The sequence below is a fragment of the Marmota monax genome, unplaced genomic scaffold (assembly GCF_021218885.2).
Source record: "Marmota monax isolate L192 unplaced genomic scaffold, Marmota_monax_Labrador192_F-V1.1 WCK01_AAM20220418_F8-fsc00205, whole genome shotgun sequence".
In the NCBI taxonomy this organism is placed as follows: Eukaryota; Metazoa; Chordata; class Mammalia; order Rodentia; family Sciuridae; genus Marmota; species Marmota monax.
Genome location: NW_026692417.1, coordinates 1,184,431 through 1,255,082, shown reverse-complemented (window position 1 = coordinate 1,255,082; position 70,652 = coordinate 1,184,431). Strand labels below are relative to the sequence as shown.

At 48.8% G+C, this 70,652-nt stretch overlaps 2 protein-coding genes across 3 annotated transcripts in view; both read right to left on the bottom strand.

Moving 5' to 3' along the window:
• Positions 1–3,424, bottom strand: part of Tns4 (tensin 4) — a 21,146-nt gene extending 17,722 nt beyond the window's left edge. For both annotated transcript variants that reach the window (XM_046442697.2, XM_058578743.1), the window contains exon 1: positions 3,339–3,424. The gene's annotated coding sequence lies outside the window, so the exon portion shown is untranslated. The remainder of the gene's footprint in view (positions 1–3,338) is intronic.
• Positions 3,425–50,347: 46,923 nt separating this feature from the next.
• Ccr7 (C-C motif chemokine receptor 7) lies at positions 50,348–62,200 on the bottom strand. Its single transcript, XM_046442696.2, has 3 exons — positions 62,114–62,200; positions 55,248–55,297; positions 50,348–52,247 (listed from the first exon to the last, which is right to left on the bottom strand). Exons 1-3 carry the CDS (start codon positions 62,121–62,123, stop codon positions 51,171–51,173), a joined length of 1,137 nt encoding a protein of 378 aa, XP_046298652.1. The 5' UTR covers positions 62,124–62,200; the 3' UTR covers positions 50,348–51,170.
• Between the last annotated feature and the right edge of the window lie 8,452 nt (positions 62,201–70,652).

Below are 70,652 nucleotides of genomic sequence, written 5' to 3'. Positions count from 1 at the left end.
ACTCCTGCCTCCATTGCCCCAAACAAGGGCATATTCATTCATTCATTCATAAAAGTTTGGGTACCCAGATTTGCACCCTGACTCTACCACTCACTAGCTGGGTAAGTTTGGATAAGTTAATTAGCTTTTCTGTGCCTCAGTTTTCTCATTTATAAAATAAGCTAATATTTATGATGTGTTTGGGCCAGTGTAGCACGTCCCAAGCATTCTGCAAGTGATTGTGAGATAACTTCAGGAAATGCTTATAGAATGTCTACTATATCTGGGGCATATTTATTCAATAAATTAGCTAATGTTTATTGAGGAACTGTTATGTACACGAGCCCTGATACTTACACATAAAGCCCTTTAAAGTCCTCATAACAACCTTATAAGGTAGGTACTATTATCATCCCATTTTACAATGAAAGAACTGATACACTGAGAGATAAGTGACTTGCCCTAAAGTCACACTGCCCTCAAGTGTCAGAGCAGGACCAGACCCCAGGATGCCTGCTGTTTGGGCCCTGCACATGGGCCAGTGGGTGAAATAGAGAGGTGCCCAGGTCAGCTGCTGGGAGCTGATGGGGTGGAGAGGAAGCAGGTTCTGTGGGTGCTGGTGGGGAGGTCAGGAGGAATTCCTAGAGGAGGGGATGTGGAGAGGAAGATAACGAGGAAAAATAGGAACTGGTTGGGCAAGGCCTGCGGGAGTGAGGAGGCGGGGTGTGCAAAGGTGCAGCAGACAGACAGGGGCCATGAGACATCCCTGAGCATCCGGGAAACACAGAGAGCACCTTTATGGACGGAGGGAGGGCTGCTAGCCAGACCCTGCAGGGCCTTGCAGGCTTGGCTCTGGATAGCCAACTCAACCCCGAGGGCAGCCAGCGGGGAGCCACAGAAGTGTTTTGAGCTGGGGAGTGACATCATCAGACAGTATTCGCTCCCTGAAGGCTCATGCAGGAAAAATATATCCCAATGTTTTCATTTCCCTTACTGTGGAAGCTTCTTCCTGTGGTTTTCCACAGGTGGGGATGGGAAGGAGGTAACAGGCTGCTAAGAAAACTGGAGCTAAGACAGGCTGGTCACACTCCCACCACCTGCCTTGAGACTTGATGCCTGTCCCCCCCCCCCAACTCTCCCCTTTTCCATGATGCCTCCTCCACATTCTGCTTCAGAGTCCGACTAGTGTGGGAAAAGGCAGTTGAGGCCAGCCTGGGACAAATGATAGTCCCAGATCAAAAAAATCCTACTGGTGTGACTCTCTCAGTTTCCTCATCTGTGAGATGGGGGATGAGAACTCTGCTTCCTCCCAGAGAGGGCTGTGGAAGCAAAGAGGTGCTGCTTGTGAAAGCATCACGACGATTCTATTTAGCAATTGGGCTCATGAAGAATGACACCCTCATCATGGTGGGTCCCATTCACTGAGAACTTGCCAAGTGCCAGGCAGTGATCAACATCATTTGCATATGAGTTGCATGTAGGAACTGAACCCTCTCACAGTCTATTATCAGCCCATTTAGCAGATGAGTATACTGAGGCCCAGAAAGGTTAAGAAAACCGCATAGGACCCACATCCAGAAAGATGGTGGAGTTGGGCTACCCACCCAGGCCTTGGGAACTTGACATCTTAACTCCTTGCGCCATATGGAGTTCAAGTGCAGAGAATCACCTGAGGTCCCCACAGCGGCCTAATTTGCCCAAGGTTGTACAGTCAGTTAATGACAGAAACCAGGCCTTTCTCTCCCCTCTTCCTCCTCCCGGGGCTCCTGTAGGCTTATTGCCAAACTTCTCCTTGGCCGAGACCTGGAAGGGGTGGCGCCTCCCCGGTGCGGGAAGCGTGTCTATAAATGGCAGTGGAAAGGAGTCGGCCTCTGCGCTCCTTCCCCGGGGGCAGCCGAGGACACAGAGCCGGAGCTGCAGCTTTTTCCACATGGACTCCAAGTGTCCTGGGTTTGTTGGGACAGGACCCAGGCGCACCCTGCAGAGTTCTCCAGCCAGGCCCAGAGAGAAAGAAGGCTGGGGCCATTGACTTTGCAGAGTGCACCGGGGGACTGGATCTCCCCAGGACCAGGGCCCAGGAGGCCAGTCTACTGATTTGGACACAGCTTTTGTGCCAGCTTGGGCCAAAGTCCTTTCCTTTCCCGGAGGGCCTCATTGGTCTCCTCTGCATAATGGAGACATGATAATAACAGACACGTAAAACTTGTTTCATTTTCGCAGTAGTTCTGTGAGGAGGGTACAGGCTGAGGGTTTTGCTCAAAGTCATGCAACCAAGGGTGGAACTGGGGTTTGCATCTGGGCATGTTTGGCCCCCTGGTCCCACATGCTCACCCTGGGCTGGTGTGCCACAGTTAATGCTGAAGCCCCCTTCTACCTGCCCCTTCTGGGATTCTGGAACTGAGAGGGTCAGACTGGTACTGAGCAAAGGTCATAGTCTCTCAGCTCTTCTTCAAGCTCTTCTCCAAATCACCTCTAGACCCCCCAGACAGTGGCCGGGGCTCACACTGGTGTTCCTAGATGCTGCTGCCTTTCCAGCCCCACCAACACACTTGACCAGCTCACTCTTTCCTGGTCTTTCCCGCTCTAAGTGGGAGGGGAGAGTTCCTGGGCTCCGACTGGTGTGTGTGTGTGTGTGTGTGTGAGTGTGTGTGGGTGTGTGTGTGTGTGTAGTGTATAGTGGAGGGGAAGGCTCCCATCGGCTCTGCCCTATTTATGGGTCTCTCTCAACTTCTCCCTCTTCAGATGCTGGCTCTAGTCTCTTTCTTTGTTCTGACAGAGGCCAGAGCCAGGGGAATCCTGGGACCCCGAAAGACCTCCTCTTGCCCTGGTTTACTCTCTTTTCCTACAAGTGCAGGTCAGTGAGAGGAGAAGGTGAAGCCTGAATCTTCCCCAGAGCACATCACCCCAATAGCCCAATCCTCTCTCCACCAATCCTCAAAGTGCGCCTCCTGATCATGCCTTTCCTTCCACCCAGACCCAGTGAGACAGGACCTGGAAGGGCAGGCAGGGACTCCTGGGACCAGACCCCCATTCCTGCCTGACTCAGAAGGGCACGGTGCTCTGACTGGGAGGCAGGTTCTGTGTCCAGTCCCTTCCTAAGCGTCTGTGAACTCAGGCCAGCCTATTCCGCTCCCTGGACCTGGGTCCTCTCAAAACCCACTTAGTTCCCCTAAAGTTCTGACCTTGGGGTCTGTGATCCTGAGACCACCTCTAATCCACAGTCTCCTCTGCAATTCTCTCCACCTTCCCTCTGAGCCCCAGGAGAGCTAGAGAAGCTGAGGGTAATAGGTGAAATAAGTCAGGGCCAAGGGGCTGTGTCCCTCAGCTTCCTCAGCTCCTTAGAGAATACATGCACCTACCTGGTGTCCGTGGTTGGGCAGGCTGCTGTGTTCACTACTGGCTCCAGGGACCAAGACGCTCCAAGTCCAGGTGAGGAGTAAGGGGAGGCTCCACCTCACCTGCAGACCTGCCTTAAGAGCAGCCCGCCCTTCCTGGCCCTCCCCTACACGTGGCTTGACAGCACCAGGCCCCGCCCCTGCTGTGTACCAGTGAGCTCAGGTGCCCCCCCCCCCCCCCCCCCCCCCCCCGTGCAGGCCAGGGGAGGGGAAGCCTGGTTGGCGGCTGGCCCTGGTGGGGGCTGGGTGTCTGGGGAGCTCCCAGCCTCCCTTCTTGGCGCTCTGGGTGCACCACGTGGTGAGGGAGCCCTTGCTTAGACAGTGTGTTGCCAGGACCAAGGTGGGCCTCCTTCTTATCCAGTGTGCCTGCCTCGGGGAGAGACCGTGGGTTGGCAGAGCCGGCAGAGAGGGAGAATTTGGCCTTGGCAAAGCAGGACCATAGTGGGCAGGAGACCCTTCTCCAGCCCCATCCTGTGTTTCTGGGGGTCCCACCGCAGCAGGCCCAGGGGAGGGGCCTGCTAGTAGCAAGCTGGGCACAGATCCTGTCTTTTCTTTTTTCTTTCTTTTACAGTGGTATCTCCTGGCCTGGAAATCAGGCTTCTAACTTGAGGGCAGGAAGCTTGGATGCCTGAAGGGCTTTGGAAGGGGCTTGTAGTCCACTTATTCATTCATCCTGTGCGTGATCTGGTCTGGGCCTCGGGGATGAGGGCAGGAAGTTACTCCTTCCCTTTTCATAGCTTCCAACTTCCTTCCTGGGCTTGGGGAGGGGGTGTCCCAGGATGTTATGAGACGATGTCCAGCCATGGGGGTGGGGGGCAGTGGTGGCAGAGCCCATCTGGGCAAGTTGGTCTGAAGAGAGGAAACAGGCAGTGTCTCCATCCCAGAGACTCATAGTGACCCCAGCAGGTTATTCTTAGGGGTGGCTTGCTCAGTGCCCCCATCACACTCTGTGCACTGTTTTCTGGCCTTACTGTTCTTGGTGCCCTGTGGTTTTGCTTAGGAATAATGAGCCTGCACTGGGGGAGGCCAATGAAGGAAGCTATACAAGGTGCTCTCTATTGATGGTGGCATTTAAAGGTGCCTTTGATGTCCATGCAGCACAGCTGGCCCAGGGCTGGATGAGCAATTTTGTCTTTGAATGAAGACAAATCCCTTGGGGCAGATGTAGTTGCAAACTGAGGGACCTTAGCCTCGAGGCTGTAGCTAAGGACAGTGGTGGGTGGGAGAGGCAACTTCTGAATTTCTTGGGAGGAAGGGGCAGGTGACAGGAAGATGAAGTGTCAAGCCAAGATTGCATCAGCTCCCAGCTACCTCTCCTGAGGCCAAGGACAACCCTTGTAGCAGTTTAGGGCCAGTAGTTAGAGGTGCCTCCTTGTCCCAGGCTCCCATGCCTGAGGATTACAGGTTGACTTTTTTGATACCGGAATTTAACCCAGGGGCACTTTACCACTGAGTCACATCCTCAGCCCCTTTTTATTGTTATTTTTTATTCTTTTTGAGACAGAGTCTCTCTAAATTGCTTCGGGTCTCTCTAAATTGCTTCGGGTCTCGCTAAATTGCTGAGGTTGGCCTCAAACTTGCAATCCTCCTGCCTCAGCCTTCCTAGTCACTGGGATTTTGGTATGTGTCACCACGCCTGACGGCAAGTTGACTTTTGGTTCACATCCAGCTTCCTACAACTTACCTGGTCCCAGATAACTGATTCTGGTTTCAGCAGCTCGACAGACCCTGTCCGGTCCCTCTCTGGCCTTTGTCATGATCAGCCTCTCCAAGGGGTGGAATAGAATTTCTTTCTCTATCGATTGGTAGGATTATGTGATTTTTCTTCTTCAACCTGTTGATGTGAAGGGTTATGTTAATTGGTTTTCAAATGTTGAACCAGCCTTTCACATCTCAGATAAATGCTCCTTGGTTATGGTATCTAATTCTTTTTTTTTATTGATTGATGGATTTGATTTGCTAACATTTGGTTGAGTTTTGCATTGATGTTCATGAAAAATATTGTTTCATCGTCATCCTTTCTTGTAATAGCTTTGGTTTTGGTGTTAGGATGACACTCGCCTTAGAAAATGAGTTAGGAAAGATCCCTTTTCCCTCTATCTTCTGAAAAGAGACTGTAAATATTTGGTACAATTTCATCCTTCAATGTTTGGTGCCTTCACTAGGTGAAACCATCTAGTCCTGGCATTTTCTATTTGGGGAGGTAATTACCATTACTCCTCCTCCCTTATTCATGAGGGTTCCCCCCTCATGGATTCAACCAACTGAGGATTGAAAATCATAGTTGCTGGTCAGCACAGTAGTGGACCTTGGGGTTTATAGCAGTGTCTGCCTTGGGGAGATTGAGAGGTTGTTGCCAAAGTGGCTTCCTTAGTTCTGGGGGTCAGTTATGAGGATGGTTCTTGAAGTCAACAGACCCTGAGAAGCTCCTGATCCTCACAGTGCTAGAGGGGACCCTGTTTGGGAGTCACTCCTACAGGTGTGACTGGCTCTATCTCCTCCAAAGATTTGGTAAGCACAGAAAGTAACTGCATGAAATTCGCTCTGCTCAAATTAGCTGGTATGACTTCTGTTGTATGTAGGTGACAGATACAACGGGTTGGCAACAGCCAGTCAAGGCCATGTTAGTTGGTCTAAACAGCGTAGATTTTCTACTGGGGGCAGTGGAGATGTAGGAGAAGCCTTTAGGTAGGGAAAGAACAGAGAGGGAATGACCTGAAAGTATCTGAGCCTTAGGAAGTTCCTTATGCTACTAACCTGGGCACTTAGCCTCCTCGACACTCTAGGCTTTCTTTGCAGCATATAAATCTAGAAATAATAGCAGGAAGGACTTCCTAACAGCGGCAATAGGGACAGTTGCAGTAACCAAAACCCAGGCTCTGTATCAAGATCCAGAGAGAGCAGAGCAGGTGAAAGTCCAGACCTGGCACTCCGGGTGTCTGAATTCACTCCTAGTCTACACTACCAGTTTGCTCGAGTCCCTCTGAGCAGAAAGAAAACCCCCTTCTTTCTCCCGTTGAGTGGGAGGGGTAAGGAAGAGCGGAGAGAGGTTCTTATTCCAGGAGAGGAGAAAATGGCCTTCATCTCTGCTCTCTTATTCTTTTGGACCTTTGACTTCTTACCTATAAAACTCACGTGCCTGAAATCCCAGCTGACCTTTCGCCCCTGCAGGGCAGGAAAAGTCCAGTTCAGGAACATCTTTATTATGAAGGCCCACACCCAGGAAAGGGTGGGCCCACATAGTCTCCACCCGGAAGTTGAGGGGGCCTTTTGGCTCTGCCAATATCCTTGAACTTTAATTTTATTGTTTACATATCCCATCAGTTAAAAAAAATGTTGAACTGTCACTCTGAGATCTATTTATTTATGAATTATACACGTAGAACCTTATAAATTATACATGTGAGCTACATCCATGAATATAGATTAGTGCTTACATTATAAAAATATATGTACATTAAAATATATTATGACCATTATACGTATATCCATAAACGTAATCTATTATGTGCATTATAAAACTGTAAGTAGGAATGAAAGAACATATAATAAATATAAATGAACAATATTTAAAAGAAATTTTCATGGTGTTTCATGTAATAAAAATCCCTTTTGCTCTCACCGTAGGAGCAATGTGATTGAATAGGCTTGTTTATTTTTGAAAATTCTGGTTTTTACACTTTGTGGGACGGTGATTTGAATGTCTCATTCTAAATCTGGTTTATTTCAATATTCAGTTTTAATGGCTGTCACAGCTGAAAGGGAGGCCTCACAAAGACACCTAGATCCAGATGGACGAGGTGCATTGTGGGCTCAGCTCATTAAATCATGACATTAATTTTCAATTTTCAATTCCATCCTCCAATTATGCAAAGGTTTTGTTCAAAATTGGCTTGCAAATTTCCATCTTCTCTCATGTCAATCAGTTGTTCTTGCAAAGAAATTGGAATATGTTGCATTTTAATACTTTCAGCAAATGGATTTCAAACCCACTCAAACTCTTCATTTAGATTTTTAAGCAAATTAAAATTTTCTTTTTTTGGTTCGTTGTTTGAAGGGCAGATATGAACAATCTTGGGAATACACAAGATTTTCAGCAAAAAAAAAAAAAATATATATATATATATCAAACAATGGGAATACTTTCAAACTTTATTTCCAAATGCCTTATCATATCATATTCCTTCCCCCAAAGCTTCCTCCTCCATAACTATTTAAACTTCACCTCTATCCTGATGAAAAGAGATTTCATCTTTGTAAATCTCTACTGTAGCACTCAACAGACTGAACTTAACTTTTCCTTTAGATATCATAAATGAAACTGAGTCTTTGGATTGGGAAATGCTATTTTCTTGCTGTTTCAATGCTGAAATCTTTTGGGGTCGTTTGTCCACCTCCTCCCACCACTTTTTTTTTTTTTTTTAAGAGGACTAACTTAGTTTGAATCAGACATTATAAACTGTGATTTCAGCAGACTGGGCCCATGTAGATGTCAATACATAACAATATGTTGAAAATCAAGCATCAGAGCGAGGGTATGGCCGTGAAGTTCTCTGCCTGGTGGAGCATACTCATCCCTTCCAGAAACCAACAAATGCAGGGGACATGACTGGCTGACAATCAAGGAGTGAGCCAAGCATGGTAATCCTAGCACGGGAGGCTGAAGCAGGAGGATCTCAAGTTTGAGGCTAGCCTTAGCACCTTGGTGAGACTCTGAGCAAATTAATGAGACCCGCTCTCAAAAAAAAAAGGGACTGGGGATGTGACTCAGTTGTTACATGCCCTGGGCTCAATCCCTGGTACAAAAAAAAAAAAAAATGGAGTGAGGAGGCCTGGGGTCAGGCTGTATATTAAATATTAGAAGATCTGAGTTTCTTTCTTTCTTTTGGCTAGAAATTCATATGTATTAAATCCTAAAATTTTTTTGCACAATCTGTGCAACTGTACTTGGAGATCAAATCTCTGTGGACTGAGAAGTCAACTGAGGTTGGGGTGGAGATTGCTTAAGGGTCCCATTGCGAGCAGGGTGACAGAGCCAAACTCAAGTCCTTGCCTTCCAGAGCTCCCCCCGCACCTTGACAGGGTGGGTGTGCAGGTGGTACAGAGGGAGCAGCGCAGACCCATCCTCAGAGTCTCCCAGTCTACCCACACTGCACGTGGTTCCGTGGTCCCAGGAACATCTGTTCCCTTGGGGCCCGGGGCTGGAACCCGGACATCTCCTCCGCTCTGTACTCTCTGGGGAGCAGCACTGTGTGGGTACCCAGAGCAGGTGAAGACAGGCTTCTGATGAGAATACCCTTTTCCTTTCTCACCCTCTTCCTCCCTCAGAACAGAGTTAGGCCTCTTAGACGCAGTCTGCATCACATGACCCTCTTTAGACCAAAGAATCTGTACTTGGCTTTGGGACCTAATTGGCTGATTCTTACACCCAAGAGAAAGAATAAGCTACTTAGCTCCACAAACCCCCCAGCTGGACGCGCAGCCCTGACACCCTTCATCTGGGTGCTCCAGCCTCTCACTCTCCCCAGGGAGGGAAGGTATAAGGACACTTTTGGGGACCTTAGTGCTTGTGACTTCTCATGTCTTGGAGCAGCAATGACTCAAGCTGCTGGGCCAGGGACTGAGTAGGAGAAAGGGGTCCCTGGCCAGCTGAGAGAGCTCACAGGGTGGAGGTGAGCTCACTGGGTGAACAGCCCCCCTGCTGAGCCTGAGAGACAGAGTACATGCTGTATGTGTTCCTCAAATTCAAATTCCTTTTTCCTTTTGAGCACACAGAGGGACACTTCCCAGCCTCCCTTGCAGTTAGATGTGGTCACGGATTGAGTACTGGCCAGTGGAGTGTGGCCAAAGGGATGTAAGCCATGCTACGACTGGTCTGGTTCTAGAAAAATCTGCCTTGGCTGGCTTTCTTCCCTGTCTGCTGGTAGGATGTGGAAGGCTCAGAGGAGGATGTCAAGGCCTCACCTTGGTGGGGTGGAATGGGCCTGGGTCTCTGCAGGCCTTGAGCCGCGGAGCCACACCTCCTGCACCCTCAGGAGAAAGACGTCTTTATGTGTGAAGTCACCGAGATGCTGCAGTGAGCTCAGCAGTCGTGGCAGCCTGGTGACAGTGCCTGACCTCAGATGGGAAGTCTAGTGCCTTGAGTTCTTTAGGATTTTTTTGAGATAATGTAGGAGTTAAAGATTTGGGCTCCAGGGTTGGATTCCCAATTTCCCCCATGGATTCTGGGAAAATGGATTCAAGTTTCTGAGTCTCAATTCCTCACCTGTGCACTTGTGAAGATCACGGGGTGTGTGGGCAGCACACCAAGCCCATTCCGTGAGTGGCCACTGTGATTAGATTCATTGGTCCTGATGGATTGTGAGGGAGTCCTCCAAGGCAGGGCCTAACTTTGGTTCATCTCTCTGCATTCCTGCTGGGACAGTCACGATCTCTGATGACAGCTGGCCTTTGCTCCAGATTGTGCCTGGTCTAGAGGCTGCGGAGACTCAGAGCTCTCAGCTGTAGTTTAAGGCCAGTTGGGACAGGCCAGAGAAGGATAAATCAAAATCCTCTGAGAGCGACTCAGAGGGATTCTGCCTGGGATGCAGTTCGTTGAAGGAGAAATGGCAGCATGTGAAGCACAGAAGCAGATGGTGTTAAGTCCTGAGGAAGAAAAGAGAGCTGGACATGCCCGGCTGGAGCAGGTGTCTCCTGACATTGTCAAGGTCTGGGGTAAAGTTATAAGTACCCAGGCAGTGGCAGGCATATCCCAAGACCTCCATCCCCTGGTTACTCAAACACAAATTCAAAGACTGCTGTGGAGGGATTTTGCAGAAGTAGTTAAGTCCCAAGTCAAATAACCTCAGAATATGCAGATGTCCTAGGTGGGCCTGACCTAATCAGGGGAGCTCGTAAGCATTTTTCTTTCATGTGGTAACAGAAGAGGGTGTTAGAAAGAACGGAAGCATAAAAAGGATTTAATTCAAATGTGACCCTTGGTGGATAGCCGGCAAGGATATGGAGACCTCAGTCCTACAACCTTGTAGAACCAAATTCTGCTGAATGTCCCTAGAAGTGGATCCTTCTTCACAGCCTATAAATAAGAGCCAAGCCTAGCTGACACTTAGATTTTGGCTTTTTTTCCCAAGCAGGGAACTCAGTTGAGCACACACAGGTATCTGATCTTTGGAACTACGAGTTAATAAATTTTGATTGATTGATTGACTGATGGATGGATTGTACGTGGGATTGAACCCAGGGACTTGAGCTAGGCAAGTGCTCTACCAATGAGCTACTTCCCCAGTCCTTTTTATTTTTTATTTTGAGAGAGGATCTTGTTAAGTTGCTGAGGATGGCCTTGAACTCAAGATCCTCTTGCCTCAGCCTCCAGAGTCACTGGGACTACAGGCATGCACCATCATGCCCAGCTCTGACCCTTCTTTTTCTCTCATTCCCTGTTCCATCTTGTACCCGTGCCGAGAAGTCAAATTCCACACACTCTCCTGCAAACAGCTGTCCCCTGGGCCCAGGATGTGGTTTGCCTTTGAGGAAATGAACCTATAGGAGCCAGGCTTGTCTGGGGAGGAATGCCCCGTTCCTGTGTGTGTCAGCTGAGATCTAGAAAAGACACCATGGCTTTGGTGGGTACATCCTCCTGGACCCAGACACCTCATTCCGTGGGGGTGGCCAGAGCTGGACCCCTCTCTAGCTGGGGACCTAGGGCAGGGACCTTTCACTTTTTTCCTTTATTGTGGTAAAATACACATGGCCTAAAACTGATTGTTCATGACATCTAGAACATTTACAATATTGTGCAACCACCACTCTATCTAGTTTCAGAACATTTTTTATCACCCCAAAAGGAAACTCTATAACCATAAAGATATCATTTTCCTTCCCCCTCCCCCAGGCCCTGGCAACTCCTAATCTATGTCCCATCTTTATGGCTTTACCTATTCTGGATATTTTATATAAATGGAGTCAGATAATATGTGGCCTTTGTGTCTTTTTTCATTTAACATAATTTCAGGTTGTTCCATGTTGTGGCGTATGTCAGTAATTCCTTTTTTTTTTGGTACTAGGGATTGAGCCCAGGTGTGCACAAATACTAAGCAACATCTCCCATTCCTTTAACAAAATTTTTTTTTCAATTGTAGATGGATACAATACCTTTATTTTGTTTGTTTATTTATATGTGATGCTGAGGATCGAACCCAGTGCCCCACACATACCTGGCAAGCACTCTATCACTGAGCCACAACCCCAGCACCTCAGTTCCTTTTTATTTTATTATTATTATTATTTTTTTTTTAGAGAGAGAGAATGAGAATTTCAATATTTATTTTTCAGTTTTTGGCGGATACAACATCTTTGTTTGTATGTGGTGCTGAGGATCGAACCTGGGCAGCACGCATGCCAGGCGAGCGTGCTACCACTTGAGCCACATCCCCAGCCCTTATTATTATTTTTTAAAACTTTATTGTATCTTTTATTTTTTTTTTGGAATACTTTTATTTTTATGTGGTGCTGAGGATGGAGCCCAGTGCCTCCCATGTGCCAGGCAAGTGCTCTACCACTGTGCCTCACCTCCAGCCCCTCCTTTTGTTTTTATTTTGAGACAAGTTGCTTAGGGCCTCATGAAGTTGCTGAGGCTGGCCTCAAACTTGTGACCCTCCTGCCTCAGCCCCCCAAGTCTCTGGGACCACAGGCTTGCACCACTCTTCCCAGCTACTTCATTCCTTTTTATGGCTAACAATCCATTGCAAGGCCAGACCACATGTGCAGGGTCCCTTCTTGCCAGGATCTAAGATGATATCGAAATGGGGGCAGAGCAGTTGGGGAACTCGGTTGGTGGCTTCACCTCTTTGTCCTTTTGTCCTCTGTGCCTTGGGGTCTCTCACTCTAGAATATACTGTGGAGGCCCCGGGATCCAGGGAGACAGCCAGTCTCACCGCATCTCCTGATCCTTGCAACCTGATCCTGAATCCCGCCCAGTGGCTGCGGCAACATCAGACACAACTGGAGTGGACCCCTTCCAGAAGGATGCTCCTGTTTCAGGGTTCCCAACTGTGCCTGGTCAGGGTGACCCAGCTGAGTCCAGAAAAAGCTGGAGTCCATCTCTGGGAGAGTTCTGAGGTCTCCGAGGGTGGAGAGGCTGGTGGGGAGGGAGGGCATGGCCTCAGGAGTTGAGATTGCTCAGCCACCGAGCCTGGAAGGCAGGGGGAGTCGCGCCTGGCGCTGGGGGAAGCAGTAGGCCCCAAGAGATGCTTAGATCTTCACTGGTGGAGCTTATTTTCCAGAGAAATTGAATCCCACATTGTTTGTTTTCTGCTCCGCAGACGCCTCGGCGGAGGAAACCACGAGAATCTCATAGGAAGAGGCATTTGGCCCCTCGAGCCCCCTCCCCACTCACTGGTGGGAGGGTGCCAAGACTTCAGTCACTGCCACCATGCCAGCAAACCCCAAAACACAGGAATGCGATGGAGTCACCTGGGGACAGGGGGAGTGTCTAGACAGTGAGGGGGCAGCGAGCCTGTAGGTTGGTGTCGCATGGGGGTCTGCTGTTTTGAGATAAGGGCCTTGGCCTTGGAGTCCCCAGACCTCTGTGTAGATCTGGGGTTTCCCACTCTGTTCACGGAGTGGTCAGATCTGTGGCTAACCACACTCACCTGGCTACTCTGACCCTCAGCCAGACTCAGGCGAAGAGCTGAACTTGGCAGAGAGCGGAGCCACAGCTGGGGGTGGACAGAAGGAGGTGAGTCAGGGCAGAATTTTCTAGTCTCTGGGTGCCGCAGGCTGAGCTGGGAGGCACCTAGCACTCCTGACCCAGGAAAAGGCAGCCAGCCCCGCTATGGTGTCAGTCACGGGTCAAGTACCGCTCCAGGCATTCTGCACGGTTTGTTGGATTCCCCTTACTCTCTTACAGATGAGGAAACCAAGGAAGGTGATTCACCTGGAGTAACAGGTACTAAAGGCAGAGGCTGGGCAGAGGGCCGCAGTCCCCAAACGCCGTGTTCTTTCTCCATCAGACTTGTTCTCTGGTGGGATCACAGCTGGGATCATGGTTGCAATGGACCCGGTATAAATCTACCATTTCACAGATGGAGAAATGGAGGCTCAGAATAAGACTGGGGAGCAGTTTGTCCCCAGTCACCCAGGCAGACAGCAGATCCATTCCTCATGCTTTCTGGTCATTTGGCCCACATAGGATCCCTGAAGCCAAGGTTGTCTTTGGTGTCCAGGGGACAGAATCTCCTTTCTCTGCCCAATTTCACACAGCCTATCTATTGGTCTGATCCTGCTTCTGGAGAGACTGTGGATGCTTATTGCACATTATTATGGCAATTCCAGATCCTGCTGGGAGGGTTGAGAGTGCCATGCTTATTTGTCTTACCAGCCTTGTGTCACCTGTAATGGGTGGCCCCATTCCGTGGAAGGAGAGAGGGAGGAAAAGAGTCTTATTGGGCTCAGATGCTGTCATCTTAACCTGATCAGTTGATATAGGGAGGGTTTCCTGGAGAGCAGTCAATGTGCTAGGTGCAGAACGTTGAAAATAATGTCCTCATGCTTGACAAGGTCACAGTTGGTAGGGGAGGCAGATCTGCAGCTGTCAGTGACTATTGCTCTAATGAAGGATGTGTGTGGGGTGCAGCGAGTGTGTGGGGCAGTCACGTTAGGCTCTCTAGAGGAGGCAGGGCTGAGCTGAGACCAGAAGGGTTATCTGCCAAGTAGACAAAAGCAGAGGTCATTGGATTTAGAAAGTCAGTCAGTTGCAAGTACAAAGGAGTGGACATGTGCCAGGGGAATTTGGAACACAAGAAAGGTTGGAGCCATGTTGCCTATAATCCCAGTGACTAAGGAGGCTGAGGTAGGATGATTGCAAGTTCGAGGCCAGCCTGGGCAATTTAGCAAGACCTTGACTCAAAATAAAATTTTAAAAAAGGGCTGAGAATGTAGCTCAGTGGTAGGGCACTTGCCGAGTACCTGCAAAGCCCTAGGTTCGACTCCCCAGTGGAGGGGGAAAGAATTGGTTGGAGAGCACGAGGTGGAAGGGTGGTAATGACGGCATGGGCTGTCAGGTTGGTTAGTGGATGATGCTGGATGTTGAAAGTGTTTATTCCATACGCAGGGATTTGGACCTCACCCTCAGGGGAGTGGGGAGGTGCGAGAGATGTCAAGCGAGGGACAGAGAAACTAGATCTGTGGTTTGGAAAGTTCATCTGGGCTGCACTGGGAGCTCCTGATAGAGGGGGAGGACAGCCAGGGCGCTGATGCAGTGATGGGGTGAGACAGGGGTGAGCTGGGGGAGGCCCCTAATGCTGGGCCCTGAGAGGACAGAGAAGTACAGGACCAAGGTTTGTGACTGGCTAGTTTAGGAGGTGAGGAGAGGGAATTGCCTTCTGGGTGGGTGTCTGTGTAAATGGGGTGCCATTCATCCCAGCAGGGAAACTGGAGGTATGGGTCTGAGCGTGGGGCTGGGGATTTGTACGGTAAGTTTGAGGGCCTGATGATTTGGGGTGCTCCTGGGACCTCCAAAGTGGGAGATCTGGGTGGCAGTTGATATAAAGATCTGGACACCAGAGGAAAAGTGAGGGCTGGAGTTAGGGCTGAGGGTCATCACCCCAAACCAAATGCAGAGGAGAGTTAAAGCACACAGAATGCTCTGGAAGCTGCAGAGGATGATTCTGGCAGCCAGCCAGTGCCCTGCGCATATTCCGTTGGCATTTGGCATTCCCCCCGGGGCTCCTGCCTGCACCTCGGCGACACTGTCAGAGGCGCTCTCTGCAGCAGGGGTGTGAGCTGGCCTGTCCAGGGGAAGATCAGGGGTGCCATGGACTCGATGCCCCAGGAGCAGCCTTCAACCAGTGCCAGGTGAGACCTGGACGACAAAGACCACATCCTCCTCTCCGTCTGGACAGAGTGTTCGTCACAGTCTCCCAGGGGTCCCCACCTCCCACTTTGCCAGCCTCACTGTGGTCACGCAGCCTCACTGCTGCTCCCTTTAGTTTTCCCAAGCTCCTTCCTCTCACGTGGCGCACGCTGTTCTCTTTGCTTACATTGCTCCTTCTAGAGGCCCCGTCCCCATGCGGACACAGGCCTGGTTAACGCCCCCCATCTTTGTCTCTTCACCCCCTCCCTCCCACTGCACCTCCTTCTCTTTCTCCTCCTTGTCCTTCAACTGAACCATCCTCTCCCTTGCAGGCTCTCCAGCCGAGCCAGTTGGGCCCTAGTGTTCTATTCTCCCATGGATTTCTTTTTTGCTCCTTTAGTTATAGGCTTATAGAATGAATATATATATTCTGTACTGGGGATTGAACCCAGCGTGTCACTCATGCTAGGCAAGTGCTCTGCCACCGAGGTACATCTCAGCTCTGGAATGATTTAAATAATACTTAGATGAGTGTTTTTCCCAAAATTATCTCATTGTGAGTCACACTAAGAAATACATGTTATGATTTTTTGGGATTGGCTAACTTCACTTAGCATTATATTCTCCAACTCCATCCATTTACCTGCAAATGCCATGATTTTATTCTCTCTTAATGCCTAATAATATTCCACTGTGTATATATACCACATTTTCTTTATCGATTCATCTCTTGAAGGGCATCTAGGTTGGTTCCATAGTTTAGCTATTGTGAATTGTGCTGCTATAAACATTGATGTGGCTGTGTCCCTGCAGTATGCTGTTTTTAAGTCCTTTGGGTATAGACCGAGGAGAGGGATAGATGGGTCAAATTGTGGTTCCATTCCCAGTTTTCCAAGAATTCTCCATACTGCTTTCGATATTGGCTGCACCAATTTGCAGTACCACTAGCAATGTATGAGTGTGCCTTTTCCCCCACATCCTCACCAACACTTATTATTGTTTGTATTCTTAATAGCTGCCATTCTGACTGGAGTGAGATGAAACCTTAGAATAGTTTTGATTTGCATTTATCTAATTGCTAGAGATGTTGAGCATTTTTTCATACATTTGTTGATTGATTATATAAGGAGAGATGGGAAGGGAGGGGGCATAGGGGGTAGGAAAGATGGTGGAAGAGATGGACATCATTACCCTAAGTATGTGTATGAAAACATGAATGGTATGACTCTACTTTGTGTACCACCAGAGATATGAAAAATTGTGCTCTATATGTACTATGAATTGTAATGCATTCTGCTGTCATATATAACAAATTAAAAATATATGTATAAAGAAAAAAAATTTTTAAAGAATTTTTAAAAATAAGCAACATTGCCCCACCCCCACTCCCACCCCCCAAAAAGAAAAGAAATACATGTTATGCAGGGACCTAGTTCACCTAACACATCTATAACTGGGTGCTCACCCTTACTGGGTGGGATATGCTGATCTTTGCTGATCCATTTTGTTTGCATTTAAAAAAAAAAAAAAAAAAACGCTGGCTGTGACTCACTGCCTGCATGGCAGGTGGGCCATTTAAAAATGGTCTAGACGGTAGGCTGGATGGCTGCAAACTCAGAAGAGCAGGGACATGATCCACTTTTACTCACTGCTGTATGCCCAGGGCGCAGCACGGTGGCTGGCACACAGATAGGCGCTCAGTCTGTGTTTGTTGAATGACCGTAGGATACGCACACAGGCGAATGAATAAGTGAATGAATTGCCTGCCCCACCCAGACAGGAAAGTGTGGCTTTGATCAGATTCTTCTGTTACTGAAAAGAAACCAGCCCACTTCCTGTGGCTTTGATCTGCAGCCTTAATTCTCAACTGCCCTGTCTTAGGCAATGGCTCTGGCAGCTCATTTCCGGCTTTCTGACCGCCTTATCTCTCTCCCCAAATACTCCTCAACTTTCTCTTTCCAGCTGAGCAGGCTCCACACCCACCAGTTCTTCCTCTCCACATCTTTGGCACAGGGTAGGGTTGACCTGTGGGGTTAAGTACTTCCCAGATCCCAGCCCTCTGGGGTGTAGGGCCTCGTGGGTCCCCATGTTCCTAGAGGGGAGGTACTGGGACTGGGATTTGGTCCAAGTCCTGCTGATGGTCTTTGAGTAGGAAGGGGAAAGTAGACGTTGATGAAATAACCATGCAATGTGTAATTACAGCCTGGGAAAGAGGCTATAAAGGAGAAGATGACATTGCTTTGAGACCTGCCTCTGGGGCATCATTCCCTGGTTAATCCAAGACTTGAAGACAATGGGAATTAGCCAGGCAAAGATGTGAAGGAGAAAGGGCTTGCAGGTTGTAAGTACCAAGGTCCTGAGGTAGGTGCAATAGTGGTCCATTTGAGGATCTGAAGAAAAGTCATTGCAACTGGTGCATGAAGAATAAAGGGCTTCTTACATCAATGAGGCTGGAGAGGTGGCCAAGGACCAGGCCTGTGCATCAGGTTAGACAGTTTGGATTTATCCCAGAGCAGTGGGAAGTAACAGAACATTTGAAGAGTATGACGGCTTGGTGTTTCGAAAGATCCTGTGGTCATAGTGTGGCTAAAGGACCGGAGAGGAGGTCAAATGAGGAAGCCAGGAGCCCAGTTTCAAGGCTGTGGCAGCTTTGAGGAGGAATAGCTTTAGGGTGGTGGTGGTGGTGATGGCACATGACTGGCTTTGAGGAATACTGTGCTCACTAGGTAATTTATTTCTTTGGCACTTTTAAACCCTCACGCAAAGTCTGCTCTGCTCTAAGTGCCAGGGAGCCAGAGAGCCTGGCTGGACTCCACTGACCGTCTTCCTGGGCAGATCATTTGGAGGCAGGACGGCCAGGTTGAAAGTGCCAAACCCTCAGGGAGCTTCAGGTGGCACATACCCAAGCACATGCCCAGCGAGATGGGCACCTTCCGTGGATGCCCTCCTGCCAATGCCATTGAGCTTCAGGCTTCAGCAGAGGGGACGGGGACCCTGGGGAAGGCTCCAGTACGATCACTAACTGCCGCCCTCACTCACAGGGCTGCAGGGATCTTCCCTGAATCCACGGGGGACAGCAGAGGCCCAGCAAAGGCCTTTCCTCTGGGGTAGTAGGGCTGAGGTGTGAGAGCGCCCGGGGCCTCCCTGAGCCCCCTCAGCTGGAGAGAATGGCATCCAGCCTCTTTCTCCTCTTCCTGCCTCTGAGTCAAGTTCCTTGGAAATTCATTCCTCCGTAACCTGCTTACTCATGGAGTCTCCACCCTCCACCTGAGGCCTGCACCGGTCCCTGGGGGAGGGAGTCTTGGAGGAGCCCTGAGGTCCTCCGTGAGCAAGCTGACAACCTCCTGTTCCCAAGTGAGGCCTGGATCTCCCCTTCTCAAGGGCAGGGGGATTTCTTGGCTTTGGGACTGGGGCTCCTACAAGGCTGTGCAGAGCATATCCCACCAAGAGGCCTTGTTACCAGTAAACTGACAAAGCAGTAACCCCAAAAGGCTTTGAGGGACTCACAGGATGGCAGGTGGTGGGTAGATACGTGGGGTTCCATCTCCTGCCTCCCCAGCTGTTTCCCTGAGGCTGAGGACTGACCATGGTTCTAGAAGGTTCTGCTGTGGGGAACACAAGCAAACATGGAGGGGTTTCCCCATCAGAGCCCACTCTGCCTATTCACCCACAAAGCCCCAGAGCCCACTCCCTACTGTGGCCGTGAACGGGGTCGGGGTTGATGCGATAGCTGGTGTCTGGGTGCTTGTCCTGTCTGCGCTGGGTGCTGAGGGCAGTTGCCCTGCTCCCTGGCAGCTGGCTCTGTTCTCTGCCTCCCACCTGGCCTCCAGGACCTGCGTTACAAACTGGCTCACGGAACTGCCAAGGGAGGGCAGAGCTGCCTTCTAGTCAGCAGAAGGTGAGAGGAAGACGAGACTCCACTGACCGGCACCAGGGCCTCTGGGGTAGCCCCGCTACGGGTCCATGGGCTGCTGGTTCAAGATCATCCAACCTCTGCCTTCTTGCCAAAGGAAGGACTCTCTCCAATGTGAGCTGTGAACTGAAGCAGATGCTATTCCTGTGCTGGTCTTATTACATCTTGCGTCCGCCGACCCCCTTAGATCATGGGCAGGGTTGCCTGGGAGGATGGACACCTGCTTCTTCTGCCCTCCCAGCCCTCTCAGACTTTGGAGTGCCATGGAACCAAAGGACTTGGAAGAAGGCAGTGAGGTTTAACAGCTGTGCAGAGGTGATGGAGGGGACAGAGGAGGGAGCTGACACCTAGCAAGCGTTCCAGGTGGGGTCCTTGACAACTGGGGTACCGGGAGCCACAGGCTTCTGACCACAGAGGACCGAGAGGTTGGTTATGGGAGATCAGAGGGCATTGGGGTAGCCTGTGTCTTTGAGGGCTTCCTAAGTATCCTTTACACACTCCCTTCTAGAAGGACTGAGGAAAACCAGCATTCAAATTGGGCAGGGCAGAACCCCTGGGTGGGGGGGGGGAAGGAGAGAGCAGGACAGAGGTTCAGATACCTGGGGAAAGGGTCCAGTGGAGGTGGCCTCAGAGACAAGCCATATGTTTAATTCACAGAGTAGCTTAATATCTTCTCTTAGCCAGGACCCAAAGAAACAGCCAGAAAGACAAGTTGCCTTGGAGCTGCCCCCAGGGAGCTCAAATCCAGAGACCAGAATCACTTGGTGATCTAGAAAGGAAAGAAGGTGCAAAGTCTCTCCGAGACTCACCATTTTGGGGTGAGTTGGGGAACGAGAGGGAGATATAGAGATGTCTACCCTTCCCGTCAGACTGGCTGACTACAGGGGGTGCTAGAAATGACTCTGCAGGGGTAAAACTCCTCTGGGGCTATCTGCTCACCTGTAAAAGGCGATCCCATGTTGTGCCTTACCTGTTGAGAGGGGTCCTGCCCGAGGCAGAACCTTTGCACTCTGTAACAACACGTTAATGAGGGAATTAGACTCTTGGTCTGCGCCCCCGGAGTTCCCTGCTTCCTGGCCCTGGGAGTCCCCTGGTCTACTCTGACCCTCAGGGAGAGTCCCTGGCACCTTCCTCTGGGATGGGGTGCCCGGTACAGTCCTCCCTCGGGCTTCTCAGGGTGAGTGGCTCCTTGAGGAATGTCCTCCCACTCTGTGAACATAGGAAATAGGGGCCGAAGGGAACTCCCTGTGGTCACCCCACCCAGCCCCCCAAAACACACAGAGATACAAACACATGCCTATCCTGAGGTACTGAGGAAGAATTCGCCACACCCTGGAGAATGCTTTCCACAAAACATTCCCTCCCAGCCCTGAGTCACCCAATTCCTTCACTGCACACTCCCGTCAGGGACCAGGATACTCCTCCTTTCAGTGATGTGTCCCTGGGTGAGAGTTGGCTGTCCCTGTCCCGCTGTTCACTAATGGAAGGCCCTTGGTCTAGTGTTCTTGCTAAGCTCAGTATTTTTTTTTCATTTATAAAAATCAGGACGATAGTGTCACCCTTTTAAGGTGGTTGTGAGGATTAAATAAGAAAATGTGTGGACAGGAGGGAAGTTATCCAGTGAGTGAGGATTCCATCTGTTATCTTTCCCTTCTCCCTGCTCACCAGAGAAAATTCTGGTGTGGATTACTCAGGGTCTTTAATTAATTAATTTATTTCTTGCCTTTCTTGCTCTCTGAGGAGGGTACCGATTTATTGGATTACTGCTTAGGTATTTGTGATGTAGAGAACAGAGAGGAAAGAAGGGATCAGGGCCAAGACTCAGAGGAGGTCTGAGAGCTGTGGATATGGGAGGGAAGAGATTAGGTAAGACAAAGAGATTTGAGAATCATCCCTGTGACCTGTGTGAGTCTCTGGTTAGGGTTAAGAAATTCAAGTCCACAAACGGAATTGTTTTGAAGTGATTGTTTCGGGGTTGCCAGCCTCGATGATAACACAGCTTTGAGGCTGGACCACTCGGTTGATGGCTCTGTAAATGATACACACGCAACACGCTCAGCACGCAGGGGACACGGGAGGTGCATCGACTGGTCCTGCATCCCCTCGGTGTGGATGACACGTGAGTGTACATGTGCTGCTGATGGGGGCTGGGATTATCCTTTTTTCCCTCTGCCACATTAAGGTGGGGCTTCTTTTTAGAGAATTTTTTTTTAACATTTATTTTTTTAATTCTCCGTGGACACAACATCTTTGTATGTGGTGCTGAGGATCGAACCTGGGCCACACGCATGCCAGGCGAGCGCGCTACCGCTTGAGCCACATCCCCAGCCCAAGGTGGGGCTTCTTAAGGAAAGGCACTTTGCGCTCTTGATGGCCTGAACCCGTCTAGTAGAAGGTGAAGGGAGAGGCAGGAGGAGGAGAGCGGTCAGAGCACAAGACCTTTTCTTCCGTTATGCCCAAGGAGGTGAAGAGGAGAATAACAGAGAGCGCATCTGGTCCCAGCCCAGCCCCAGAGCTAAACATGTCACGTTGGCTGGAGCATGAACACTCCCGTCCCCACCCAGCAGGTTCTCCGAATTCCAGGTGAGCTCAGCCTGGTCCAACCGTCTTTCTTCCCCTGATTCTGTCTCACAGGGTAGGGCCAGGGCCAAGTCAAATCAAAGCCTGTCTCGTGGAAATGAACATGTTTACTTGTGTTTGGCAAAGTGGCAGAGTTGGGGTGGAGGTCATTATGACAACAGCTCAGGAGCGTCTTCAAGAAAGGAACAAAGTGTTTACGTCGTGGACAAGTTAGGATCTGTCTGTCTGGGTCACAGCTTGGGTTTGGTATCGCAATCTGGCAGTGGGTTAAGGCTGTTCATAATCCAGTTGGGTCTGTGGCAGTTCAATTCAATTCCAGTATCCATTGAGCACCATCGAGAACCTACTATGTGTCAGCTATGCACCATCAGGATGCTGCCTGTAAGGAATCCCTCTCTGCCAAGGGACAGGGCTGTGTACAGCATTCTGCTGCAGAGATGGGAGGTACAAGGGAGACGTGATAGGTGCTGAGGGGCATCGAAGATAGAGAAGTTGATCTTCAAGGAGGTTGGAGAAGACTTTGTAAATGGGGAAATGTCTGATCTGAACCTTGAAGAATGAATAGGAGCTCAAGAGGTGGAAACGGGGAAGGTAGAAATAGCACAAAGCGGGGCCTGGTGAGTAGTCCAGTAGGAAGCAGGGTGGAGGAATAGTAATTAGCATTTACTGAGCACTTGCTAATCACCAGGTACTGTGGTAGGTGCTTCACATGCATATTATCTCATTTAATCTTTGCAACAATCTAAGGAGGTGGGTACTGATGGAGGGACTACCATTTGGAGAATGTTAGTCCAGTAATTTCCTGAGTATATTCTTCAAAATATTTTGGATTCCGAGGAGGTGAGTTAAGGACATGTCTGATTTTAGTCTCATATTTAAAATATAATCAACAGGCACTGAAATGTGTTATGTAATAAGAAAGTTTTCCCTTCCATATCTATGTATATTTTTGAGTTTCATAAATGTGCCATTGATTAGGAAGGCTGCAGTTTGCTCAGGTTTATTCACATAAAACTGTAAAGGAGAGCACATTCCATACTCACTATACCTCTAAGGCAGGTAGGACTTTCAATCCAAGGGGGCTGAGTAAATGACACAGGTTTATTTCTTCTTCCTCCAGAATTGTCTCAGTAACAAATAATAAACACATAAAGCCTTCCAAAGAAGATATATGGAAGGGGGCACCTGTGGATAAGAGAAATCTCAACAATTTTCTGGAGGTGGTTTGATGGAGGATGAAGGCTGAGTCAACACAGAGGAACCTGTGATATAGAATATAGATGGCAGGCTGGGCATGGCGGCATGGTCCTGTAATCCCAATGGCTCAGGAGGCTGAGACAGGAGGATTGCAAGTTCAAAGCCAGCCACAGCAATTTATTTTTGATACTGAGGACTAAATCCAGGGGTGCTTAACCACTGAGCCACATCCCCAGCCCTGTTTTGTATTTTATTTAGAGACAGGGTCTTGCTGGATTGCTAAGTGCCTCACTAAATTGCTGAGGCTGGCTTTGAACTCGAGATCGTCCTGCCTGAGACTTCCAAACTGCTGGGATTACAGGCATGAGCCACTATATCTGGTCTAGCCTCAGCAATTTAGTGAGGCCCTAAGCAACTCAGTGAGACCCTGTCTCTAAATAAAATATTAAAAAAGGCTGGGGATGTGGCTCAGTGGTTAAGTGCCCCTGAGTTCAATTCCTGGTGCCAAAAAAAAAAAAAAAAAAAAAACCATACACACACACACACACACACATGTAGCAGGATTTTCAGTTGAAGAGGGAGCTGACCTGACTACAGAAGCCTGGGGAAGCTTAGGACTTGGATGTGCAGTGAGCATGAGTGTAGACTGGATTGAAAGGCTGTAAATGGAACGATTCGCTTCCCTGACTCCTGTGTTCACACTGCTCAGCCAACCAGATGTTTGCTGTGCTCTCCATTTTGCCCTTTCCCCCAGATGGAGGCTCTTCTTTAAAGAAATTAAATTGTCTGAGGAACACTAGGACAGCTGGGTTTTCAGGTGGCCTCTTAGAACAAAGCACACTGCAGGCTGACATTTAAGAGTCTCAGGGCGTAAAGACCAGCTCATTCGGAAACAAAGCTTGCCATTCATCGCCTCTTATCCATGTACACAGAGACTCCAGGAAACTTTCTACTGCTTCATTCTGAAATATGAATGGACGACCATAAGCCAGAAGCTATTTGAGGAAGGCTGAAATATGAAATAGAAACACTAAGATAAACAAACTGAAAATAAGACCTTTGCAGGAACAAAGATAGTTCATAAGCAGAAGATAATTTTTAAAAAAAGCATTCAGGAAGATACTGTATCTATAAAACATGAGCAGTGCTTTGAAAAAAGGAACAATTAGAGGACCAAAAAGCCCTTGAACCAAAAAAAAAAGTACATATATAACTAAAATTCAGTAGCACTGTTGAAAGCTCAGGTGAAGATAATCTCTCAGAAAATGAAGGAAAAAGGGAAAGAAAAAGAATTTTATCGGAGAAAAGATAAGAGTCAGTATACAAGGTACCTGTTTGATTAATAAGTGCTTCAGGGAGAAGAGAGAAAGAAAGGGAGAGGATTTAAATTTTTTTTTTCTAGCTGTTGATAGATCTTTATTTCATTTATTTATATGCAGTGCTGTGGATGGAACCCAGTGCCTCACACATGCCAGGCAAGTGTGCTACCACTGAGCCCCAGCCCCAGCTTCAGCCCCAGCCCCAGCCCCAGACCCAGACCCAGCCCTGGAGTGGAATTTTCACAATAAATAGTTGAACAGAATTTTCCAGACCAAAAAGACTCAAGACCTCAGATTGATAGGTCTCATCAAGCCCCCCGCAGAAAGTACACACCCGATTCAGAGATTTTAGAATATCTTGGAAAATGAGAGACTCAGAAATTCCAGAGAGAGAAAAATATCAGCAATTAAAGAATAAAAATCCAAAATGCACCAGACTTCTCACTGGCAGTATTGGACGCCAAAAGGCAATGAAGCAATGTTTTCAACTTTTGAGGGGAAGTGATTTTCAAATAAAAATTTGATACCCAGCTAAACTGTATTTGTATGAGGGCAGTTTTAAGATGTTTTAAGATACAGAAAGATTAAGAAATTTACTTCCCACAAAATCCTTCTTAGGAAATAGCTTGAACATGTGTTTGCAATAGAACAAAGGAGAAACCAAGAAAGGGGAAATATGGAATTTTTGTCCACTTGTAAATTAGGTTAGTATGTAGTTTAATTAATTGAATGTGTGTTTTCTCTTTTGTTAGGTTTAGTTATCTGGGTTATGCTAGTTCTCTGTAAGACAAGCTTTTTTTTTTTTTTTAATCTTTCATGCTCTGAAAATGGTTGCACAGGGAATAATCTCTTAAATGTTTGCAAAATGTAGTGTGTGTGTGTGTGTGTGTGTGTGTGTGTGTGTGTGTGTTTATTGCTAGGGATTGAACTCAGGGCCTTGTACATGCCAAGCAAGTGTTCTACCACTGAATTATACCCTGGCCTATATCTTCTATTTTTATATTTGGTACTGGGGATTGAACTTGGGGGCACTCAACCACTGAGCCACATCCTCAGCCCTATTTTATATTTTATTTAGAGACAGGGTTTCACTGAGTTGCTTAGCACCTTGCTTTTGCTGAGGCTGGCTTTGAACTTTTGATCCTCCTGCCCCAGCCTCCTGAGCCACTGTGCCTGGCTAGATCTTTTTTAAAAAGCAATTCTTTGACAATACTTTCTATCATCATTATTTTGTGACCTTTGAAATAGGTTGTTCTCTATCCAATATTAATTCTTCACCCTCTATTTAAGAGGACCTCCCTTTGTCAAATTACAAAATAAATTTCATAGTCTTTCTTTAAGAGAGGTGGGGCAAATGACACAATTGTGGTTATCAGATGAAAATGCACACTTACTGGATGGAATTTCCAGAGAAGCTATTGTTTTCCTGATGAAAAGGGGCAGACTTGCTTGTTCCTTTATCCTCTCTTCCTCCTGCCTAAAATGTAGACAGGATATTTAGAGGTGGAAGAGCAGTCTTATGAACATGTGGACAAAGCCATTTCCTTTTTTGTTTTCTTTTCTTTCTCTTTGGTACAAGGGATTGAATTCAGGGGTACTTAACCACTGAGCCACATCCCTAGCTCTTTTTATTTTGTCACAGGGTGTCACTAAATTGCTTAGGGCCTCAGTAAGTAGCTGAGGCTGGGACAATGCCACTTTCTTTTTTAAAAAAAATATGTATTTTTTTTAGTTGTAGTTGGACAAATACCTTCATTTTACTTATTTATTTTTATGTGAGACTGAGGTTCAAACCCAGGGCTGCACATGTGCAAGGTGAGTGCTCTACCACTGAGTCACACCCCAGCCCAGATAATGCTACCTTCTAAGGATAGTGGAGCAGAGAAACAGAAGCAGCCCTGGTCTCTGGAGCTTCACACCAGCCCAGAACTGCCTACCTCTGGGTTTCCTGTTACATAAGAGAAATGTGTCCCTTTGTAGTTGAAGTTACAGATCGTTCAATTTTTTTTTTTTCTGTTCTTTGCAGCAAATTCACTTTCAACAGACACAGCCTTTACCTGCAGACCTGCTTCCTGGAACACAGGGATTTTTAGATTCTATGAAAAGGTGCTGTGTGAATTGAAGGCTATCATTAAGGGGCATGACTTTCTCCCCATTTTCCTATCCGCCCATAAAACAGGAACTGACCTCCTCCTGGAAGTATCAGGAAGAACCCTTCAGACTTTCTCGGTGCCCACATCACTGATTCCTTACAGTGGGAAGAGGTGGGACCTCTTGGGGTGGGGGGGTGGGGAAAAGGGCATCAAGCGCACCTAGCTCAGCCTGTTCCTGGAGCTCTCTCCGGGACTGACCCGACTACAGGCCGCTTGTTCTCTCTCTGCTCCATCTCCTCTAGGCACTGAGCACCAGGACCGGCCCATTCCCTGCCTGGGAGAACTTCAATAGTCCAGCTGCTCTGCTGTGAGTGGGTGGGCAAGTTCAAGTCAGGGGAGAAGGAATAAGAAGCCCATTTGGGCCTTGGGTCTTAGCCACTTCCTCCAGTCCATCTGGACCAGCAATAAAGCTGACATTTTAATCCTTACTTGTCTCCTGTGACTGTTTCTCAACTGGATCAGAACTTGGAGAGTAAGGGGTGTCATTAAATAGCACCCACAAAACCCAACATCTGTTGAGTTCTTAGCCCCAGTGGGAAAAGCCATGGTTAAAAGAAAGCACTGATTTTAAAAAGTTGGTAATTATTGGACAATATTTCTCTATGCTTAATTGTTCACATGTCTTTTGATCTTACTATGAAATGTGTATTACATTATTATTTTTTTTTTTGAAGGTAAGAGCCTGGATTGAGAGCAATAAGCCTCTTTCTGTCTTGGCTACCATTAACTTGCTCTTTGGCTTGGCTTTTCTGGGCTTCAGTTTTACTAGTTATAAAATGAAGAAGTTAGACTACATGTAGGATAGTTATGCTGTCTTTTCAATCACTCAACACTTTTTGTTTTTCTTGAGTACTAGTATTGGTGACTGCGTTGTCAGAGGCTGGTTATACAATGTTGAACAAAACAACATTGGCTCTGCCATCTTGGAGTTTAGAATCCACTGGGAGACACAGACACAGTGCATGTGCGCTGGTAATGCATGTCCGCTGGGATGTACCCCAGTTGGTAGAGCACTTGCTCAGCATATCCAAAGTTCTGGGTTCCATTCACAGCCCTGCAAAGACAAAACAACAATACAACCCACACACAAATAAATACTTTCAGGTCTATTCACACACACACACACACACACACACATTCTTATAATCAATAAAATTTTAACAAGTGAGCAATTGGATTATACACACCTTCCTACTAGCTTTCAGTTATCCACAATCAGGAAAACCTTGCTGGTTGGCCCAACAGGCAAACATGGTGGTGCCATTAGTTGGGCCCCTGGCCACTGTGGCCTAACATAACAAAGAGATTCCCAAAGGGCTGAACTTTCAGATTAAAAACATGGTTAAGCATTTTTTTTTCAAAAAGGCACAAATGAACAACATGCTCACTATAAAAATTTGAGCAATAGAGAAAAAAAAACTTAAAAAAGAAAAAAATTTCCGTTTTCCCCTCCATGTTGACTTGGAAATAGAAATAATGGGTGGAAGCATTTCCTTCTAGCAATGCATACTTACTTATAGGCTGTAGGAGGGCAGGGACCGGATCCGCCTTATTCACTGTTGTATTCCTGGTGAATGCCCAGCAAATATTTGTCAACTGAATTAATGACTAAATATAATACATAAATGCTCATACTTAGTTGTATTTTTGCTTTAAGATTAAAAACGAATCATGCTACATAATTTTTTTTCTTTCACCATGTTTTTTTTTTTTTTCACTCAAAAATCGATAATGGACATCCTTCTGTGCTTTGGGTTCTAATTTATTCATCCCCCTTGTTATGGTTGAATTGCGTCTTCCACCCCTCGCAAAAAAAAAAAAAAAAAAAAAAAGGTAATTTAAATCCCAGTCCCTGGAATCTATAATTGTGATTTACTTGGAACAGGGTTTTAGGTGACCTAATCAAGTAAAGATGAGGTCATACTATTCCAACATATCTAGTGTCCTTATAAGAAGAAAAGAGACAAAGTCACCAGGAAAATGCGGTGTGATGACAGAGACAAACATGGACATGAAATGGCTGCAAGCCAAGGAATAGCAAGGATTGCTGGCCACCACCAAAACCAGGATGGGGAAAGGAAGAGTTCTTCCTGGGGATCTCAGAGGAAGCATGGCCCAGCCACCTCCTTGATTTTGGCCTTGTGGTCTCCAGACTTGGGAGACAGTAAACTTCTCTCGTTCCAGTGTGTGGAACTTTGCTACAGCCGCCCTAGGAGATGAAGAGGCTCTTCTTTCAGTATATTTAGGTTGCTTCCAGTGTTGAGCTACAATAATGACAGCTGCTATGCTTTTCTGAGCTGCATGACCTGTTTGGAGAATGGAGCTCTGGGAGTTTGTCCTTTTGTCCAGGAAACCCCTGGAACAATAAATTATGGCCCAGTCTAGGGGCCGTAACCTCAACTCACAACCTTGGCTGGGTCATCAGCTAGAATACAGGATACTTATGTTACATTTGGGATATACCTGGACTAGAAAATTATTTATTGCCTTTTTAAAATGCAAATTTAATGGGACTTTTGTGTTTTTATTTGCTAAATCTGGCATCTCCGATCCTCCGTCTGTGGCCAACCCACACTGTATCAGAAAGAGCCCCCAGATTCTGGTTTTCTGCTTCGTGACTGTAGGAGCTCTAAAAGATCTTTCCCAACCCTGTATCCTGGACTCTCTTTTAGAAACTTGGTTGTTCCCAGTGGAACCTGGATGTCCTGCAGCTCCTGCCTCCTCCAGAACCCCACTGTGCCTCGCTCCCTCCCCCCTTTAAGAGCAACCTGTTCATTCCCTCTGCCCACCTTTGCACTAACAGCTCTGGGGCCCCTTCCTCAGCCTGCCCTCTCCTTCCCCACTTGTCCCTATTGCTCGAGGTGGGCCTGGCCAGCAGGAGCCCATAGGACAGAACTAGCTCATCGTCCAGCAGGAACAGAGAGGGAAGGGCACTGTGAGAGCCAGTGACAAGGGAGAACAGTGCCTTCCAAATTTGCCTTATTTTGAAAATCGCCTGGGGCTTGTTAAAAAAGCTCTCCCTGCTTGTCATCAGAAATCTCCAGGGAAGGGATTACTGTACCTTGTGGATCGGCCTCATCTGTAAGGAAGTGGAGGAGCCAGGCAGATGAGGCTTTGGGGTCCAGGGGAGGAAAGAGCACAGGAGGGAGGAAGGAAAGGAGAGTCTGGTAGAGACTGGAAGAGTCTAGAAAAGAAAAGGAGAGAGAAGAGGAGAAAGGGCTGAACTGAGACTGGAGGAGACTTTGTTGGGCTGGTTAAGAATTCAGCCTAATAATTAATGAGAATGGCCTCCAGGCAGACACCCATGCAGCCTATTTCAAAGGGGAGCCCGAGTTGCCTCCTTTTTTTTAGTTGTTGAGAGACATTTATTTTATTTATTTATTTTTATGCGGTGCTGAGGATGGAACCCAGTGTCTCACACATGCCAGGCAAGGGCTCTACTACTGAGCCACCACCCCAGCCCTCGCCTCCTTTTGTTGACACTTGTCTTCTGGAAGTGTCCAGGTTGTCCCCAGCCCATCTCCCCAATAAGCCACTCACTGGCCCAGACCCGGCAGGAGCTTTCTTCTAAGTGTGCAGGGAATACAGCGCTCCATGGGGCCCGGGAGCAGGGGCATTTGGCTCTATTGGGGTGGGGTGGCAGGGGGACTGTGCCTTGTGAGAAACGGGCACAGGCGTTCCCTGAAATATAGAAAATTTCCATATTAGACAAGTAACTTCAGCAAATATTGTTTTTGTTATTGAGAAGATGCTAAAAATGTTCAAGTCTGTGGCAGACATACCACGTGTCCTTGAGTGATCTCCCCCGAGTGTGGGCTGGACCTAGTGACTTGCTTCTAATGAATAAAACATGGCAAAAGTGAGAGGATGTCCCTTTTTGAGATCAGACCATAAAAATCTGGGACTCCCATCTAGTTCTCAGTCACTCCCCATGACTCTTCTCCCTTATTTTATTTTATTATTTTTTTTAAGTTGTAGATGGACCCAATATCTTTATTTTACTTATTTATTTTTATGCGGTGCTGAGGATCCAACCCAGTGCCTCACACGTGGGAGGCAAGTGCTCTGCCACTGAGCCCCAGCCCCAGCCCCTCTTCTCCCTTATTTTAAGGCTCTGATGGAGAAGCCAATGGAACAAGCAATGAGGGAATCGAGGCCTTCTGTCCAACATCCCACAAGGAATTGAATCCTGTGACCATCATGTGACACCTTGGACATGGATCCTTCTCTGGTTGAGCCTTGCAGTGGCTGTGGCCCAGCTGACCCCTTTATGACAGCTGACAGAGACACTGCTGTAGAGGATGTAGCTAGGCTGCACCAGGATCTGTGACCTACTGAAAATGCAATATAAGAAAAGACCTTGTTCTAAGACACTACGCTTTAGTGTGCTTTGTTACGCAGCAGTGGGTAACTAATACAAAGTGTAATTTGGGAAAGGCCAAATTTGAGCCTCGCTTTGAACTTAAGATCCATCCTCATATACATATTTTATAAGTTGAAATCACAATGGGTGCACAAACTTCCAAGTCTTTTCTTACCAGTTATTATGGGAAGAGATATCATCCATCAGGGTTCATGGTCTGTGTCTATATTTCTCAGGCTCTGGTCAGAAAACAGGAACCATACCAGTTCTTGCAAGGGAATTTAATATGAAGAATTATATTGATTGATAAACCAATACATGTGTGAAAGGTGAACACCATTGATAACCAATAATCAAAGCCATTCTCAGAAAATCCTGTTGATCATCAGGACCTGGGGCCTTGGTAAGTCAAAAGTCAAGAATTATGCGTGTTGTCTCAGGGTTCTGGAAGCGAAGGCAGGAGGATCCTAAGTTCAAAGCCAGTCAGCAATTTAGCAAGGCCCTGAGCAACTTGGTGAGATCTTTTCTCTAAATATAAAAACAAAAGGGACTGGGGATGTGATTCAGTGGTTAAGCACCTCTGGGTTCTATCCCTGGCACCTAAATAAATAAATATTTAAAAATAAATAAGAATTATGTGTGTTGTTATTGCTACTGCCTTTCAGTTTCTTTTTTATATCTTTGGAGCACTGGAAGTTAAGAATTGATTTTGGGGGCTGGGGATGTGGCTCAAGCGGTAATGCGCTTGCCTGGTATGCGCGGGGCGCTGGGTTTGATCCTTAGCACCACATAAAAATAAAAAAATAAAGATGTGTCCACCGAAAACTGAAAAATAAATATTAAAAAACTCTCTCTCTCTCTCTCTCTCTTAAAAAAAAAAAAAGAATTGATTTTGGACATGAACAGAGAGTCCTCTTTCTCTCTCTCTCCCTTTCTCTGTCTGACAAACACAATTAGTTGAAGTTGCTAGTTTGGCCGAAGTGGTGATGGCAATTCGCTGTGGAGTAAAAGCATTTTCCACATCCCCGTCATCCAGCTGTGGCTTTCCAGGCCCCATTGCCCAGTATGTGGACGTCCTAGTTTACTAAACCACTTCCCTATTTTGGTTCCCAGCTTTTGACCTTTAAAGAAAGACTTCAGTGCACGTATTATGCAGATAATACTTGACTGCCATTTGAATTGTTTCCTTGGAATAAACTCCCAGGAATGAGATTATTGGGTCAAAGGAGGAGGAAAAGCTTAATACACTGGGCTAGGAATTGCTTTATGGCCTTCTAAAGGCACTGGACCCATTTAGCTCCAAACAATTTATAGTCCACGAAGGCTCAGCTTCACAGCAACAAAGTCATTTGCACCTAGGAAATCAGCTTCTAGTTCTTTCAAAAACTTACCCAAAAGGGCCTGGAGAAGAAGGAATCAGGTCCAGCACACAGAATCCTCAACAAAGGGGAAGGATGTCAGAAAGTTCTAGCTGCAGGGAGCAGAGGGAGGCGGGCACAAGAGGTCCTGAGCCTGAATTCTGACTTTGCCACTGAGTGACCCTGAGCAAATCACTTCATCCTTCTGAGACATTAGGTTTTTTTTCCATCTATAAAACAGGAACTTCTGTGACCCAGAACCCCACTGAAGTGAGAAGAGAAGCAAATGAGCTATTATAGGGTAAGTGACCACACCAGGGACTAGCTGGCAAGCATTTAGCAGAAGACTGATTACCATTCTGATTACTCAGTGACCGAGCCTCAGTCTCCGTCTAGCATCCCTGTTTCCCCGCTACTTCTCTGGGTGTCCACAAGTGACATCCCTTCCCCTGGGGGCCCACAGGCTCTCCAGTTTTTCCTGGGGATTTCTTGAATCTCTCTGAGGCCAAATAGTATAATCTTGGCTTTGAGACCTTGAGTCTGATGGTCTTTGGATGCCCCCTTGTGGACAGTTGGTTCTCCTTTGCTCTCTCCCAGTTGAAGGAGAAACCAGCCTGGCACTCTGTGAGTGTGTGTGTGTGTGTGTGTGTGTGTGTCTTGGGGTAGGGAAAAAGGTGGAGGAGACTCTGTTTTTATGGATAAAACAAGAAACAGGACATAGCCTATTAATGCATGATCCTCACTGGCCAGAAAGAGATGGAGCTACATATTTCCAAATAGTCACACAAGGATAGGTGCTGAACGTGCTGGTGTGCAAGCGTATATGTGGGTGCATGGGTGCATGCACTTGACACAACTCTTCTTGTCACAGGGCACTCTGAGCTTCCCTTGAGACAATGCGATTCGAGAAACGGAAGCCCTGTGCAGCCCTGAGATCTTTGTATAATCAAGCTGTTTATTCATTTCCATGTTCCACTGATATGTATTGAAAACCTACTATGTGCCAGGTCTTTTGAGATCTGGGGAGGCAACACTGACTAGAAGGACTGGTTTCTGGCCTCTCACTGTCTGGTGGGTAAGACACTGCAGTCCAAGAGTGGCAGGGATGCAGTGGGGACAGAAAGAAGACTTCCTGCTGGAAGAGGGGATACTGAAACTGAGCTGGGACACTGTGGGTACTCTGACCTTTCCCAGTTTTGAAGTGATAGCTTGGTACAAAGAGCACTGGTGGGGTTTTCAAAGCGCACGTTCCAACCCCAAAATCACTGAGTGAGGCCTTTTTTGGAGGGTCTGTTTCCTTTTAGCTTAGGCTTGGGAGTTTGGCCACAGTACTCTCAGTTCTTTACCCGCCACCCCGCTTTCTTTTGGGTCCTGGGAATTGAGCTCTACCTCTGAGCTATATTCCCAGCCCTTTTAAAAAATTTTTCAAAATTTGAGACAGGGGTGGTTAGGTTGGCCAGGCTGGACTCTAGCTTGTGATCCTCCTGCCTTAGCCTCCCATGTGGCTGGGATCCCAGGCATGTGCCACTGAGTGGGCAGGCGGGCAGTACTCCCACTTTCTATCAATTTTGATGTTTTCTGACCTTTTATTTCCTCAGCTTGAGGGATTCTTTTTCTTCCATTCTTCTGTCATGCTCCACCCCCTTCCCTGAAGAAATGAAAAACAGACTGTGATTTAAGCAGGAAAATACAGATAAACTTAAGTCGGACACGCACATGTCTGCCCCACCCCCCCTCCTGCTGCGAACCTCCAGCTGTCACCCAGGTCAGACGTGACCTATCAGGGAGGGGTGGGGGGCCAGGACACAGTGTAGGTGAGAACTCTACAGACCCAGTTCCTTTTATATTTGGCCACTTGGCAAGTCACCGTGAGGAGGTCACTGAGCTTCCCAGAGCCTGCTTCTAGTCCAGCCAAGTGCGTCCTCACCTGGTGAGGCCTCTGTGATGATCAGAGGTGACATCAGAAAGAAAGAGCCCTCTCCACTCTGCACAGGACCCGAGCCAGCTCACGGCAAATGGAGGTTCAAAAGCAACTGCATTAAAAAAGATCAGTGTGGGTCTGACACTTGTCTCTGCAGGGAGGAAGGTGTGACTAAACACCAGTCTGCCCTTCCCTGTGACAACAGCTGAGGGGAGGATATCAGACTTGTACCAAATGTATTGTAGGTGACTCTGCACTCTGGTCCTGTTAGACGGAGCCTTATTAACTGAGGAACTTTGGCCATGTTTCCCTACCCTTTCTTAACTGCAGTTTCTTATCTATAAGATGGTGCCAGTAGGCTGGGCATGGTGGCACATGCCTGTAATCCCAGTGGCTCGGGAGACTGGGACAGGAGGATAGTGAGTTCAAAGCCAGCCTCAGCAAAAGTGAAGCACTACGCAACTCAGCGAGACCCTGTCTCTAAATAAAAAATACAAAATAAGGCTGGAGATGTGGCTCACTGGCCAAGTGCCTCTGAGTTCAATCCCTGGTACTCCCCCTCCCCCGCCACATGATGGTTCCAGTAGCTCCTCCTGGAACTGCTGTGAAGATCAACTGAGGTAGTGAATGTGAAAGGCCATCATATAGGAAATGCTCCATAACTTGCTAGCTAATTGTTTTGGTCAGGGTAGGTTAACTGCTATAACAAATAAGACCAAGAATGTATAATGGCTTAGAGGTGATACCAGTGTTTCCTGCCCCTATCTTGGTCTAAGGAAATACCAAGTATTTCCTGGAGCCCATTTGGAGACCAGATTGCTGATGGCTCTGCCACTTTCATTCAACATGTGGCTTCCAGGTCATTTGGCCATTTGTATCCAGCTAGTGGATGGGGAAGAAAGAGGGGGTAGGCATATTGGTTTTTCAACTACCTTGGTCCAGAAGTGGCACCTCTGCCCACATCTCATGGGTGAGAACTGGCCATATGGTCCTGTCTTAATGTCATGGGAGCTGGGAAATGTGGTCCCTGGCTGGGCAGCAGCTTCCCAGTGTCACCTTCGATACTGTCTTCAGCAGACGTCTAATATTATTATTGTTACTGCAATTTCCATCCAGGGCAGAGTGTTGTAAGACACTAAGCCATTATACATTCACTGGGTAGGAGGTTCAATCATGCACCCTGGAGCTCTAGAGGGTCAGGTCAGGGGTGACGAGTCGGGGAATCAGGGAGTGAGGGTGGGGCTCTCCGAGAGGCAGGTCTTCCCCAGGGTGAGATGCAGCCATCCAGGAGGAAGGTCACTGGGGGCTGTGGGACTCATATGAACAGAGTCAAGAGGCAGGAAAAGGCAGGCAGGGAGAGTCTGGGGTGGAAGGGGTGGAAGGTTTGCTGGCAGTCCACTAGGAAGGCCTGGAATGTCGAGATAAGGGGATGGAAGTTACGAGTCATGCATGTTCTTTCGGTAGTAGGTGGTCTTGGGAAGTGGGTTCCCAGAGGAGAGGCTGGGAGAGGCAGCGGTAAGGGGAGGAAGGACAGGAAAGGGCTTTGACCGGTGCCCATCCTTCTCCCTGGGCCGCAATGTCACCTGGCAGCTTCCTTCCTGGAGGCCTGCCTACTTGGGGCCCAGCTCTCCCCAGCCCTGCTTGCAGGGAGAGGCCTTATCTCCTCTTTCTGCTTTGTTCTCCTTCCAGGAAGGAAGTGGTTCCAGATGCTGTGGGTGGGACATTCCTTGGCTCTACTCGCCGTTCCCGGCTTTCTCATGATTCCTGGTGACAGAGCTGGCATCTCTAGCCAACCTTGGAGAAGGGTAGGGTTCTTGCTCACCAGCACCCTTCACCCCAGGAAGCCAGAGTCTCCTCTTGAGCCACCCCAGTCCTCTAGGAGTCAAAGCCACCTTCAGACAGGGGCTTTGGCAAGGCAGTTCGACTGGGCTCTGCTGGGCACCTACTATGTATCTGGCACTGTGACAGGCACCAGGGGAGATAGGCCAAGACCTGCTTATAGTACACTGGAGGAATGAGATGGTACTTAGAAACTCCAGTCGCTGCGAAGTGCCACAAAGAGGCACAGATCTGTGAGGAACAAAAGGAGTTCATATTAAAATATTACTAGGAGGGCTGGGGATACAGCTCAGTTGGTAGAGTACTTGCCTCGCATGCAAAAGGCCCTGGGTTCGATCCCCAGCAACACCACCACAAAAGAAAAAAAAATTACTAGGAGGAAGTGACATTTATAATAGTACTTGAAAGAGACATAGGATTCTGACAGGTGACACAGAACTCTGATGGCTCGGGTTGTATTTCAGGGGGAAGAAAAGATGGAGAAGAAAGAAAATGCAGGCTTTATTAGGGAAACTAAAGAAGCTGAGGGAAGGGATCCCAAGGTATGCCTTGGCCTCTCCTTTATTGGGACTTGCCTTCCCAGATGCCTTTGCTCTGTTGTGAGACCCCTGCAGCTTTCAGGGCATGGCACATAATCAAGGATCGGGGTGTGGGGGGGGACTTGGGTGCAGAAAGGTTGAACTTCTGGTTTCAAGAATCAAGTCAAGTTCACTTAAAGGGCTGTGGTATTGGAGTGAAGGGGAGGAAACCAGATGACCTGGGCTTACCTCTCAGCCCTGACTGCAGGAACTGGCGCATTGATAAGCCTCTCTGGGTCTTGGTTTCCTCAGTGGGACATGGAATAACAGCACCGGCAAAATAAGAAAATGTCCCTGGTTTGCTCAATAGCTGTGCTTAATAAATACTAGTTTCTTCAAAATTGGGCTTGGCATGGGGACGGGGAGGAGGAGGGCGCCAACCATTCCTCCCCATGGACAGCTCAGCCTGGGGGGTGCTGCCCCTGACCTGTTCATCCAGTGCTTGAAATGCTTGGGGGAAGCCCCACCCCTTCTCAGGCCTAACTGGCTCCTTCACCTGCTCTCCTGTCCACCTGGAGGGATGCTTCAGGCCTTGGGGTCTGTGCCATTCTGGCTATTGTCACATCATGTGCAGCTCTATCAGGCTGGCAGAAGCAATACAGCCCCAGAGGCTGTGGGCCTAGCATGAGACCCTATGGGAGGCCAAGAGGTGGGGCTTCAAGTCCAGGCCTGCGCAGTCACACCGCCAAAGCAGGGCCAGGAATCCAGGTCATCAGCGGATGCTCTCAGGGCTGCTTGTCGACCTTCCCTGGGAGCAGAGAAAGGGTCTGCAGGACAGAGCTCATTTGCCACCAGAAGGGGTGTGTCTGAGCTACCCACCTCTCTCCACCTCTTGGAAGGGCACTAAATGTACTGGCCGCAACTCTCTAGACCTGGCCAGTAGGGGGAGGATCACACCAATCTTGGCTATGCTGCTTACCAAAGGGGTGATCTTGGGTGTGTTATTAAACGCTTCCAGGCTCAGTTTCCTCGACTGTAAAACGGGAATAATGGTTACAGAGTTAGCATAGGGACCAACATGTATTAGCAGGTCCTTCAATGTCCCTTTACCCTAACCCATTTTCTCCTTTCTTCCTTTTATTCTGCCCTCCCTTGAGGGCAGAATTCTGAGAATCGAGACCTGTCTGCAGGTGGAGGCAGCCTCCCTCCTCACAGAACCCTCCGAATCCCACACCATGGGAATGGGGTCCATGCAGCACTGACACCCCACCCGTGGAGGACAGGCTCCTCAGGTATGCATCCCTAGGGTCCCACTGAGATGGAGACAGGCAGGAACAGCTAGCTAGAGAAGGGTGCAGGGAAGGAAGGGAACTGTCTCCTATCAAAACTCAACAGTCCAAATGTCCCAGCCCACTCTCTGCCAGCCAATTGAGAAGAAGCCAGTAGCTAATTCACACTAAAATGTTAATAGCAATAAATGAATCATTGATATTCTCACCCCAGGGGTGTTGATAGCTGTTAACGGCTTTCAGGTTCTGACAGCTGCCTCTGCCTTCAGAACCAGTCAGCTCCCCTCCGGGTGGTGCCTGTAGCGCAGCTGAGCGCTGCCTGCCTGCTTCAGGAATGAGGCCCAATGTTTGGGCTCTTGTCAGGGAGCCAACCTTGGGGATCTGGAACATTGATAACCAGAGAACACAAACTAAGGGGCGGGGCAGGGCAGGACTGGGGTACACAGGGTCTGTGACCACCATAAGCTCCTAGAGGGTGGGTAGACTTAAAGTTTAGGCCAGACAAAATGAGACTGAGCAGGTGGCTTGCTGCCCATCACTGCTTCTGTGCTCCAAGAAAGGCAAAGTCTGGAAGGGGTGCACAGGTGGCCTTGGAAGGGAGGATAGGATGTGGACCATCACCACACACAGTAGGGGCTGTTGAATCCTGCCCTTCAACACAGGCAGCTAGGACTGAGGGTAGTTTTGGTTTTTATTTTTTTTTTTAAATTGTGTGTGTGTGTGTGTGTGTGTGGTGCTGGGGATTGAACCCAGGGCCTTGTGGATGCAAGGCAAGCACTCTACCAACTCAGCCTAGGACTGAGGTTTTGACCACAACAACTTCATTGGACCCTTTGGGCTCTTTTGGCTGGAGGGAAAAGGCAGTGGAGGCCATGAGGGGCAGGCTGTAGTCCCTCTTGGGCACAGCTGGCCGACATAGCTCTTAGGTGCCTAGGCCTGGGCTGTGCACAGTGTGGGGGAGTAGCAGTGGGCCTCAGCCTTGTTGCACTTGGAATCACCTGGGGTTATTAAGCTGCAGCAGCTGGTCCTGCAGGCCTGGGGGCTGGGGGAACTGCATTGTGTACCAGCTCCCTGGGAATGCCACTGTGTGCGGTGGAGTGCGGGTGGGTAACTGGGAGTGGGAGGCCAAAGACTCTCAGCAAGACACTTTCTTGCTGTGACTTCTGGGGTTCCTTTGGCTTTGACATTTTGTGCGTCTCTAAGAGCAGGAGTTGGGCAGGGCCAGGGAGGCTAAGCGCATTCAGTCACCTCTCCAGGTGCTGTCCCAGCCCAGCAGGAGAAAGCAGGCACCCTTTGATGGTGATTAAAAATAAAAGCAGTTACCAGCCCTCGAGAACTTACTGCAAAAGCACCTCATCAGAATCTTGCCCTAAGGTGCTTTTGAGGCCCTAGGGACACCAAGTTTGAAGAAAGATTGGGGATGGCAGACACTGGTTTATTTGGCAAACAGATCCACCTCTCAGGCCCTTTGAGGGGTTGAGGGTTTTATGATTTCTTTCTTGATGCCCAACAGAGCCAGTGGCCCAGTGGGGAAAGCAGACTTAGAATGCCTGAGGCACTGTCCCCTGGCTGCAGTGCCCCTGTAGTGAGGGCTCTGAGAACCCTGGCCTCTGACTGACTGACTGCAGGTAAACACTCAGCTTTGTACAGGAGGAAGCTCCTTCTCAGGGCTGAGTTCCTGTCAAGGAGACAGAGAAAGTTTCCATTGTGTGTGTGTGTGTGTGTGTGTGTGTGTGTGTGAGAGAGAGAGAGAGAGAGAGAGAGAGAGAGAGAGAGAGAGAGAGAGAGAGAGAGCGCATGAGCATGGGCCTGCATGCTCACAAAGGTGCCCTATTATCTTTTCTTCTTAGAGAAAATCAGGTCAGTGGTTTGTTGTCATTAACCACAGGGTGCAGTGGGTAGGTGGCCAAAGGTGCCCTGGCTGAGCATGAGGCCTGAAGTCTGGAGCCACCAGGCTATGGGGTCCCCAGAAAGTAGTAGAAACAGTTGCCAATCTGGGGAGGGGACGCTTCCGACCACACACCCTGTTCCCTTCGAGCATCCCTCTCACGTTCCTTTCTCTTCCCTCAGGGCTATTTGCCTGGGTGTGCAGCCTCCGCTGGAGGATGCTGTTGAGAAATAAGATTGTGGTTGAAGAAAAGTGGCTGCCTTGCCCTGGGGCTCCTGGCACCGCAGGGGGTGGGAAGTGTGGAAAGTTCTGGGGTTAAATCGGGGATGGGACTCTCCCACAGGTAATAATAACAACAACAGCAAGGGCTCCGCCACTGAGCACTTTCACACTGATGTCCTCACCTCGACCACAGGCCTGGAAAGCGGGAGAGTAGGTGCTATTGTCACTGCCCATGTGGCTGAAGGAGGGGGGGAGGGAGGGTGGAGAGAGGGAGTGTGAAGGAGCTAGTTAAAAGGCATCCCAATTCCCACCCTGACCTCAGAATTCCCCTTCGGGGGTCCCTGAGGGCACCTGGGCCACGCCCCCCCTCCAGCTGAAGAGAAAGTTTAGCTGTTGCCCTTGGGGTGGAAGCAGGTCACCGAACCTGCAGCCTCTGCCTGGGTCAGAAATCAGGGTGGGCTTAGCTGGCTCCTTTGGCTCTGGGTCTGTCACATGGCTCTTAACTGTCGCCTGCAGTTAAAGTGTCAGTGGGGGCCTCTGTCATCTCCAAGTGGAATTGGGGGAGGACCTGCCTTCCCAGGCCTAAGCTTAAAATGTGTGTGTGTGTGGGGGGGAGGGGCAGGAGCAGCAACGTCCTCTGGCACGGGTGGCCCCTTCTGCCCTCTTCTCACCTTGTTCTTAAAGTGCACCATCGTCCTGACCACCAGTTCCACCCGTTGCCCCCCACACCAAGTCCTTTTAGGCTCTGATTTAGGTTTCGAGGCGATCTGGCTGTTTCTTGGTTTTCTCCCGGCCTCAGACAATGGAGGCTGACGATCCAATTGCTGAGCGCGCAACCTCCCCCTGCAGCCAGAAATCATCTGTTACCCATCGCCAGCGCCTTCCCTGGGGCAGGGCTGCCAGACTGAGACCTTCTCCTTCCCTCCCACTTCTTCCTGGAAATGAGCCCCTGTCTCCCCCCAACATACACACGCCCCGCCTCCCGCCTCTCAGGCCTCCCTTGGGGAGATTCAAGGAGGTTCTGTGGCCCCGCCCACCTCTGGGCAGCCTCCCGGCAGAGTGGAAGCAGGGGCTGGTGGCCTTGGCCTCGGAGGCCCTTTTGGGAGGACAGCTCGGGATGGCCTCTCTAGGTCAGCTCCGCTGCCTTGTGCTGGACACAGCCCCGGAGGAGCGGCTTGCCACGAGGTTGCGAGGCTGACGTTGCGTTGTGCTGGAAATTACAGAGTGCCTGGGAGGGAAAAACAAACTGGGGTTTCAGTTCCCATGGAAACAGCATCTATTTGCAGAGGTGCTTGCGTCAGAGCCTGGGACCCTGTGCTTGGGGGGATGGGGTCAACATTAGAAGGTCGACTGTTTACCATCTGGGACCCTTCCAGGACAGCATCGGAAAGGATGCCCTTACTATTAGCCTTCCCTCGCAGAGCCCTTTCTCTTTGGCATGTCTCTGCAATGCAGGGTTTTTTGGATAGATATATGCTTTTTAAGTCCGTGGTGTAGGAAGATCCCAAATTCACCATTCTTACATTTATTCCACAAACTATTTTTTTTTCTTTTTTTGATCTATGATGTGCCCAATCCTGGGGTAGGCCAACCAATCAGAAGTTGTTCTGTATCTGCTAAATCTAGTGCCTGCAGTCTCTAGCCCTGGAAGGAGATGTGGTCAGATCAGGGTGCCCTGGAGACCTGCCAGTGTCCGGTGATTTGGGAGCACCTGGACTCAGCCATGCTACTGCCCTCACTCTGTAACCAAAACAAGTGACCTCTGCCCTACTATGTCAAAGGGGCTAATTCTCACATCTCTTAGGAATGATGACCCCTAAACTCTCAGGCAAGGTACCCACAGGGGAGGTGATTAGTCCCATTAGGTTATGGAGGGGTGTCTGTTCTTACCCTTTCCACCACTTTACACGTTACTAAGAGCTCTACATCCACGACCTTATTTAATGAAATTCTCTAAATTATTAACTGGACTTCGAATGGGGAAACAGGCTGAACAGAGGAAGGTATTTAAGATACCACCGGTTATCGGTGGTTATCTGCTCTGTTACCCCCACATGTTGAAGTTTGAACATTGGAGAAGCACACCGAGGCAAGCATATAAAGCAGGGTTTATTTAGGAAGGGGTAACAGACTTCTCCTGGGAGGAAGAAAGGGGCCATAGCTGGACCCTGGTATCCCAAGAAGCGAGGCATTCTGCCCTTTTTATATGTCCCAGGCTTCCTTTCTTCTCCTGCCTTCTTCCCCTTTCTCCTTCCTGCATACATGACTAGGCCCAGGAATGCTTGGTGGGGTGGGTAAAAGGTGGGAAACAGGTGGGCTGAAGGAGGAAGGGCAGGATGGTGCAGCCCTAGACACATTAATTAACAACCTTATATAGCTCCCTGTAGGGAGGGGCAATTCCTGGGACAGGTTACCTTAGCAACAGATGGGGGGGCAGGTTCTTGAAAAGGGTGGAGGAAGGGCTCTGAAGGAATTAACATTCAATCCCTCTGGGGACAGTCTCCAACTTCCTGGACTTACTCAAAATTGGCCTCCTTGATCCGACCTGACTTGATTTACCTATCTATACTGACTGCCTGTCTAATTCTGGCTTCACTTGTGGAGGACACATGGATGATAGACGGCAAAACCAGCATGGGAATTGGGATCCCAGATGCTTTGCTTTGCCCCCTCCTCCCTGTCAAGGGGCACCTGGTGACCAGACCTCCCTCCCTGGCTGGCCTCCAACTTTCTGGCTGCTTCCCACCCCTGGGGAATGGGAACCAGCTGTAGGCTGAGGAGATGGGTTGGGGGCTGTGGGCGGGGTGGGGGCGCGGTACATGGACCATGCTATATTTGATCTCCTGGAGGGTACATATCAGAAAGATCACAGGCCCAATTCTTTCACTCACCCAAGTCATTTCACCCTTTAATGCCTCAGTAAGTTGACAGGGAAAAAATTCAGAGATATGAGTGATCTATGCTCTTTTAAGTATTCTAATGAGGGGCTGGGGATGTAGCTCAGTTGGTAGAGTGCCTGCCTCGATTTACCTATCTATATTAACTGCCTGTCTAATTCTGGCTTCACTACGTGGCCACTCAGTTGACCTTTCTTCCCTTCTCTGTAGGTGACTGTGGTTGGACCAAGGCATGATGGCATGCGCCTTAGAACAGATTTGTTTTTCTGGATCATTCCTTAAGTGCTGAATGTTGAATGTTCAGGGAAGGAACAGAGCATGAAACAGTTTTGCACAGGAAAGGTCAGGGTTAGGTTACAGGGTAGAGGAAAAAGGAAAAGATCCAGGCCTAGGGGGCCTGCTTGGCTTGGAGCAGGGGCTGTGGGATCAAAAGAAGCCAACAATGAAGGTCCCCGAAGGGAGTGTGGGCCATGAACCAAATTTACCTCCTGTGTTCACATCTGGCTGGGAGGTAAGGGGAGAAGACAAGAAATAAACACATTCTGAGCGTCTGCTGTTAATGAAGGGGTCTGGAGTTTCTGAACCAAGAATCAGATTGCAAAGTCTAAGGAGGAGACAGGCTGGTGAATGCTGGGAGAATCCAGGAGACCAGGCCACAGTGCAGTGCCGATGGTATTTTCTCATTCCACGGAGGAACAGGCTGAGGTTAGGCAAGTCAAGAGGCATGCTCAAGGCCACCTAACTAGTTAAGTGGAGGTGGGGATCTTTGGACTGCCTCTCTGAGGGTGTGCCTGTGGGGGAGGACAGGAACATTGCTTCTTTGGGTCCAAGACCTTCTAAGATCTTATGGGATCTCTCCAGGGCTAACTCACCTGGAGACTCAGTTCCTGCCCTACCTGTTCTTTCTTGCAGCGTCTCTCTCTACCCCACACCCTGCCTTCTTTCTCTCCATTCCTCAACTTCCCAAGCTCTTTCTTTCCTTCTGGTCTCTATTGCTGGGTTGGGTTGGAGATCTCAAGGCCCATGAGTGAAGCCTGCTTGAGGTGTGGGGGATGTCTTGGGTAGATGAATGAGTCTGTTTCCCTCCATGCTCTTCCCAGGGTCCTGTTCTGCTGCCTCCAAGGCTAAAACAATCAAATGGTGTGATTGGGCTGCAGGTGGGCTGCTCATGAGTCTGAGCACTGCTTGCGTCCATGCCCTTTTGGGGCAATCATGCGTGTGCTACAGCATGTATGTGAGGGGGCTACTGCTGTACACGTGGGTGCTGTGTGCATGTGCACGTGTTCGTACTTCTGCACGCGTGTGTGGTGTATGCACTCTGTGTATCACGGTGCGTGTGCTTCTTAAGCATATTACAAAAGTTCCTACTTATAGGTGCATACCTGCAGGACCAGCCTAGCTCCATAATTTGCAGGGCCTGGTCTCCTGCAAAATGAAAATTCGGTCTCCTTATTTCAAAAGTGTTAAGAATTTCAAAACCTTCAACCTAGCCTGGGCTCTTATTGAGTGTGGGCCCCTGTGTGTCTGAACAGGTCTCAACCCATGTAGCCAGGCCCTGTTCAAGTGTCCTACTCATATGTGTGTGTGTGCGTGAGCCTGCGAGTGTGCTCAGGCATGAAATCTGAACCCTTTTCTCACACTCCTGAGGGTAGGCCTCCTCAGCAGCTGGTGCCTATCAAAGGAAAGGTGTGTTTTATTTTTGGCGCCTTTATGGCTTGTTCCCATCGTGCCCTGGGAGGCTTTTGTTTGACTGCCTTTGTTGGAAAGGGTGACAAACACTTCCCTCCACCTGCTGCCACTGGTGGCCCCACCAGAAACCACAGCTGGGGGTGGAGCAGCTTCCTCAGCCCCTCCCCCACTCACCCTGCACCTCTTCCAGGCATCAATGTGCCCAGAGCCCTGCCCAGCTGAGCGCTGGGCCCCCACCCCACCCAGACAAGGCACCAGTAGCTCGTCAGAGCTGGAGGGGGGTGGATGGAAAGTATCTGACCCAGCACCACTTCTATGACTGAGGAGATGGAGGCCCAGAGAGGGTGGGCGACCGGCCCATGTTGGCCAGCAACTCCCAGGCAATGTACAGCCCTGGAGGGCTCAGGAGGAAGCCTGTGTGAGAAGCAGGGCGGTGGAAAAGACCCAGTCGCTGCCCATCTGTGGGGGACAACACCCCTCCCCAGAAGAGGGTTATGTCTTTGTTATTTGATTCACCTTCTCCCAGATCAGAGCCACATCCAGCAGGTTTTGAGAGATGTTGACTGCCTAGAACAATGCCTGGCTCTAAATAGGGCTCCAGAAATATATAGTCATCAATCAACAGCTATTTAGATGAACATTGTGGTAAGGTGGCAAAAGCAAGGACTTTGGAGGCCAGCTAGAACTGGTTGAAGTCACTTCGTAGCTTTATCACTTACTAGTTGCGTGACATTAGGAAAGTTACTTACCCTCTCTGAGTCTCACTTTCCTCATCTGTAAAATGGGATTCTAGTAGGTTGTTGTGAGGATCGGATGAGATAAGATACTGAGGCTTACTTAGTACAGTATGAAGTACAGAATACAATTTTTTTTTTTTTTGCTACTGGTGATTGATTCCAGGGGCATTCTACGACTGAGCTATGTCCCCAGCCATTTTTATTTTTATTTGGAGACAGTCTTGTTAAATTGCTAAGGGTCTTGCTCAGTGGCCCAGGCTGGCCTAGAGTTTGAGATTCTCGGCCTTAGCCTCCCAAGTCACTGGGATCACAGGTGTGCGCCACCACGCCCAGCTGAGAATACAATCTTAATAAAGTTGCTAAGTGTGTTGCCATGGGTAAATGACACAGTCCAACCTCGGTTTCCTTACTTGATCTTGTAAGAATTCAGTGGGAGGAGGTGTAGCCAGTAGTCCTTGGCATCTCACAGGTACTCAGTAAATGCCAGCCTGTCTCCTTTTCTGGTTCATCGCCCTCCACTTCTGAAAGCCTCCTGCAACCCCCTCCACTGAACCCCACCCTCTGCCTCCCAGCTTCTGATCTTGCAATAGAAGCTCATAAGCTCCCGCAGTCCACAGTCAGCTCAGACTGGCTGACTCTGGCGGGTGTGCTGGGGTGCTGGAGACGGCAACTTGGAGCAGAACAGGCATGATTCACCATCATTCTCCCCATTCCCTTCCCCCAGGGCCCAGAGGTTCGCAACAGCACCCCCAGGCAGCTGAGCCACCTTGAACCAGAGTGGGGAGCAGGGCGGTGGCGGACAGAGGTGCTAGTACAGGCAAGATGGTGTGTGCAGGAGTCAGCTTGGGAGAGGACGCCCAAGCTGCTGCGTGGGAGGCAGAGCTGGTTCCCATGATGGTGGCCCCCTAGTGCCTGGCTTGACCACAGGCCTTAGTAGCCAGGCCACAGAAAACCCCCTGCAGGCCTGGGAAGAGGAAGGCACCACTTAGTCTTTGCATGTGATCCTGTTTCTGCTTTGGTCACCCGAGTGCTGTTGCATAAACTCCACAAGACAAATGTGCTCGCGTTTCCAACCTCTTTTGAAACATCGGGAAAGGGTTTGGGGGCATGTCATCGGCAGCATCTGCTGAACGTCATAATGTCAGATATTTACCCAGAACAAATATAAACTCGTCTGTCCTAGGCAGGCTCTGACATGGGCTCCAGAGGACTTCAGGGCGGGGAGTTGCTTTACCTGCCCTCGGTCTAGTGGACTTGGGCATCTGTCCTCAGGACCTATTGCCTCAAAGGGAATGGAGCCAGAAAGGACCTGGCCAGGCTGACCCCTCCCAGACTGTGCAGGGAGGTGCTTATTTACCCTGAGCTGAGAACCTGGAGGTCAAACTGTGTGTGACACTTAGAACAGCCCTGCCAGCCAAGCCCCTGGGATTTGTGGACAATAGAGCAAAGTAAGATTATAGCCATCCCTGAAGCACCCTCGGGAGAGGAAGGACTTGACAACAGAGATGTCTGAATTTGGTCACTCACCAACCCAGAGAGAGGAGCCCGAGGGGAATTCACATTCTCTTGTTTCTGAGTTTGGGCAGGGCCAGCTGCAGGGCCAAGGATGGGTTAAGCAGCTCTGGCCAGGAGTCTTTTCTGCAGGCAGAGCCCTTGTGTGAGTCTGGCTGGGCCCTGGAACTGGCACAGCCACTCTGGGATGGCCACAGGGTAGCTGGGCCCCTTCAGGCATCTGCACCCATGGAGTGGGGGCTGTACGTTCATTGTTTTGATGCCTGACAGCGCTGCTTTTTTTGAATTGAGGGAGAGGGTCCTTATTTCTTCCCCCTGAGGCTTTCTAGGGGCTCAGACTGGGAAACTCGGCTATTTCTGACCCTTCTCTCTGCAGAAAAGGCCACGGGCCCACCTGTGTATCCCCCTGTTTCCCCCCCTGGGATTGGGAGGCCTGGAGAAATTATGCACGTGTGAGCATGTGCACATGGATGTGTGTACACAGGGACATCCACTGACCCGCTGAAGACACTCTCCACGTTGGGCTCCCAGCATATATTCCCTAGACCTACCCCTGCCCCACCTGTCCCACTTAGAATCACTTCCCTCCCTCATCTCCTTTGGCTTAAGCTCCCATCCATCTCCAAGGGCTGTTTCCTTCCTTCCATGTACCCCTCAACACAGAAATGCAACCAAGTACCTAAGTTTTGGGGAAGATAGCCTCGCTTCCTTTCTTAAGATCAGGGGTAGCTCGGTAGTTGAGTGCTTGCCCAGCGTGCATGAGGCCCTGGGTTCCATTCCCCAGCACCAGGTGGGGAATCCGTTGCCTGATTTCCTTTGGGTCTGCTGCCATATTCCATTCATTTTCTCAGACTCCACAGCAAGGACAGGAACTATTTAAGGGGGTGAGAGAGGTTTTCCTTAAGGAAGGGTGCCTGCCAGGAAGTACGAGGCAGATCACAGGTAGTGGGAATGTTGGAGCTAGTGCTGCTAGTTCTTGTGGGATGTGCTCTGGATGGGACCTTTAGGAAACTGGGTTTCAGGTCTAGTGTTGCCAAGAGCTTCTGATAGACCTCAGGTAAGCTTGTTTGTCTCACCTGGACTGCTTGGTGGGAAGGCCAGACTACTAATCCCAAAATTGTGATTAATTGTATGAGATTGGAAATTGGGCTAAGGATTGAACTTGGTTACCTCGAGGTTAGCAGCATTCTTTTTTTTTTTAAGCTGCCATTTCTTAAACGTTCCTAAGTGACACCCAACAACATTTTATTTATATGAATAATTTATTTCACATCACAACCCTAGGAGGTCAATACTACTAATAATCCCATTATACAGATTAGGAAAACAAGGCACGGAGGGGCTAAGTTACCAGCCCAAGCAGTGCAGCTGGGATTCAAACCAGACTGGCTGCAAGAGTCTGAGCTCCCCACCACCACGCTCAACATTCCGGGCACTGTGCTACATGTTTACCCAATTCTTGTCCATTTTGCAGCTGAGAAATCTGAGACTCAGAGCAGTTGAGCAACAGCTGAAGGTCACACAGCTGGGGAGCAATAGAGATGAGATTTGAAGTTGGCTGGGCTCCAGAGCCTCGGCTCCCCCCACCCTCTGGCAGTCCTGCCAGACTCTCGAGCTCCCAAAGTGAGTTTAAGCAATCTCCCTGAGCTGTGATATCTCTCCTGGAATGTCAGCCCCTCCCTCTGGGCCTCAGTTTCACCATCTAGAGAGTGATGAGGGTTGGCCTGCCGAATGTTGAGGTCCCTTCCAGCTCTATGAAGCTGTGATAAAGAGACGGGGTGCTTCTAGCTGAAAGGGCAGCTCCATGACCTGGGAATGCCTTGGACTTGGCCTGTGGCTGCAGCCAGGGAGGGTGAGGGGGACAAGGGGCTGGAATGAAGGCAAACTTCAGGAAACCGTAGAAGGACCCTGGGGGCCGTGAACCTAGGAAGGCAGGATAGCTGTATGAAACAGAAGAAGAGGGAGAGAGAGAGAGAGAGAGAGAGAGAGAGAAGCCCTGGGTGGTCCTTTCCTTTTTCCCAGGGGTTACCCCCCAACACAAGGTAGGCTCACGAGAGCCCTGGGTAAGGGAGTGGGGTTTGGGCCCACATGGGGCTGGGGTCTCAATTTCTGAGACACAGCAGTTTGGGGATTTAACGTGGCTGGGGGTTTTGTTGTCTCTGTAAATATTTGGAGACGTCCAGTTATTCTAGAAAAATGTATTTGAAGTTGGGGTGGTGTGTTTGTGGGGCTGGCTGGGCTTCCTTTTCCGTGATGGCTCTTGTTACATTCCTCCCTGCAGGAACTGAGGACTGTTTTCCCATCTGTAACTAACCTCATTAGGATATACACCCCCACACACGCTCGGGCAGGTTCCCCTTGGGGACACACTTGCACAATGGCATCGCCTTCTCGTCCCACGGTCGTACGCACACTCGGTTGCGGCTGCACCTTTAATATTTGATGCCGTTGCCGCGGACACCGCTGCATGCCGACTGCCCCTGTGCCAGCCTCATTCCTGTCAGGCGCCAGTTCCCGGCTTGGAGGCAGCCTGACAAATCGTGTTAGAAACCTCCCAGCCCCATGCGTCCTGCGGAGGAGGGTAATGTTATGTGGTTACGAGATCAGAGAATGGGCGTCATTGCCAGGCAGGCTCCATTTCCAGTGGAGGCGCTTTTGGCTTGGGAAAATCTGTGGGTTCACCTTTTGTGCCAAGGTCTCAACCCTCCCTCGGATACCCCCTGGGACCCAGAGCCATGTGCATGCTGGGCCTTTAACATACATCCTACACCTCACAGGTTGGACTGATTTCTTTGGTTTGGAGAAGTCAGGATTCCGGGTGGGCCCAAGCTACCAGTGACATGGACCCCTGGTTTGTGCATGGGGCAGCATCTGTTCTTCCCTCCCATCCTCTGCAGTGAACACCTACACCTCTGTGGTTTGCATGTGTGTCCTTTTGCCACCCATGTGTTGGAACCCCAAAGTAGTGGCATTACTGGGAGAGTGCCGATGAGGGGGAGGTTATCAGAGCCCCATGAATGGGATTAATGACCTTATAAAAGAGCTAACGGGAACCTGCTGTGCCCTTTAGGCCCTTTGTTCAGCCTCCAGAACTGTGAGGAACACTTTTCTACTATTTAACAATGACCCAGACTGGAGTTTAGCGCTGCATTCAGAGTGGATCAAGACACATGCCACGGAGGACCATTGCAACAAGTGGCCCGTAGGGAGCGTCCTGGGTGGTCCCAGATTTTAAGCACCCAGCGAAGGGTCCCATCCAGCCTGTCTCATCAGCCTCGTTCTAGACTCTGTGACCACTGAGCCCAGGGTAAAGCCCTCCCTCCAAACACAAGTTTGGGGCCTGACAAGGGTCAGGGCTCTAGTTCCAGGCTGAGCTGGCACAGGGCAGATCCAGCTGAGGGTCAAGATAGTTCTCAGGCAGAGAAGTTACTGGAACAATGTGGTCTCTCTAAATCTCCACTCAGATTGGAGTCTCTGGTTCACTGGTGACTGCACAGGCTTGGTTCCATCTCCTGCTCTCTGGAAGGGCGTTCACAAGATGGACATCCTGTCCTTATCCTCCTTCAACCCTCTCTCAGCTTCTTGGGCTGCTGTCACTGGATGAGCTCAGAGCACAGCTCAGTGTTCTCATGTTTCTGAGCTTCTCTGAGAAATGAGGATGGGGAGGAGGGGGATGGGGCGGTCAGGTGGGGCGTGGGACATTGCAAAAGAACACACTCATCTGCCATTTACAAAAGAATGTTTAGCCTCTTTCTTTCAAAGCTGTCGTTTCCTCAAAGCAAAGTTTTATTTGCTCTCTTAATGAATTGAAGAGCAGGACAGTTTTCATCTGGCAGCCAGCACTGTCACCCTCTCTGGTCTCCAACCTTTCTGTCCTCCCCTCTCATCCTCGTGGAGCTGAGACCTGACCTTATGTCATCGCTGCTGCAGAGCTTGGCTGGGAAAGTGGCTTGGTCAGGCTGGGGCAGCCGGCCTGGCCTGCAGGGAACACCACCTTTCCTTGTTGGTGGCAGGGGAAGGGCAGACGTGCTCTCAGGGCAGTTAGGAGGTTGCCTTGCTGACAGTGGAAAAGAGAGATGGAGGAGGGGACTCACAGAGTTGGTTTGACCTGTCCCCTTTCTCACCAGGCTAAGAAGCTTCACCAAAATCTTGGTCTTGGAGACAGAGTCTTATTTTCTGGAAGGCCTGGCCTCTGCCCTTGAGTCTCTGGGATGGCTTCTTTCTAGCTGAGAAGAAGGTTCATTCAGGGGACTCAGCAGCCCCTGCCACCATCAGTCCCATCTCCTTCACTATTGCTCACGAGGGGCAGATGGTTTCGCCACTTTCACTTTTGATGTCTGGTTTGGGGACAACAGCTTTATTGGCAGCCTTGGTTGAGGTAGCTAGTGTTGGGGTCAAGCTGTCTCTTGGGACTCTTGGTTTTTACGCTGAGGTCAACTTCAATGGCCAGAACTGCTTTTCGTTCAGCAGCTTTTGGATGGGTGTCTTGAATCTGCTCTCTGTCCCCTAGGCCCTGGGAGAAGTCCCTCTCCCCTGGGCAGAGGAGCTGCCTATGGAGAGAAGGTGGTGGTGGTCTCGGCCTCCATGCTCATAGAGGTATGCCGCGTGTGCCGACAGGAAGACCACTGTCGGAGCTGCTCCTGGCTGAGGCAGCCCAGGTCCTTAAAGAGCTTGAAGAGGTCGTTGCGGAACTTGACACCAATGAAGGCGTACAGGAAAGGGTTGACGCAGCACCGAACGCAGGCCATGCTGTAGGTGACATCATAGGCGATGTTGAGTTGCTTGCTGAGCTCGCAGGTGCTGCTGGTGATGTTGAAGTTGGCCACCGTCTGGGCCAGGATCACCCCATTGTAGGGCAACTGGAAGACGATGAAGACTACAACCACGGCAATGATCACCTTGATGGCCTTGTTGCGCTCGAAGTTGCGTGCCTGGAGCAGGGTGCGGATGATGACGAGGTAGCAGAAGCTCATGGCCAGCAGGGGCACCAGGAAGCCAATCACCATCTGGGCCACCTGGATGGTGATCAAAGCCTCCACACGCTCGGTGATGAGAGAGCATCGCCAGGCTTGCTCGCTGCTGCTCCTCTGGATGCCGCTGTAGAGCAGCTCTGGGACGGAAAGCAACGTGGCCAGCATCCAGATGCCCACACAGGACAGCTTGCTGATGAGAAGCACGCGGGCGCGGTGGCGGTGGGCACACACAGCCTGGACGATGGCTACATAGCGGTCGATGCTGATACAAAGCAGCAGCAGCATACCGCTGAAGAAGCTTATTTTGTAGATACCAAAGATGAACTTGCAGAAGTCGATACCGAAGATCCAGGACTTGGCTGCACTGTAGGCCCAGAAGGGAAGAGTCAGGAGGAAGAGGATGTCTGCCATGGCCAAGTTGAGCAGGTAGGTATCTGTCATGGTCTTGAGCCGCTTGAAATAGATGTAGGTGGACACCACCAGCCCATTGCCCACCAGGCCCACGAAGCAGATGACTGAGTACATGGCGGGGAGGAACCAGGCCTTAAAGTTCCGCACATCTTTCTTGGAGCACAAAGACTCATACAAGGTGTAGTCCACCGTGGTGTTGTCCCCGATGTAATCATCTGTGACTTCATCTTGGCACAAGCACACCTGTGGGGAAGGAAATAAGGGAAAACAGTTCAGTTTTAGTGAGGTGGGTCCAAATCTGGCTGGGATTTATCTTAGAGCAGTGGTTTCAAAGTGTGGACTGTCATCAGCCTCTCCTGGAACGAGATAGAAACACAAATTTTCAGACCTTAACTGAGAACCAGCATCTCAGGGAATGGGACCTAGGAATCTGTATTTTTCCTAAACTCTCCAGGCACTTCTTTGGTTTGAAATCACTGCATCTCAAACTTTAACATGCATATGAGTTACCTAGGGATCTTGTTAAAATGTGTATCCTGTCTGGCATGGTGGCACATGCCTGTAATCCCAGCGGCTTGGGACGCTGAGGCAGGAGGATCGAAGGTTCAAGGCCAACCTCAGCAACTGGCTGTTGCAGTGTAGTGAGGCCTGTCTCAAAATAAAAAAAAAAGAAGAAGAGCTGGGGACGTGGCTCAGTGTGGCTGAGTGCCCTTGGATTCACTCCCTGATACAAAACCCAAACCAAACCAAACCCCAAAACAAAGGTATACCCTAATTTGGTGAGCTGGGCGGGGCCCAGGATTCTAGATTTCTACCAATCAGGATCAAGGGTCTGATTTTGCCAATTCTGAGACACTCAGCCTCACATGTGTAAACAGTGGGCTGGAAATAGTCGCGGCCTTGGGGTCCAATGAGCCTCGAACTGGTTAAAGGCACTTCCTCTCACTAAGCCTCAGTTTTCCTGACTGTGAAATGGAGGTGAATCCTATCTCTTGCACATGCTAGTGGTGAGGCACCTAGCCCAGGTTCTTGGACCCTTTCATGTTTACAGTTTTATTTTGCCCCCTGAAAACTCTGTGAGGTTGGGGTGTGTGTGTGTGTGTGTGTGTGTGTCTTTCTTCTGGAGCCTCCTTTAGAACCTAGTGGAGTTTTCCAGGGGGCCTTTAAAATGCCTCGGATTTCGAGGGAAAAGTCCACCCTGGGGTCAAGGTTGAGGAGCACCTGCCGTGAGAAGGCGGCAAAACTCCTGTTAAGAGGACAAGAAGCCCCAGGTTTGGGGCAGAAGGCTGTGATCCCGGGTGGTGAGCAACCTGGAGACGTTTGTGTATTCTTGGTGTCCGCTAGCACTCTGGCAGGAGCTCAGGCAACGCGTGCCCAAGGGCACTGAGCTCTGTGAGTCGATGACTGGATGACAGGGCCCTGTGGGGGGAGTGCTCCTCAGCTGTGGCTGAGTCGTGGGCAGCTGTGCCCCTGGAAGGAAGTGTGACTTTCTTCTCCCACTCTCCCTCTGTGCTCCCACTCTCCCCCCCACCTCTCTGCCTCTCTCTCTTCCGGCAGACAGATCCCAATCAGCAGGGCTCAGCTGCTCTGGGCTTTTTTTAGCCTGTCTGCAGGACAGGGTGAAGGTTCAGCAGCCTGCCGTGATTTTATCAATGAAGGAGGGGGCACAAGTGCCGCTGTGCACAATGATAGATGGCCCTGCTCTAGAAGAACGGCCTCAGGAAACTCTTGGTTCTTCCTCAGGGAACCGGGCTCTTAGCAGTTCAATGACAATCCACATTCTGCATTCATCACTGTCCAGGGATGAGGACAGGAGAGGGTGAAATGGTGTCCAGGAGCTTTTCTTTAGGCACTGCTAGCTTGAGAAGGAAACTCAGTGGCAACCCCTTTCCCCTCTCCTGGCGTGGCTGCAGCCTGGGGGTCCTGGAGGAAGCTGGCTGCCTTTGGCCCACCCAGAGGAAGACACAAGGCCTTAGGTCCAGGATCCCTAGGCTTAAGGGGGTTGGTTCAGTCCTTTTGGACGGTCGGTCGTACTCACAGCCTCTGTGAAGCGTGCTCCCCCACCCAGTCCTCCTGCTCCACAACCCCCCTGCAGCCTTGATGCCTCTGCAGCCCACAGCCTCACCACATCCTGCCTGTCTGAGCCTCCTCCCGCACCCCCCCACCCCGCACCCCTCCCCAGAAAGAGAAGAATGAGCCACAGCTGTCTTCATCCCCTCCCCAGCCTTCCAGCCAGCAGCACAGGGCAGAGGGAGGGAGGCAGTAGAGATGGGGAAGGGGGCCAGGTTGAGGGCTGCCGTCCAAGCTCCGGGGGGCATTTGGGATGGGGTTTTGGGAACAGTGCCCAGCTTGGGGCCTGCCTCTGGCCTGAGCTCCTGGAAAGCTTCCCCTCTGGCCACCAGACCTGGGGAAGAGCCCAGTTCTGAAGCACGGCCTCTCCAGAGTGGCCTCGGAGGAGCCGGCTGTTCCCCAAGCCCTAGAGCGCTCCCACCCCGACCAACAGGGGAAACGAACGAACGCAAGGAGTTTCCTGACTCTGGCCCTTGACGGGGTGCATCTTCTGCCGTCAAGTGGGACTGAGGAATGGAAACCTGCAAGTTGGGGATCTTTGCTCCTGCAGAGTTCAGGCCCCTGTGGGGTGCTTGCTCCATCCACCCTCCCCCACATTGTCTGGGCCCCATCTTTCTTCCCCATCCTCACAGCAGGGCCAGATGGGTCTCAGTTTCATGACAGAGAGTGGGGCTTCTAGGGGAGCCTTGGACTGAAGGGAGAGGGGGATAGAATAGTAGCTGGGTCACCAGACCAAAGTTTCTTTTCTCTGCTCACACGTGGCATCTTCCCTGTGTGCACATATGTGCAAAACCAGGTGAGGACAGGGATCCTGTGCAGAACCAGTGGGAGAAGAAAGTTTTGCGGTTCTTCTCTCTCCAAGAGCTCAATCCGAGTTTCTTGAGTAGGGAGACTGGAGGTGGGGTAGGGAAGGTGGTGGTAAATAACTTCACCCCATATTTTAATTTAGATGGAATAAAGGAAGTCCAGAGAACATCTGGGACTCATGGGGGTAGGGGAGGGTTGCTCAACAGATGGAGAGGAGGGTGGTCATCAGCTTAATGAATGGCAGGTGGGTTTTTGTCTGGGCCTTTTATTTCTTTCTGGCAAATGACCAGCTTCTCCAACAGCACTCCTGGCTTGGGAGGGGAGAGTCGGGGAGGGAACAGAGCGTTCCCTGGTAGGAAATCTCACCTGGAAAATGACAAGGAGAGCCACGGCCAGCACGCTTTTCATTGGTTTCCCTGTAGGAGACAAGGCAAGAAAGTTATTGCTTGGCAGGGACGACCCTTTGTTATTAAAGAAAACAGCGGAGGGGGAGATGCTGCTGGGAACCGTCGTCCTGAGCTCCAGGCTCTGCGTTTGCAAAAGAGAACATCAGAACCAGATTGTGCTTTTGAACACCTGGCCTGCTGCCCGGCATCCCTGTCCTCACCTCTCCTTCCTCCACTCCCAGGTCCAGGATTAGAACACGGGGTAGGCGCTTCCCACCACTGACCCTGGCCCAGCTGGGCTTCTTCTGGAGTTGGAGAGTTTACTGGAAACTTGACTGTCCCTCAAGTCCCCAGGGTGGTCTTGGGGGGATGGGGCCCAACCCCTCCCCCCAAGAGTCCCAGATGTTCTCTGGATTTCCTTTACTCCATCTTTGCCTGACCCCAGGGTCTCAGTGGTGCCTTCCAGTGAGTGAGATGCAGGAAGAGAAGGCAAGGCCCCGGAGTGTGTACACAGTCCTGCCCTATTTCGGTGCCAGGGTCCCTTGGTCCAGGGAGCATTTCTTGGTATTCAGCTGAGCAAGCAGCCTCATATGAAGCCTCAAGTGTTTCCTGGCCAGGTGGGCCGAGGAAATAGGGGATTTCACAGGACAGGCTGGAGGAATGAGGTTACTTCACTTGCCTTTCCATGGCAGGGGAGTGCTGTAAGGACCCGCGGGACCCCTAACACTTCTTCATTCACTGACATTTACTTAGCACTGATTATTGGTCCCCTGAGCCTACCTTTGGGGCAGGAATCCCTTCCCTCTTACCTGGTGCAAGCCCAGGAATTGTGTGCCTGAGAATGAATGGATGAATGCCCTGCTTGTCCTTCCAAGGGAGGGAGCATCATGGGTCTGAGAGGACACCTGGGGGATGGGTGGTCACTATTTTATGATGTAATTATATTTCTTTTTCTAAAATTGTGTATATTTTCTTTCACTTGTTCCCTAATCTAATGCCTCAGGCGCTTGGTAGGAGGGGAGCAGTGCCAGTCCCCCCTCCACCCCCCCGTGGGTGGGGTGGGGTGATGGGGGTGGGGGTGGCAGGAAAATGGAACCTGCTATGGAGGTCAGGAGGCTCTCCTTGCTTCTGAGCAGCAGATGGAGAGGCCAGGTTTCAACGCACAGGGCCTGGATATGCTGCGGACAACTGCTCAGTTGGCCTTGTGGCCGAGCCTTAGAACATATTTCCTGCTGCAGGCTGAGCAGGGAGGACAGTTGACAGAGCCATTTATGTAGAAGTGTCATCCCACCAGCAGGCTGGGAACACCCCCTAGGCACCAGCTGTGCCTTCTTTACCCCTGGAATTCCCCCTTGTCCCCTGACTCTCGGTTCCCAGCCAGGGACTGACCCACAGGAAATTCACTGTGATAGCACCTGTAAATACTCAGGCAGGACCCGTAGGCATTTGCTGCTCCAGTCTCAGTAGGGACCAGAAATGCCTGGGACCCTGTTCCAGGCATCTTCTGGAGACTGAGGGCCCTCTGGAGGTTAGGGAAGCAGCCCAAGCCCGAGGGTCTGTGTCCTTGGCCACAGCACCACCTGCTGGAGCACTCCTGCATGACACCCAGGTTGCAGTTAGGGGCTCCAGGCACAGGGCTTGTGGCTGGGGATTCTGTGCTTGGGAGTTCCTAGGATAGGGAGGAACGACATCCGGTCACATAGATAAGAAAATATTCCTCCCACCTCAAGAAAAGTATCCTGCATGTTACTGCTAGACACGGTTCCTAAAGCATAGTTCTTTTTTTGAACCAGGGATTGAACACAGGGGTGCTTAACCACTGAGCCACATACCCAGCCTTTTAATTTTTTTTTTTTTTTAATTTTAAGACAGGGTCTTGCTAAGTTGCCGAGGCTGGCTTTGAACCTGCGATCCTCCTGCCTTAGCCTCCAGAACCTCTGAGATTAGAGGTGTGCATCACCGTGCCTGTCCCTAAAGCATAGTTCTGATGCCAACCCCCATGGTGTCTTCCCACGGGTTCTACCCAACCCTAAGGATAAAGCTCCTGGTGCTTACCATGGCAGTCAAGCCACGTGTATTTGGACATACCTTCCTAGCTGCATCTTTGAATACTGGGGACAGGAACTCACAGTCCCCTTGTCCCCCACTCGTGCCTGAGCATCTACAGTCCTGGTGGGCATGGGCCTCCGTGTGGCATCCTGCTCTGATGTCTCCCTCCCCTTTCTTACTGAATTACCTCTGGAACCCCTGAGCTTGAGGCCACATGTCTCCGCCTAACCACACTCTCTCCAGGGTCCAGTGCACCGCCTACCCTCCCTGACTCATCTTGATGCTCAGCGTTCGAGGTTTCTTTAAACACGTCAAAGTCTTTCGGTTACTCTAGAGAAAGCCAGCTCTGACTGTCTCCGAGAACGAGAAACCTCAAAGTTTTGATCAGCCACAAGAGGTGAAATACAAGGAGCAAGTGCTGTTTCTGTTTTACTCTGGCTGCCCTTTTCCTGGGCCCCGTCCCATTCCTTTTGCTAGTATGGAGCGGGGTGGGGGTGGGGGACAGGGGATGGGGGGTCCTGGCCCGTGTACGTGGGTGATTTCACATTCCAAGTGTGTTGGGCCTGGGGGATAAGCAGGCGTCTTGTTGGTCCAGGATGGACCATTTTCAGGAAAGTTAATAGGGGAACTTAGGGGAATTCTGGTGTGTGGCCCAGGGACCCGGTCAGTGGCCACGAGTCAGATCACTCCTGTCTGTTAAAAGTCATAAAGCGACTGGTTTTGGGTAGCAACTTGGGTGGCACCAATCTCAGGGACGTTGAGGAGCAGTTGACCTAGATGCTGGGTGTTTTCTGAGTTCCTGAATTTCCAGTAATGAGCATCATGAGTGTAAACTTCCCTAGAACTCCAACCGGAGCCCCCGTCCTGAGAAACCTCCAGTCTGGGAGGAGAAGATTACTGGCTCCTTCCTACCCCATTCCCAAGTTTTCCCAGACCTTCCAGGTGCCCAGGACTCCTGGCTGCCCATTATCTGGCCCCAGAGCCTCCCCATCTTTTTCCTCTCTGGAATTGTTCTTTCCTGGGTGGGGGAGTGGGAGGGCAGAAGCAGGAAAGCCCCAAGGATCTAGAGAGGAGATAGGAGGCCTGGGGGACCCATTCTACACAGGCAGGGACAGGAGAGACATGGCTGAGTCGTGAAGTCACTTCTATTCTCTGCTTTAGCCAATGAAACCGCCTACCTGTGAGGTCTCATTGCATCCTTGCAAAAGCCCTGAGATATTGGCACCGCTATCGTCCCCACTTGCCAATGAAGAAACAGTACAGCAAGATTAGTAGTAGCATTCCCAGAGTCACCTGAATGGCTAGTGGTGGAGCTGGGCTTTGAACCTTCTGACTCTGGAAACCATTTTTTTTTTTTTTTGGTGTGCTGCCTCCTAGTCTTTATGTATCTCTCCCTCACAATGTATTGTAAGGCTTTCCCTGTGATTCTTATTCTACGTTCCAGGAAACAGAGTCCCAGAGAGGTTAAGCTACTTGCCTGGTGGCACACAGCTGCTTTCTCAGAGATGGATCTGAGATGTGAATGGCATAGTCAGGTTTGGGCTCTCACCACGGCATCATGCTACATTCCTGATGTGCCTGTTGGGTACGTGGGCCTCTGTGGAGCATGAAGGCAACCCCCACTCTCTGTAACCATTGGTCACTCAGTTCTCTTGCTTCTATTTTTTTTTAATGGTCCTAGGGATTGAACCCAGGGATGCTCTACCACTGAGCTACCTCCCCAGCCCTTTCCACTTGTTTTTAATATTTTGAGACAGGATCTCATTAAGGTGCCGAGGCTGGCCTTGAACTTGCGATCCTTCTGCCTCACCTTCCTGGGTGGCTGGGATCCACAGGCGTGCGCCACCATACCTGGATGTTCTGTTGCTTCTATTCGCCATAATCTCTCAGAGCTGGTCCTGTCTGATAGAAGGTTCTGCAGCTCTTTGCAAAACACAAATCGAGTCCCTTAGTTCACCTAATTGAGAAGTAAAAATCTTCACTGGCTCCTCAATTGTTTTCAAGATAAAGTGCGAACTTCTCAGTGATGCCACGCGAAGTTGTAAGTATTGGTCGGACGGTACCTTTACCTTCCTCTCCTATCTCCCTCAATTTGCTTCTTTCTTGCCTTTATTACATTTGCCAGAGTTGACCACTCCTGAGCCCGAGTACCCAGGGTATTCTGTGTGCTGCATGGAGCTCTAAAACTATTTGATGTGGATGCCTTTAGGGGAGGCCTGCAGTGTTGGGTTCACTCCACTCCCCTCTCCTTCCTAGATCTTTTTTTTTTTTGTAGTCATGGTGACATTTTTTTTTAATATTTATTTTTTAGTTTTTGGCGGACACAACATCTTTGTTTGTATGTGGTGCTGAGGATCGAACCCGGGCCGCATGCACGCCAGGCGAGCGCGCTACCGCTTGAGCCACATCCCCAGCCCCCTTCCTAGATCTTATGCCTTCTACCTTAGTTACCTTATTGGCTTCTGATGGCAGTGAGTTTGATGTCCCTGCCATATCCTGGACCCTGTCCTCATTTGGTTTGACAACTCCTCCACATCCTTCAAAACCCAACTTAAATGCCCTGCTGACCTATGATCACACTTCTTTCCTTATCTTGTCCTTATCCCCATTAATGCTCTCATGCTCTCTCTCTCTCTCTCTCTCTCTCTCTCTCTCTCTCTCTCTCTCTCTCTCTCTCTCTCTCTCTCTCTCTCGGCTACAGTAGTGTGTTGACATATATGTCTCTCTCCTCCCCTGACTGGCTTTCCCTGGATTCCTCAATCCGTGAGAGTTGACTGAAAGAAAGTGCCTGGTAAAGAGGAGAGGTTTTTCCATAGCCACCCAGGCTGTAGCTTTCCCCTCTGAGGGAAGAGAGGAGGGATCGTCCCTGAATTCCTTTAGCATCTTCCTTGGCCACGCTGTGACACACAAGTCTATGGCAGGTCAATTTTCTTTTCTCTGCTTTTGAGAATTCTGACAGTGGGGAGGGTGAAAGGGTTGCTCATTCAAACTGCGAAAAAAGGCCGCGAAAAAGTCCAGCTCAACCTTCAAGTGGCGTTTTCATTTTGTGTAACAGAAACTGTGCCTCCTCATCTACCTCTCGCTCCCTCCTGGGCAGATGAATATCGAAAAACAGACCCTTTGTGGCCCAGCCGCCCTTCCAACGGCCCAGAGCCCGTTTTGAGCACAGCTTCTCAGAGGCCTCTCCTCATACCCATATTTCGGGTTTGGCCGTTGGGGCTCTCTCTCAAGTTGAGTGAGGAAGCAAGAACATCACTTCCTCCAGGACCAGGGGTCTAGTGTCCCCAAACCTAGTCTAGGGGGACGCTCCTAGATGCTCTGGAGCCAATTGTGAGAGCATCCCTCAGTGTGTTAAGTAGGTGGCTGACCACCTGGGCTCAAGCAGGGCAGGAGAATTCACACTATGGAAATTGACCAGCTTAGACTCCTCCTCCAGGGGAGCTGCTTTTCAATCATTTAGTGGTCAACACAGGGAAGCCATCTCCAGTGGGTGGTATGGGCGCTCGGGGATTGTGGCTGGCACATTTGGATTCCTTGGAGTGGGTTTAGGGGGCAGGCTGACTGGGAAAAGAAGTTAGAAGAGATTTTCAAAACTGAAAATCCACTTGAAGTTCTTGATTCATTCCATCCATCCATCCGTCCGTCCGTCCGTCCGTCCATCCATTCCACAAACATTTGCCACTTAATCCCCAAAGCACCCAGGATGCAGAAATGCAAGATACTGGAGTTCACAGGCGGTGGATGGGGGGTCCACTGTACCCCTTCCACAGCTGTCTGCTGGGTCCAGACCTAGGATTCAGGGTGGGCGGGGAAGGCAGAGAGGAGGCAAGGGCTGTGGTGTGGCGAGGAGGGTGTGAGGACAGCACCAAGGAACCTTCACTTTTTAAAGCCAACCTCTTGTGGCTTTGAGGCCGCTTCGCTTGCTGGTGTGGCGAGCCATCTAAGAACCTGGCCTTCTTTGCTTTAGGCGGCACTGATTCTGCAGCTGAGATTGACAACTGGGGTGTCTGGGGCTGGAAGACCCACTCAGCACCCACTTGGGGCTCCCTTTGTACCCTCTCTAGTCAAGACCCAGGTTAGACCAGAAGAAGGGCTTTCTACAGCCCAGAGGCTGTCTATCTGGCTGGAGTAAGGGGGGTTTGATCAGGGACAGGGGCTGTGCTGGAGGGCTGGCTATGGCTTCTCTAAGCTGAGTGTCACCAGCTCTTCCATTTTTATCCCTGAACTTGCAAGAGGCAAGTGGCAGAGCTGGTACAAAGCCCGTGGATTGCACAGCAGAGAGAAAGCACCGCAGACCACGCCTGCTTTGCACCGCACCGTGCACCCAACACAGTCACCTGTGATTGACTACTTCCCAACCGCACAGGGATCCAGACTCCCAGTGAGCAGGGGAGAAGGGAGAGAGCATTGGGAAGAGGGGGGAAGGTCCTGAGCCCTCCAAGGAGGATTTCCCCCTGCTGAAACTGGTCCCTGGGTCTCAGGGGGCCTCACAAGAACAGGTTCTGTCCAGGTCACCCACCCAGCCCCACCCTGCTGAGTTTTCCATTCCTTGCTATTTTAGAAAGATACCCCCTCAGCCCCCTGGTCCTTCCTGGCCCCAATGGCTGCCTGCTCTCCTGGGTCTGAAAGGGCAGGTGCACCCTCCCTGGGACTCTAGAGTGTCATTCTCTGGAAGTAGCCACCAATGCCCACCAAACCTCCTGATGCCCTCCACCCCACCCCGACTCCACTAGGTCTGCCTGGGGTCTGGGACCCCGGTGCTATTCCCTGTTTTGTCTCACAGGGAGGTTTACTCACCCAGGTCCATGACACTCTCCAGCGACTGAAACCACACAGGAAGGCTGTGCCCCAGTCTCAGCTACCCCTGTCTGGGGAGGAAATGGTAAGAGCCCCTTTTAAGTTGTGAGAGGAGCCTCCCTCTTCCCCACTCCTCCCTTTTGCCCGCGCCTCCCACCCCTGCTCCTCCCTCCAAGCCTCATTAGGGCCCAGAGAGCCTTCTGGGGACAAAGGGTATGAGAAAGGTGACAGAGTGACAGCCCCCGTCACTGGTCATAAGATCCTGAATCATCAGGTCATTTACATTCGAAAAGCCCCTTGTGCCCCCTGGCAGAGCTTCGGTGAGGGGCTCCTGGTTAATCCAACACAGGTTTATAGCCAGGGTATCACATGTCAGGCTGTGGGCAGAGGGTAGGAGTCAGGGGGAGGTGTGTCCCCATTATTCCCTTTGGGTTGAATGAAACTTTTTGAGTTTCATTATCAGCTCAGCCAGGAGCTACTACTGTCCCAGGAGCCACCAGAGAGGAACCACCTACACCACCTGCGTGAGGTCCCTCAGGTGGCCCTGCCATCAAGGGTCACACTGCAGGAAAAGCTGCAACAACCTAACCACAAAGTGAAAGTTTAAGAGTTTTCATGTTTACAGATCCTGGGGGGAGGGAGGGAGCTGGTGTGCTTGCCCACTGAGCGCCATCAGAGAACCAGGGGACTGGTGGGGTCCGGGATCCTTTTGGGATCCAGGGTATCATCCAAACTGGTTTCCTACAGAGATCTTTAATTGGCAGGTTTAAAGGAAGCAGTCACACAGGTCATGCTGTGACTCTGAGGTGGTCACATCAGGTCCTGAGCAAAATGTCTAAATGGTCTGTTTAAAACAAACTGCAAATAAAAGTAGAAGTGCCTTTGGGTTTTTATCGGTAGCCACCAGCTAGGGCCATTCCGGTGGGGACGAGTCGAGGGTAACTTGAGTTTCACTTCTGGTATGAGAAAGTTAAACTTTTATTTTAAAATGTTGCAAAGAGCAGGGCGTGGTGGTGCTCACCTGCAATCCCAGCAACTCGGGAGGCTGAGGTAGGAGGATCGCAAGTTCAAAGTCAGCCTCAGCAATTTAGGGAGACCCTGTCTCAAAATGAAATAAGAAGGGCTGGGGATGTGGTTCAGTGGGTAAGTGCCTCTGGGTTCTATCCCCAGAAAAACAAAACAAAACAAAAACAACAACAACAACAAACAAAAACAACAATGTCAAGGCAACATAAAATTGCAAGTGCTCACTCTGTCCTTGTGGTCTTGATGTTATAGGGAACCGCATTTCTCAAACTTCTTTCCCTCCAACTTTTCTTTTTTTTTTCCCCTCTCCTAATGATGGTTTTGATTTGGTATAATATGTACCATAAAATTCACCCTCTTCAAGTGTACAATGCCGTGGCTTTTATATATTCCCAGGTTGTATAACCATCATTACAATCCATTTTAGGACAGTTGTTAGTCATCTCCACCATTACTATTAAAAGGACTCCCATACCTTCTCCACTCCCACCTGCAATCAATCCCTGGTAACTGAAGATCAACTTTCTGTCTCTATAGATTTGTCTGTGTTGGACATTTAACGCCAATAGGCATGGACAACTGTGTTCTTTGTTATCTGGCTTCTTTCGGTTAGACATTCCAAGGTTCATCTGTGTTGTAGCATGTCTCAGTTATTTGGTCCTTTTTTTTTTTGTACCAGATATTGAACTCAGGGGTACTCAACCACTGGGCCACATTTCCAGCCCTATTTTGTATTTTATTTAGAGGCAGGGTCTCTCTGAATTGCTCAGAGCCTTGCTATTGCTGAGACTGGCTTTGAACTCTTGATCCTCCTGCCTCAGCCTCTAGGATTACAGGTATGTGCCACCATGCCCGGCTAGTTATTCATTCCTTTTTATGGTTAAACAATATTCCATTGTAGCAATACATGGTATTTTGTTTATCCATCATCAGTTGGGCCTTTGGGTTGTTTCTACTTTTTAGCTATTATGAATAATGAGGCTATGAATATTTGTGTACAAGTTGTATGTGTGTGTGTGTGTGTGTGTGTGTACACATAGGATTTTATTGTCTTGCATATGTGCCTCTGAGTTGTTGGGTTATGTGGTAAGTATATGTTTAACCTACTGAGAAAATTTTATACCATTTCCAAAGTGATTGTATTACTTTTTTATATCCCACCAACCATGTATGAAGATCCCACACACTCAACAAAATTTGTTATTGTCTGTCCTGATTCTTAGTGGGTGTGAAGTGTTAGCTCACAGTGGTTTTGGTTTTCCCTCTGACTACTGATCTTGAGCATCTTTGTGATTATTGACCCCTTATATATTTTCTTTAGAGAATTACCTATTTAAATTCTTTGCCCTTTAAAAAACTGGGTTATTATTATTATTATTATTATTTATTGGCATTGTAAGAGTTCTTTATATATTCTGGGTGTAAGCCCTTTATCAGGTGTATATTTGTAAGTACTTTCTCCCATTCTGTGAATTATCTTTTCACGGTCTTGTGGGTGTCCTTTGAAGCACAATGTTTTAAAATGTGAAGTCCAATATATTTCTTTTTCTTTTGTTAACTGTGTTTTTGTTGTGTGAATTCACAAAGATTTATTCCTGTGTTTTCTTATAAGAGTTTTATAGTTTTAGTTTGTACATTTAGGTCTGATCCAATTTTGAGCCATTTTGAATATGGTGTGAAGTAAAAATCCACCTTCATTCTCTGGATGTGGATATCTAGTTTTCCCAGCATAATTTGTTGAAAAGACCATTCTTTTGCTATTGAGTTGTCTTGGCACCTTTGTTACAAATCAACGGACCAAAAATGTGATGGTTTATTTATGGACTCTCAGTTCTATTCTGTCAATTTGTATGTCTGTCTCCTGCTTGTAACCTCACTGTTTTGATTATTGTATCTTGTAGTAAAATTTGAAATTGTTTTGGCTAATGTGGGTCTCTTTCTTTTCCATACAAATTTTAGGGTCAGCTTATCAATGTTTGCAGTAAAACCAGGTGGGATTCTGATAGTGATTGTATTGAAATAAAACAAAAGTGATAATTAGGGAATATTATCATCTTAATAATGTTAAGTCTTTATATAAAATATATATTTTCTTAGTTGTTGATGGACCTTTATTTTATTTATTTATTGAGGTGCTGAGAATCAGACCCAGTGTTTCACACATGCTAGGCAAGTGCTCTACCACTGAGCTATAAGCCCGGTCCCTAATATTAAGTCTTACAGTCCATGAACATGGGATATATTTTCATGTATTTAGATCTTTTATTTTTTTTCAGTGTTTTATACTTCTTAGTGTGCAAGCATTTTTCTTCTTTTGTTAAATTTATTTCTAAGTTTAAAAAATTGTTTTTGATACCGTCTTACATGGAATTATTTCTTAATTTAGGTTTCAGATTGCTCATTGATAGTGTATAAAAATACAATTGATCTTTGTACATTTATCTTGTAATTTACAATTTTACTCATTTATTGGTTCTAATTTTGTGTGTGTGTGTGTATGTGTAATCTTTAGGATTTCCTAAATATAAGATCATGCCATATGTGAATAGAAGGAGTTTTACTTCTTCCTTTTCAATGATGGTGCATTTTGTTTCTTCCCCCTGCCTAACTACCAGAGCTAGAACAATGTTGAATAGAAGTGGCAAGCGTCACTGGCCTTATACATGGTTTTAGGGGAAAAATAGTCTTTTTTTTTTTTTTTGGTACCAGGGATTGATCTTAGGGGCACTTAACCACTGAGCCACATCCCTAGCCCTATTTTGTATTTTATTTAGAGGCAGGGTCTCACTGAGTTGCTCAGCGCTTTGCTATTGCTGAGGCTGGCTTTTGAACTCTTGATCTTCCTGCCTCAGCCTCCTGAGCTGCTGGGATTATAGGCACGTGCCACTTCGTCCGGCAGAAAAAAATAATCTTTTGTCATTAAGTATGTTGTTAGCTGTGGGTTTATCACAGATGGTCATTATCATATTTCCTTCTACTCCTCGTTTGTTGGATTTTGTCAAATACTTTCTTTGTGTCCATTGAGCCTTTTTTCATCCTCTACTGTTTTAACAGTAATGTATTACTTGGATTGCATTTTTAAAAATTTTTTGTTTGTAATTGTAGATGGACAGCATGCCTTTATTTTATTTGCTTATTTTTTTTGTATGCTGTGCCAAGGATCAAACCCAATGCCCCACATGTGCTAAGCAAGTGCTCTGCCACTGAGCCACAACCCCAGCCCCTATGGATTGTATTTTTGTAGGTTAAATGAAACTTGAATTCCTGGGATAAATATCTTGCTATGGCATGTAGTTTGTTTGTTTTAAATACATTGCTGGATTTAGTTGTAAATGTTTTGTTGAGAAATGTTGTGCCTATATTTAAAAGGGATATCGATCTGTGTTTTTTTGTTCTTGTGACGCCTTTGTTTAGTTTTGGTATCTGGGTAAGTCAAGTATTTTAGTCATTTGTATTGATATTTTGGGATATCAACTTTTGGTTTTGTTGGTTTTCTCTAATGTTTCCAATTCTAGATTTCATTTCTTTGTATCCCAGTCTTTATTATATTTCCTTATTTCTGTTTTATTTCTCTTATTTTTGTTAAGTTAAAAGGTTAATTCTCAGCCGGGCATGGAAGGGCTCATCTGTAATCCCAGGTATTCAGGAAACTAAAGCAGGAAGATCACAAGTTTGAGGACAGTCTCAGTACCTAAGCCAAACCCTGTCTTGATATAAAACAAAAGTGAAAAAGGACCAGAGATATAGTTCAGTGTAGAGCACTTTCCTAGTATGTATGAGAGACTCTGGGCTTATTACTCAGTACTGAAAAAAAGTAGTCAAGTTCTCTATTTGACTTGTTTCTTCTTTGTAAAAACATAGGCTGCTCTATTGCTACTAGTTTCTCTATACGTGCTGTTTGGCTGCATCCCACAAGTTTTGGTATGTTGTGTTTCCATTTTCATTCATTTTGAGGTGTTTTTTTCTAATTTTCTTAGTGAGTTCTTTTTTGACCTGTGGATTATTTTAAGAGTGTGAGGTTTACTTTCCACATATTTATGTATTCCTCAAATTTCCTTCTGTTCCTGTTTGTGGTCGGAGAGCATACTTCGATCTCAATTCTTTTAAATTTATTGAGATATGTCTTATGTCCTAAAGCACGGTCTATCCTGGAGAAGGTTTCATGTGCACCTGAGAAGAGCATAGATTCTGCTGGTGTGAGCGAAGCGCTCTGTAGACAGGTTAGGTCTAGTTGGCCCACTGTCTAGTAGTGGTACCTATTATTGAAAGCAGGGTATTGAAGTCTCTATTATTACCAAACTCTTGCATTTCTCCCTTCAGTTCTGTCAATGTTTGCTGAATGTACTTCTGGGCTCCGCTGTTTCAGTGCCGATATGTTTATAGCTATTATATCTTCCTAATGGATTGATCCTTTTATCATTATAAAGTGTCATTCTCTGTCTCTGTAAACAGTTTTGGTGTTAAAGTCTATTTTGCTTATTTGTATAGCCATTTCAGCTCCCTTTTGGGTACCTTCTCCATGATAGCTCTTTTTCCATCACTAGGACCTTTCTTCCCTCTCTCTGCTTCAGTGGCATCCCAGATCCATCAGCCAGCCCCTGCCTCTGTGATGCCAGCACCTGATGAGAACTCTCATCCCCATCCCAGCTTCTGCCTAGGTTTCTGAGCTTGGTAGCATTTACCCTCTTCCTGAGGCCCTACGGTTTTAGGGATGGTGGAAACTTTGTGCTGTTATTAATCTCTGGCTAAAAGGAGGCCATTTCTTGTTGAGTCACAGCTTTTTTTTTGGTACCAGGGATTGAACTCAGGGGCACTTGACCACTGAGCCACATCCCCAGCCTCATTTTGTATTTTATTTAGAGACAAGAGTCTCACTGAGTTGCTTAGCTACTCGCTAAATTGCTGAGGCTAGCTTTGAACTCACGATCCTCCTGCTTCAGCCTCCTGAGCTACTGGGATTACAGATGTGCACCACTGTGCCCTGCTTGGTCTCAGCTTTTTTTTTTTTTTTACCACCTCTATAACTGGTTCCTTGTGTTAAGTTCCTTCTGCTTGGAATACCTAGAGTGGCTGTCCTTTACTTTGACTCTGATACAAGGTGATTCTTGTTCCCAAGGAATTCAAGTTATAGAAGTTAAGGTTAGGGTACAGCCCTGTTGTCTGTAGTCCTGACCAAGAGCAAGCATGAAACAAGGCTGCATCTCAAACAAAAAGAAAATCCAAGAATGCGTAGTAGGACTGTCATACTCCATACACAGTTCAGGTCTTGAGAAAATTAATGGTGAACAACTACTTTATGCCAGATACATTTGGAAATGCTACAGTTCGTCGTAATCATTTCTTTCTTTCTTTTTTTTTAAATATATTTTTTAGTTGTAGATGGACACAATACCTTTATTTTACTTTTATTGATTTTTATGTGGTGCTGAGGATCGAACCCACCTGTGCCTCAAACGTGCGAGGCAAGCGCTTCATCTCTGAGCCACAACCCCAGCCCCAGTCATAAGCATTTCTGTAACTTCAGAAGATGGTCATATAAGGTCTTTGCTGTTAATACAGCACTCTAGAGGCAGAGTCATTTGTCATAGAATGTAAGCTGTTGGGTAGATCTATTGCTTTATAAAACCAAGGGTTAATAGACAATATGATTGATGTATGTACATTCCATGTATGTATTATATATCAAAATGCATTCTACTGTCATGTATGACTAAAAAAATAAATAAATAATTTTTTAAAAAAATATAATTCAATCAACACTTTCATAAATAAATAAATAAATAAATAAATAAATTGCAAAGAAAAAAAAAAAAAAAAAACAAGGGTTAAGAGGCTACAGATATAGCTCAGTTGTTAGAGTGCTTGCCTTGCATGCACAAGGCCCTGGGTTGGATCCCCAGCACCAAAAAAACCAAACCAAACCAACCAACCAAGCAAAAACAAACAAAAACCCAATGGCTAAAAGCCTTTTATCACACAGAAAATTTTTTCTTAATTTTCATTTTCCAGTTTTTAGCAAGTACAATTAAGAGTAAATAAATTTTAAAAATAAATATTTCTGTTTTCAGCCACTCTTTCTTTAAAGGTTTCAAGAACCTGTTCAAGTAAAAGTAAATCTTAAAATCTTTGTTTGGAAAGAAGGAAGGAAGGAAGGAAGGAGGGAAGGAAGGAAGGTAGGAAGGAAGGAAGGAAGGAAGGAAGGAAGGAAGGAAGGAAGGAAGGAAGGAAAGGTTGCACAGGTTGGACAGGAGATGATTGAGCAGGTGGAATAGCTTTCCTTTCTCTGGGCTTATGAAGAACACTCAGTTGGGTCACATGGGGTGCCCAGCTCTTTACCAGCTCTTTGTGTGACTTTGGGGAAGTTGCTTCTACCCTTTGGCCCTCAGTTTTCTTAAGTGTGAGATGAGGTAGCTGAGTTACCCAGAAGGTACCTACGCACCAACTTCCTGAGACTCTGAATTCCAGGACCTTCCCCTGGCACCCTGCCCTTTGCTTCGCTATTCTCCATATTACAACTTCCCCAAATGGAAACATGAGAGGCCCTCACCAAACTTTCCCTCCAAACCCAAAGTTGTGTTGTTCTCATCACTGGCATTTGGATGTTAGCAGTCTTTGGAACAAGATAGGAGGGACTCTAAGAGGTTACATGTTGGCATGTGTATTGGCAGGAAAGTCAGGGCAACTTCAGTTTGGAACCATTCCAGAAGCTTCTTCCAGGACCCCCTTTCCTGGAAGAAGGTGCTTCCAGGATAAAAATGTGCTAAAGCTAGAAGGCCTGTAATCCAGCCCTGCCTTTCCTATAACTCACTAGGTGATCTTGGGCAAATCACTTTCTCTTTCTGATTCTCGGCTCCCCATCTGAAATGTAAAGGGCTTGAATTTTGTTAGCTTCAGATTGTCCCCCCAGATTAAATTTTGCTATCCATAAGAGCTTTCTTGGTTCTTCAGTTAGCACAGGCCTCCTACAGAAGGTCCCCCATCAGGAGAGTTCACAATCAGGACTGGAGAGCTTTGTGGCAGATGTACCACGGTGCTGGGGGAGGGGGGCAGGGGGCTGCTCCTGGTTCTGATTTCCTTAGCAGCCTCTGCCTGGGGCTGAGTTGTCTCATCCAATCCAGACCCTCTCCTTCTCTCAAGGTCCCTTCTAGCCCCTCCAACTCTAGCTGTGTGGACCTGGTGCACTTTGTTCCCAGAGACTTCAGTTTCATTTTCTTAGCTGGTCTCTGAGCAGCGTGGTGGGGATCCCCTAGTGTTGCTCAGCATAGGTTTTGAGTGTCCCCTTCACACGTTAGCACTGCAAATCCCCTCTCTGTGAGAGGGACCTTAGAGCAGGAACCCAGCATGACTTTCCAAGTCTGATCTAATCTTCCAGGCTCAGGCATGCCCCACCTTGACTGAGCTCTTTCCTCTGAATCTTATTAGCACTTAAACGTCAGGGACACCCACACTGGCCTATATAGCAAGGGCATGTGAGCTGTATTCTATTCTTGAATATACTTGGTACTTCTTGAAA

What these genes read in the sequence shown, in the direction of transcription:
- Ccr7 (XM_046442696.2), bottom strand. An exon ending in CTCTCCTTGTCATTTTCCAG is followed by an intron (nt 52,248 to 55,247) that starts GTGAGATTTCCT and finishes CCTTCCCCACAG; the next exon opens with GTGTGCTTGTGCCAAGATGA.